This window comes from Coffea arabica, chromosome 7e, assembly GCF_036785885.1.
Source record: "Coffea arabica cultivar ET-39 chromosome 7e, Coffea Arabica ET-39 HiFi, whole genome shotgun sequence".
NCBI classification, from domain to species: Eukaryota; Viridiplantae; Streptophyta; class Magnoliopsida; order Gentianales; family Rubiaceae; genus Coffea; species Coffea arabica.
In genome coordinates, this window is record NC_092323.1 from 15,105,560 (window position 1) to 15,158,646 (window position 53,087).

The following is a 53,087-nucleotide window of genomic DNA, read 5'->3' on the forward strand; positions in this document are numbered from 1 at the left end:
ATAATGATAAAGTAAGTAAAGAAGAATTTGGGGAAAATTAGAGAGGGTAGGGTTTATAAGTTTTGGACAAAAACCATATGGGCAGTCCACACTAATTCAAGCATATGATCTGTGTATGATTTTTCAACAAAAATATGACTAGAAAAATCTTCAAGGACAAAATAGTTGTGTTTCTTATTTGTAAGAAAATAAAATGCTTCATACATTTACTATGATTGAAGACAATTTTCATATGACTTTGAAGACGAAAATATTTGCAAGTAATTAGTTTTATCTGGTGTCATTGTTTTAAATATGAGCCGGAGAGGTTCCGAACTCGAATATCTCATTTTCACTTCCTCCTCCCTCCCGTACCTTCTCCCGTATCACTCAAGTTTCGACCCGTCTCTCGTGACAAGTAATTGGTTGACTCATCGGTTGAACCAGGAACCACCCAGCCACCTCCTTCCCGACTTTCTCAATTGACCCGACACAACTCGAAGTCGAATTGCCAATAAAACCACATTCCGTCTCAGAATTCCATCCAAGTCCCAGCCCATCCTGACTACCAAACAAACGCATGATATACACCACAATCCCCACCGATTTCCACCTCTCAAAAACCCTAACAACGACCAATAGTTTACCTCTCACACACACTCCCATAGTAGGGTTCTGCTAAACCAACCGGCGGCACCGCCACCAGCATTCCCACGTCGGGGAACACTAGCAATGGACTTCGACGAGTACGATTATTTGGAGAAAACCGTGGAAGAAACCAACGGTCCTCCGTCCAAAACGAAGGAGACTAAGGACTCCGCCGAGAAAGAGAGAGACAAGGAGAAAGGATATCGGAGAAAAGAGCGTGGCGACGAGGACGAAGGTGATATTGACGAGGACGAAAGAGATCGGAAAAATTCCTCCAGCAAAAGGTCCCGGGGAGATGACGAAAACGGCCGAGATAGAGACCGCGAGAGGGAACGAGATAGGGATAGGGAGAAGGAGAGGAGCTCGCTGCACCGGAGTCGAGATAGGGAGAGTGAGAGGAGTTCGAGGGACAGGGATAGAGACAAGGAGAAGAGGGAGAAAGAGAGAGATAGGGATAGGGAAAGAGATAGGGAGAGGAGAGACAGAGACAAGGAGAAGGAGAGGGAGAGGGATAGGGACAGGGACAAGGAGAAGGAGAAGGACAGGGAGAGGAGGGATAGGGAAAAGGAGAAGGAAAGAGATAGGGAAATGGAGAGGTCGAAGGAAATGGAGAGGTCAAGGAGGAGCCGAAGCAGGTCCAGGCTCGATCGTGAAAGGGAGAGAGAGTTGATCAGGGAACGAGAGCGCGAGCTCGAGATGAGGGAAAGCAGGTGATGCTCAGTTTTAACTTGTTTCTGCCGTTGCATTTTATAGATTTCTCTACACAGTTATGCTTACATACATTGATGGTGCTTTACTTGGCAAATAATTCTTGGTTAATTACGTTTAGAGTGCTTTCAGATGAGGCATTGCTTGCTAATGATTTGAGAATTTTTTTCCTCGTTGATGGTTAAGATTCTTTGCACTTGCACGGGGACTTTGATATCATTAGAATCACATGATGGGTAAGTGAATTTGTTTGCTTGGAGTGGTTTTTCGTGAACTGATATGGAAAATTGGAACATATGATTTATGAAGTTCGGTTTTTGATGGTTTAACTTCACTGACTTATGAAGGGCCTTTTCGATTAAAGGTTATTTGCCCTACCTATACTTATGGAGGTGGCTTATTTTAATTATGTGTGTTTTTGCTTATTGTTTTTGCATCACCAATCTTGGAGTTTCTCAATCAAATGGACTCCGAGTAATTGCAGCAAAAAAAATGTTAAGAGTTCATATGTAGACATACATATATAGCACACGTGTGTGTACACAATTGTTTCCAGTGTGGCTTGTTCTGTTATATGCATGTGTATCCAAATCTCTGCCAACAGATGAAATCACAGAAAGAATATGTAGAATGGCTAAGTGCAGAAAAAAGTCTGAGTTTATGCATGAAGAATATAACTTTCTAACTTGGGTTGAAATCGTAGATGCATCTTAATGGGCTAACATGCGGAAACTTCTTCACGGCTTGTCTGAAGAAAGTGGCTTTTCCACATATTGGTTTTGATAAGGTCTGTTGTGTTTCTCTTTTCCGGCCTTAAGATTTGGCTCACTCTTCAATCCTTCTAATGTTTTTTGCATACCTGGATTAAGCTTGATTTCTTACATCTAAGCTGAGATGTTGATCAATGATGTATTCAATTTTTAGGTTGGCAACGCATGTGGTGAGGCTGTATCAGTTTTCCAGCCTTTTGTTCACTGTGAAGACGAAAATGCCTTATCCCCATAATTCTTGTTCCCTCTTTGCAGTGAAACAGGGACCAGAATAGCAAATCCTCTGTTTGAATGACTTTTTTGATTCAAAATATCAGTGAACTCGAGTGTCCTAATGAACACAATCTTAATTGAAGTATAAATAATCAATGGTCTTAAATCATCCAGAATAGTGATTGGAGTGAACTTATGAAGGTTATTCCAGTCATTTTCCTTGCTGAAATCATAAGCCAGATTTTAGGTTTCTGGTTTACTTCTTGTTATCCCCCCTGTTTTTCTTTGATATTCCTTCTAATCTTAATTGTACTTAAGCTTAAAACTGTTTTTTAATTTGAGTCATCCATTGCTGTTGGGTAGAAGTGACTTGGTCTACATGAATAAGGGGGCTTTAGTTGACAATTAGCGAAAACATTTAGTTTCTAATCTGCTTGTTATTGAAGGTGGATTGCTAATGAAGTATAAAAATTTGCTAAGCATTGAAAAATGATGTGCTTGTTCTCACTCTCTTGCTGACCACTGGCTGAGGAACTTTATACAATCATAGTCTAGAATGTTTTATGTTTATACTTGTTAAATTTGAAGTTGGTATTCGTTTTTGGTATTTCTGTTATCAAAAAGTTTGATTTATGGAAAAGTAGGGTGCTGGCTTGGAATTTAAGGAGGTTGATTATCTCTGTGGTAGGGAGGAGAACATGATGTTGAGGTTGAGATAAGTTTTTCTACAAGAAAATACACCTATAAGGCTTTATATGTTAATATGTTCCTCTCATTGTAGGGTTTATACTTACTATTTTCTGAGTCATTTATGCAGGAGATTTAAAGAAAAGAAAGAAGCGGTGGAACCTGAGGCTGACCCAGAAAGGGATCAGAGAACAGTATTTGCTTACCAGGTGGATGGCTTAACTTCCCAGATTTTTATAGATCAAGTGTTACAGGAATTACTTGCCTGTTCGAAGTTGCTTCTTTTTTGTAGAGGAGAGGCTTAGGATTAGACAATATTGTTTGCTGATGTATACATATTTTGATTGCAGATGCCCTTGAAGGCAACTGAGAGGGATGTTTACGAGTTTTTCTCAAAAGCAGGAAAGGTTGGTGTTCTTCTGTCTATTGTTTGGATGGATATCATCATTTTATGTATTTATGTGGTGTATTATAACTCCAACCTTTGCTGTATTTCTTTAAGAATAAATGATTCTCAATTTCTGTTTATGCTAATATTCGTACACTGTTATGCATATACATAAGGGAAAAATCTCACGGTCTGAGTGCGCTGAATTGCAAAAGATTCATGGTCTCATTGCATGGAATACATGGTATTAGTTGCACGTTTTGCTTGTTGCTACTGATTACTAACTGATTTTTGATTATAACATAATAATTCTTGTGCTTGTTTGAGTAGATATGTTTTGTATGCATATGAATTCAATTTGTGAAGAATGACAAGTTATAAGATCCATTTCTTTGCTCTTTAACTTTTATTTTTCTTTTGTGGATCAAATTATTTGGCATTTCTTCTCAGTTTTGCTATTTTTAATTTCCAGGTGAGGGATGTACGTCTTATCATGGATCGAAATTCGAGGAGATCAAAAGGAGTTGGGTATGTGCTCCTTATGTATCTTTCTCCTTTTCTGGTTGCTCTCTATTTCTACCTTTTTTTAATATTATAAAATTGTAGTGCTGTCAAGTCTTACTTTTGGATAATGTTCCAAAAGGAGTTCAAGCTAAATTCATGGATTTGTTAGAAGGCCTTCAAATGTAGTTAGCTGGTCTCTTTTGACGCATCTTTGAGATACGTTGGTATTCCCATGATTTTGAGCTTGATTCACTTTGGGGCTTTTTTTTTTTTGATATTCTTGGTTAGTTATTACTTAATACTATTAATCTCTTAGTTCTGAGCCTTTTAAGTTGGGATTCATCTTCCACAGCGATTTCTTTTACAACCATTGGTTTTCCAACTTTTTTCTTGACTTCTGTGTCTTGCAGTCTTGATATTGATTCCCTTGATACTGCAGGTACATTGAGTTCTTTGATTCCATGTCTGTGCCGATGGCAATTGCTCTATCTGGGCATCTACTTCATGGACAGCCTGTTATGGTTAAACCATCAGAGGCAGAAAAGAACCTTGTTCCATCAAATGCTTCCAGTAATTCAAGCGTTGTGGGCCCGTATGGTGCAACAGATAGGAAACTCTATGTTGGAAATTTACATTTCAACATGACTGAATTTCAGCTTAAACAGGTAAGCTTTGCAAATTATGTTTTACCATAGTAAGCAGTTGGATGAAAGCAAACTTCATACCATTGTTCAATTAGTGTAGGAGATGAAAGTTGTAGGAGTTGGGGAAATTGCTCCTTTTAGAAGTTATCAGTCTACAAGGCACTTTTTCCCCTCCATAATCATCGATCACCTCTGGTCTTTGGAGGTAGATGGGTTTTTAACTCTTGCATCTTTTTTTAAGTTGAACGTGTTGGCATATCAACAGATTCACTAATTCTTTGAGGTCTGCGAGTTTAGGTGAAGCAAAATAAATTTTAGCTTTAGGTAATTCAAAGGTAAATATCCTTGCCACTTCCTTTATGTATCAGAAATTGGCCATGGGATGATCTCTCCTTTTATCTGACTTGGTCTTTTTAAAGCTTTTTGTCACTGGCCTATTGGACTTTAATCTTTTACGCAATGGTCATTAGCTTGTAGTCCAGCTTTTATTGCACCTCCTGTTTAGCAGTGTTTTGTGGTATCTGGCTTCATTTGCTAAATCTGGTAACTATTTATTTGCAGATTTTTGAAGCATTTGGGCCCGTTGAACTTGTACAGCTGCCTACTGATCCTGAGACTGGACACTGCAAAGGTTTTGGCTTTGTTCAAGTCGGTATTGGTTAAGATTTTGATGTCTTGATTCTCTAGCTAATTATACCAGTTCAATGAATCCTTAATTCTGACGATGTTGATGACATGATTATTATTTTTAGTTTGCTCAACTAGAACATGCAAAGGCTGCGCAAGTTCTAAATGGGAAATTGGAGATTGCTGGTCGAACTATTAAGGTGCGCTTATGAAATTCAAGCTTCATTAGATGGTTAATATATTGTACTTCATTTTTTATAATTTTTATTGATGCAGTGTCTAATTCTAATGTTTTTGAGTGCAGGTTTCATCTGTTACGGATCATGTTGGAGTGCAAGATTCAGGGCAGAAAACTGCCGATTTTGATGATGATGATGGGGGTGGATTGGTTAGTTGATTTTGTGAAACTGCAGTTTTTTAAATGCCCTAATTTTGGATATAGTTAATTGATAATATATCTGTTTTTAAATTTTTTGCCAACCTAGTATTCCCGTAATAAATCAACATTTATTTGAATGTATGTTTTTGGAGAGACAGGACTGAGGGTACTTTATGTTATAATACAGTGGCTGATAGGTGGCAATAGCAGCATATCCTGGGATTATAGAATATTACTGTGGTGTTGATTATAGAATATTACTTTTATCTTATTGGGATTCTGGAACTTGTTTTCTTAATTAGTATTATCTTTTCATCACGTCTCTAGTAGGATGGACTACTTAGCAAATGCATTTGAGACATTGCTTGATGGAATTGATAATTAACGAATGTGTCGTTTGGTGCATTAACAGTGTAAATCACTAAATTGTTCAAATTCAACAGCAATATGATGCATGAATGTTGTCTAAGTGGGTTTTAGGTTTCAACTTGTGAAGTATGATCAATTTTCTTTTGGATTTTCAACGATTTCTATTCAAGATGTTAAATTATAATTTAAAATAGTCCTTGAAGGCAATTATTCTGAAAGCATCACTGTTCTGTTAAAAAACAGTTTAGCTTTAAGTTGAGAGATATTGCTTGTTGCATCACACACATTGAGCAAATTCTGAAGTAACAAATCAAATTGAGAATTTGACTGCTCTGAAATTTGTTGAATCTAGTATATTGATTCCTTTTAATTGCTAATATTAAACACTTATTTATGGGTTTAAACTTATTCAGGCTTTGAATGCTCAATCAAGAGCAATGCTAATGGCAAAACTGGATCGCAGTGGGATTGCGTCAAGGTTTGTCTGTAGTATTATGTCCTTTTTCTCTGGAAATTCACTTTTTTGCTGCGGAAGTTTGATATCTTTTGCCTATTCAGTGTTGCTGGTTCCCTTGGAGTACCTGCGCTTAATGGCGCAACTCCTGCACAACAATCCATAACCATGCCCATGGTTGCACCTACAGCAATGTCTGCTCCGGTACTTCCAGCACAAGTTTTAATGCCCCCAGAGCCCATTGGCAACCCAAGCGAGTGTTTACTTTTGAAGAATATGTTTGATCCTGCAACTGAGGTTTGTTAATTGTTTGATGATCTATGTACAAGTACACATACTTGCCATACGTGCATGGAATTCCTAATCAAAGATTTATGTGTTTGTCATTGCCTTTCCTTTTGCTTATTCTTGGAATTTTGTTTGCAGACGGATCCAGAATTTGATTTGGACATCAGGGATGATGTGCGTGAAGAATGTTCAAAGTATGGCCCGGTGAAGCATATCCTTGTGGACAAGTAAGAATCTTGACTCGAGTGTATGCTTGGTATTTGACTTCTGATGTATCCGCAACCAGAAATCATTTACTTGCTGAGATGAATACTAGTTGAAGATGGTTGGCATTTCAAAAGGAGGAGGCTCTCAGAAAGATTGTTTAAACTTGAAACAGGATTTTTAGCAGAGTCCTATTATTAATTTTAGCTTTATAGACTAAAGATTTTCATTTATCAGCAAAGCTCTAAAATTAACTGCCAAAGCAACATTTTCTATGATAGTAGCCAATTGTCAGGTGACAATTATCCTTGGTGCAATATGTCAAATATATGGAAAGAGAATAAAAAATGTGTTGGGTGTGATCTTGTCTTTTACTGTTAAGGTGGAAAGAAATTCAAGTAGGTAGGAGTGCAGCTATAAGGGGCATGGAAAAGGCAAAAAGAATTGAGGATACCTACCTTTTCCTGGCACAAGGGAGGTCAGCGAAGAAAAACAATTAAAATTTGAGAGTATAAACTTTTGAGCGACAGACATCCTATTGCATTGTATGTCTACTTGTTATGTTCCCGTGCTTTTACCATTCAGTCTATAAATCATAATAATGGTCCACTTCTCAAGAAATTATGAAGCTTAGCTGAAGATAATTAACAGATATTTAACTCCTGTCAGTTGAGAACCGGCCCCATGTACTCTCTTTTCCTTGGTATTTCCTATTTTTAGCAGCAAATTTGAGCTTTGTCAGTTGTTGCATTGTATTATTTATGCTTGATTTTGTCTTCCATTTTATGTCATTTACAGGAATAGTTCTGGTTATGTTTATTTGCGCTTTGAGAATGTGGAGGCTGCAGCACGTGCTCAACAAGCCATGCACAAGCGATGGTTTGCTCGCCGATTGATTTCAGCAATCTTCTTGGTAATATATTGGACCATAGTTTTTGCAAAATGGGAGGAGCACATTCACTATTTTTTTTCCTTAATATTTATTCATGTGCTCTCTCTCTCTCTCTCTCTCACTTTCACACACACACACACAGACATTCACATTATATGTATATGTGTATATGCATGCATGCATATTTGTGTGTGTGTGTGTATGTACATACATGTGTGTGCATGTATGTGCATATGTATATATAGACACACAAACACACAGGCAAACAGAGAGATATAGACGTATGTGTGTGCGCGCGTGCGTGTACATTTGTTTGGTTCTGATACTACAATCAGTAATGCAATCGCAAAATGGCTCTTTTCTTTAGTTTGACCGACATGTTGTAGACAGAGGCCACCTGGGCCTGTCCCAACTGGTAGCTTAACTGATGAATTTAAAGCACTAGTTTCCTTCCACAGTTGAAATATGTGTGGAAGCATTCTTCAATTGAATAATAAACTAATTATGGTGATGTTGAACTCAACTGTCAATGTCAATGCTAAGTTACAACATTAGCTATGTTTGTGGAGAATAAAACCATATATGTGTAGCGAAGGTGCGCTTACAAGCACATGCAGACTAGTGTTCTTGCATTGCATTTCTCGTGCAAAAAGTAGAGCATTTGAACTTAAAAAACATGAAGCAACTTAAGTAGTTCATATTGGTCAAGTTTTTATCTAACAGAATGTGTCTGTGAACTTGGGGCACTTGTATAGATGGCCTCAAATTGTATGTTAGTGTGTATGGATCTTTAATTTCTTTGATTATTTTTACTGCAATTTTTTGTATCTCCAGTCTATGATGCTCCTTTGAGGTTTAGAAATTGTAATTCTTGTCTGATTATGATGTGAAAATATTGGGGGCAATGCAAGCTAGTCTGGAGGCAAATGCTTCATTTGAATGTGATTGAAGGTTGAGAATTTGGAGCATTATGACTACTGGTGATATATTTGTGTGTACATTGATCAATGCATATGTTTGGGTTGCTTAATTTTGACGAATATTTTATTTGTTTGCAGCAACCATATGAATATGATGCAAAATTTAAAGGGGCTGCTTGATACTGTTCCGCATGCTGGAATCAATGTGGATGGAGTACAACCTTAAAGTGGAGTTGCTGAGCGTGTTTGCTTATGGTTTCATTACGATGTGGATTACAATAACTCTACTTGCTTCACATGTATAATTTGGTTTTAGATTTGGTTATTGTTATGTGGTGGATGTGTATACAATTTGATCGATTATTTTCCCTTTGAAATGTAGTACCGAATATTTTTATTAGCATGATAGCAAATGTTGTTGGGATGGTTCGAAATTTTCTACATATTTAACTCTATACTCCTTCCCTTTCACCTTCCCCTTTCCGCCTTGCAATTTGGGTTGCAAATAAACCAAGTCAAGTCAAAGTTTTGGTCTAATTGAATCAAGTCTAATATCGAGCTCAAGTTTTGCACTGAAAGTTCCATCACAAATTCGAGCATAGTCAAGCTCGAACAAGCCTATTTGAGTTTAAAAAATTAAAAATAATTATTTTATCTTTTAAAAATGAATAAAATATTTATTTTTTTAATAAATAAAAATATTAGATATATATGTATAAAATTGGATGAGCTATTGAGTTTGAGTATCTTTATGCTCGCTCGAGTTCGATAGTTTGACTTGGTTGACTCGATTTTAGTATTAATTGAGTTTGAGTTGAATTTTAATCGAATTGTTCGAGTTTGGTAGTTTGACTTGGTCGACTCGAATTCAGTATTAATTGAGTTTGAGTTGAATTTTGATCGAACTGGCTTGGGAGCACTTGCGAATGAATTGATTCATTTGCAATCTTATTTGTTATGGATGGAATATAATTTGACCATTTAAAGAATCTTTTTCATTTTAGATCTAAATTATGTCCCTTTTTGATAGAGGTGGCAATTTGTTCCATGTTTCAATGGGCTATCCATGCTTAAAGGGATTTTAGGCGGGATGGATATTTTAATTTTGATGTTGGGTTTGAAATGGTACTAATCTCATTTATATCCATTAATTGGTGGGAATTTTTGGAAAATACTTGGGTAGCCATTGGGGCCCAAATATCTTACCAAATATTTATTCTATCAATTGTTGTATAGCTTTTAATGACTCAAGTGTACCATTTTTATTCTTCCACCTAGGTCCTTCAGTTTTTTCCTTGTAATTATGTTTAAAATCTCCATCTAGTTTCATGAACTCTTTTGTCCCTTGGAAATCAGTTTTTTTTTTTTTTTAATTCTTCCCCCTTTTTTCGTAAAAATTCTGTTGCCAGTCTTAATTTAGAGTGTATTTGAAAATTATCGAAAGAAATATCTTTGTTTTCAGATGGGGACTTAATGGTTGCTCAATCAGGTTGAAGAGGGCCTGAAGGAGGCTAGTGGGTGCTCTTTGAGACTTGTAAATGGTTTTGAACTCCTTTTTTAGTTGAATGCTGGTCAAAATAAATATTGGAAGTTATATGAAAGTCATCAATTTGTAATCTTATTAGAAAATATTTTGTTCAATTTTAATGATTTTACGATGGCTTATAGTTCCAAACACCATCTTCGTCCAGAAAGAAGAAGAAGGTGACAGGCAGGCTGGCCACTTCAAAAGCTACATCCATGATCAAAGCCCCCAAAAGGCCTCTATTGCAAAAACATGATGGTTTCACAACCACTCAGTGCCTCAAAACCAAATTTCTGAAAACCAAATTCCAGCTGTGTTGATTTTCTTGTTTTTTTTTTTTCCCTTTCCAAATTCTAGCCCAAGATGCATTTCACGACGTGTCAGTTAAACACACAAATGCATCTAGTGTTGGCTAGACACATTTTAAAAATTCATGGACTTATATTCAGAAAGACCCCCAAATTTAATCTATTTGGACCATTATTTCAAGAGATAAAATCATGTCTAACCCTTTTTTTTATTATTGTTTTTTATTGTAAAACCAAGCAACTTGAAAGAACAATTCTAATCTTTTTTCTTCCCTCCTCCCTCTCCCCCCAAAAACCCCTTTTTTTCCTAAATTAAACTTTTTTTCTTTTTTCTTTTTTTCTAACTTTCAAACTAAACTTCATAATTTGTAAGACAGGTGTTTGTGGGGTTAAAAAGTATAATATGATGATAAAATACTGTCCAAATTAACGCTATTTGAGCGATTTTTTTTAAAAGACCATTATTTCAAGAGACAAAACCATGCCTAACCCTTTTTTTTCTATTTTTTTTATTGTTAAAACTGAGCAACCCCAAAAAACAATTCTAATATTTTCTCTTCCTTTTTTTTTTTTTTCTTAACTTAAACCTTGTTTTTTCTAACTTCCAAACTAGGCATTAACGCAGCACAATTTGTAAGACAAGTGTTTGTAGGGTTAAAAAATACGAGACGATGATAAACTACTGTCCAAATTAACTCTATTTGGGTGATTTTTTTAAAAAGACCATTATTTTGAGCGATAAAACCATGCCTAACATTTTCTTTATTATTTTTTTTATTGTTAAAACTGAGCAATCCAAAAATAAAATAACAATTCTAATCTTTTCTCTTCCCTTTTTTTCCCCTAACTTGAACTTTTTTCTTCTAACTTATAAACTACACATTAACGCGGTACAATTTGTAATACAAGTGTTCGTAGAGTTATAAAGTACAAGATAATGAACTAAACTACTGTCCAATAAGGAAAATTTTTTATATTAAAAGAGAACTTTGAGCAAAGCCTTGAAAATTTCCCCAAATGAAAATGACACATGAGGAAGTCGAAATCGACCGTTACTCCAATCCTCAACCGATTTTCAAAGTTCTCCAGGGTCACTTCAATGAACTCTGGTGTAAGAGATGCAGTTAGCCAAGGCTACCCAGACAAAGCGCTTATTCTCTTCCGCCAAATGAAGCAAAACGGCTTAGAACCCAGCAAATTGACCTTCCCTTTCATAGCCAAAGCCTGTGCAAAACTCTCTAGCCTCAAGTGCTCCCAAATGGTGCACACCCATATGTTAAAATCTCCTTATTATTCAGATAAATATGTACAGTCGGGCTTGGTTAATATGTATGTAAAATGTGATCAGGTAGAAAATTTTGCTTACGCAGTGTTTGATAGAATGCATGCAAGGGAGATTGCTGCTTGGAATGCGATGCTCATGGGTTTCGTGCAAGCGTCGTGTTTTGATAGAGCTTTGTGTTTATTTAATGAGATGATGCTTGATGGGGTTAGACCGGATTCAGTTACGGCTATGGGGTTAGCACAGTTGGCTTCTGGTCTGAAGGATGTTAAATTATTGACTTCAGTTCACTGTCTGGGGATTAGAATTGGGGTAGAAGCTGATGTTTCAGTTGCTAACACTTGGATTGCTGCATATTCTAGATGCGGTGATTTATCCTTGTCTGAGATGGTTTTTAATGAAATTGATTTGGATGTTCTGACTGTTGTTTCTTGGAATTCAATGATTACTGGGTGTGGTAATGCAGGAGAAGGATTTATGGCTATGGGGTTGTACCATAATATGTTATATGATGGATTTAGGCCTGACTTGAGTACCATTCTTAACTTGCTTGGATCATTTGCCAAACCTAATGCTTTGTTCCTTGGGAAGTTGATCCACTGTCATGGAGTTCGATTAGGTTGTTGCTCAGATGTTTCTGTTCTTAATACCCTTGTTTGTATGTACTCCAGATGTGCAGACATAGATTCGGCAAGAAGTTTGTTTGACTCCATAGTGGACAGAACTCGTGTTTCTTGGACTGTCATGATCGGTAGTTATGCTGAGAAAGGGGATTTGGAGGACGCAATGGCCTTGTTCCATGACATGGAAGCAGCTGGCGAGCAACCTGACTTAGTTACGGTGATATATTTAATTTCAGCCTGTGGCCAAGTTGGAGTCCTCGATTATGGGAGATGGATAGACAGTTATGCCATCTCAAGAGGATTGAAGAGCGATATAAGGGTCTCGAATGCACTATTATACATGTACTCTAAGTGCGGAAGCGTAAGAGATGCTGAGGAACTCTTTTCTTCCATGAATGAGAGGACTATTGTTTCTTGGACTGCCATGATATCGGGTTATGCACTGAATGGACAATCTGGAAAAGCATTGGATTATTTTAATGTGATGTTGAAGTCAGGTTTAGAACCAAACCATATTACATTTCTTGCTGTTCTTCAGGCCTGTGTTCATGCAGGTCTGATGGAGAAAGGATGGGAATTATTTCATATGATGACTGAGCTATACAAGTTAAGTCCTGGTCTGGACCACCATGCTTGCATGGCTGATCTCCTTGGACGTCAGGGAAAACTGAAAGAAGCATTGGAGTATATTCAACGTATGCCTATTAAACCAGATGCCGGCATTTGGGCTGCTTTGCTTAGTGCTTGCAAGATTCACCGAAATGCAGATATTGGAGAGTATGCAGCTCATCATCTTTTTGAACTGGAACCCCAGGCTGCTGCTCCATATGTTGAAATGGCCAACATATATGCATCAACAGGAAGGTGGGATGGTGTTGCTTCCATTAGAACAAAAATGAAATGCAATCAAGTCAGGAAATATCCCGGGGAAAGCACTATTCAAGTGGATGGCAAGAGCTATACTTTCAGAGTGAATGACAAATTTCATCCCAAAGGCTGCCTAATATATGAAGTACTAAGTAGTTTGGGATTGTATTCCAAGAAACAGATAGATACGTTTAGGTCTGAGGAATTCTTTTGACAGTAGAATTGTTTTCTTTAGATTAGTGATTTAAGGTAGAGCTAAGAAGTTGAAGCTTCCCAGAACAGGGTGTCAAGGAAGTGATACAGTCTCTTTAAGCAATTACCTGATCAATTTCCAGCGGACCTGAAGAAGTACTCTTCGACCATGTCCTTAACTAAGTCCTAAAGACAAGCGACTACTACCCATCTGAGGGTCAAAGATCTTCTTGATTCTTTTCCAATAGGTCCCCTCCTCAAGTCAATAGCAGTTTCACTACGGAGCACAAACATCTTAACTCTGGAGATAATATCAGCTTTCAGGATCCCTTGTATAATCCCTCATTGGGGCAGAAACAATTCTGGGTACTCATTTCATGTATACATACGTCTTCTTCAACTGATGCAGATAAATGCAACAAAGTTGTGTACATTCATTGGTTTGGATCGTACACAATTTAGACCATAAGTTTGTTTTCAAAATCAATGTATCAATTAAATTTCATGACATACAGAAATTTTCTATGAATTCAGAAATATTCTTACTCATATTACCAAGTTACTATCAATATATATTTAAATTAAATGTCATCCGAATAGTTGGAAACAAAAAATGAAAAAAAAAAGTCCACAAAGTTTTGAGAACAAACTAAATCCTCACCCTTTTGTTTGAATTATCAAGGGCAATTTGATGATTATTTCAACGAGTTACTAGCCCCAACAAGTAGCATGAACTTCACATGAACGTTAATTCAAATTGGAATTAAATGACATGCATCCTACGATATCAATGTATATATTCTCAGTGTATTAAGATTAATCCAAATAAATATTAATGATCATAAAATTTTCTAAGTAATATAATTATCCCATTTTCTTTCCTTTCTCTTTCTCTTTTTTGCTCTTTCTGTCACATAATTGGAACAATCAAACGGTTTGCAACTCAACGTTGTTACCATGCTTATTACTTTGTTGTACGCTATCAAAAGTTATTGTTTTCAATCTTAAGTAAAGCATAATTAGATAAGATTGTTGCTAGCAAACAAGGCCACATCTAAACTTGAGTGTTGACATTTACACATGGTTGGCCTGTTTCTACCATATACTTTAACTAATTTTCGTCAATCAATCCTTGATTGAATGAAATTGCCTGGTTCTTTTCTCTTATATATCAATGCTGGTGAAGAAAATGAGACTTGTGTAAACTTTCCTTAAATTTGCAGACATTTGAACGTGTGTGAGAACATTTCTATTAGGGTAAATTACTTCACACCACCCTGTGGTTTTATTTATTCTTATATGATCCTCCTAACAATTCAAAACATTCATATAACTCTATATGATTTCATGTAAAGCATAAATTTAACAAAAGTAACCCCATAACGTCATTAATTGAAAAGCCAATATTATCCTTACTTAAACATTAAACATAACGAGAGGCTAACCACTTTGTATAAAATCATAGGAAGATTACTGTGAGATCTCTAGTTTGACTCTCATGCCTTTTCCTTCCCCGTAAGGCTTGGAGTCTCTCATTTTGAAAAAGAAAGGAAGAAAGAAAATTGTGTGGATATATGTAAAATAATATAGGGATTTACCGGATACTATGATTTCAACCTACACGTTTCTGCTAAGGTTGTCCGTTAATTAAAGTAACCAAAGTTCGTGTCCATCCATTTTCAACTTCACATAAAATAATAGGGTAATAATATAATTATCTCGAAAAAATTGAGTTATATGGTAATAAGCGAAATCACATATGATGTATAGTAATTTAGCCTTTCTATTACTTGTGAGCATATGCTTACAAACATGTGTATACACGTATCAGTTTGACAAATTACCTCGAAGAATTGAGAAATACACACCTGATTGAAGATCTCAGCATCACCAGAGTTTCTTTCTAAGTTCTAACACAACTTTGTTGATCCCAGATGTTAAACGTCATAATGTAACATGTCACGATCCAAAATTTGGCATTTTCTTACCATAGTCGTGCAATCCTGGCCCTCCAGCAGAGGATAGTATTTTGTGGAACACAAGAAGTCAAAAGAAAATGCACTCTAGCCGTTAGATTGAAGACTGATGAGGCATTCTAAAGTCAGTGAAGCAATAGTTAATATGAAATGGACAGCACTAATTAAGGGTCTTAATATTTTCTCAATTTGATTGCAGGCAATTCACTTTTGACATGAAAACTACCATCAGTCAAAACAAATTAACCATCCACTTGAGACCAATTGGAATGTGGATGGTAGAAAAATTCATCCCAATTTTATCTTTTATTTTTTTGTGTGTTTCTTTTGGTCAAACTTCTACAATAGTCCATAGTGTATGGTAAAATACTAGCCTTAATGCCTCTTTTTTGGGGTGGAAAAACGCAAAAGAAAAGGAGAAAAATTCAAGCAAGGATAAACATTGTTATACTAAATGCTAATGTAATGATAAAGCGACCTTATTCTTGAAATTATGTTCAAAGATGAAGACCGCCAAATTCATGTCTTAGGGTTAAAAGGGCTTTTAGATCCACATTTATCAATTTAATTTCTATAAAAATGTCGTTAAAAAGTCACATAGTAAACCAGCAGATATACTGGTGTACTGGTATAGATTGGTTAAATTAACTTGCATAATCTTTAATACATTCTTCGACCATCTATTTATCTCACATACATTCTTTTAACAAAATTGCTATAATAAAACATTTTTCAAAAAAAAAAAAACTCCAAAAACACCCATTCAAAAACTTGATTCCATACGAATGTTGAATCTAGGTCTAGCTTTGAATGAAATCGACTTGAATGGCAAAATACTGGGTCTACAATTAATGGAATTAATCCCTCCGTACCCTAGAAGATGCATGTCACTATTTTTCTTAATCAAATATTCAGGCTCCTATAGACTAGATGAATCTTGGATGGTTTGAAACGGTCATCCTTTTACTTTTTGCTTACTCATTGAAACTTGTCAAGTAAAAATGCAAGAGCAATCGTGCAATTGTTAGTTTTGTAATAGCAATTTCTTGGCAAATTCACGCAATAAATATCCGAGTGTGAAAGATTAAAGTGCCAAAAATGAAGACCTTAGGTAAATTTTTAAAAGGTTGAATTTCAAAAGGAAATACACATGTTAAAGGAACTAGGGGTGTTTATACCTGATTGGTCATTGGCGGTTGTTCTGTTATTAAATTTTGGTCAATTTTTTGTTTTATCTGAAGAAGCTACAGTCGGTTCCAAACCATCTTCACTTCTATCGCTAGATAAAGCACTAAAAGTAACATTTGATTATTAATCAACCGTTGACTCACTGATCAACTTAATAGTAGTAGTAGTAGTACCGCTACCATCAGGGGTGGATGGTGGACAAAAATACTCGTTTATTCGAAAATCCAACGTCTTCGATTCGATTCAATTCGATTTGAAAATTATGATATTCAATTCGTATTATTTGATCGAATCAAAAAGGGTCAGATATCCATTTAGATGTGGAGCAGGTTAGGATTACATAATTAAAAGTCTGTGGGTACCTGACTCGTACCACATATACATTTTTTTTAATACACATAATTAAAAATCCGTGAATAAGGATTAGAAAATGATTGTTTCGCAAGATACGGATCGAGTCAGCCAAATGGTGCATGAGATGGATACCGGACTCGTTCCCACTCCTAATTACCATTAAAGTTTAATTCTTTTTGTCAAGGAAGACTTTAAATCTGACAGGAGAAATGGGACAATTTCAGAGTCGAATGAAGAACTCAACAGTCACCTAACCAAATGATCCCACCAAGTAAACTGTGTTTAGGAAATCTCCAATCTGTTGTTACTAAATAATCTTGAACTTTCAAAAATCCAGCCCGTTATTGGTTACCAAATATTAGATACCAATTAAAAAGTATTTTACCAATATTTTTTGAATAGTTTAATGGTTAATTATTCAACAAAAAACTGAGTAACCAAATAATAATGGCACGGTCTGCTTTTTTTTTTTTTTTTTTAAACCAATCCATGAAATTAAAAAAAAAAAAAGAATTTCTCTAACGGGAGTCTAATGGATGTTTGTTAACATATGTAAATTCTATCTAACTTACCATATATTTATACGCACTAACAATTATTAGCATTCCTTCTATTTATATATTTTTCCTAATTAGTCCTATCTTTCCAAAAGTATAACATTTAAACAAGTGGCTAATAGACTCCCGTTAGACAAACCTGAAAAAAAATTTGCAAAATAAGAACAAATGATGGAAGCTAGTATGGTAATTTCCTATTCCCGTACTAAAAAATCCACATATCTTCCATCCATCTTCCATGCAAGCACACAGCTGTTTCTCTCTTATATCAACTAATACTACACGTATCCTTTAAACGCGCTTTATGGAGGACCAAAACAAATAAAGAAAAAAACACACCAATCCAAAACCATCCAACACGTACTGATCTAGTGATCTTCGTATCATCATATATATATATATATATATATACAGCTACAGATATCAACATTTACAAATTTATTCACCTACACCAGCAAATATGCGTGATTCTGCAGGAGAAATATTCCTTTTTGGCATTCCAATTCTGCTGAAATCCGTACCAATGGCATGCAAAGATGATGAAGAAGCCCAAGAGGGATTCAAGAAAGACTCAGACATGGCTGCAGCAGAAGCAGAAGTAGCAGAACAACTCATGCAGTTAAGTGGAGATGAAGAAGATAGACAGAGTATAGCGACCACCTTTGAGAAGAAGAAAAGAAAGGACAAGGATCAAGATGATGATCAAGGCATTAGTGGTGCTGAGAGCAACTGTCGATTAATCGAATCTAAGAAGATTAGAAAAGATGATCCTCATAACAAGGGCTCTAACGCAAAGAAGAGGAAATCCAAGTATCGGTCGATCGATGATATTTATATGGTGACGAAGCCAATGAATGATTCTGTGCAAAGAAGTTGAAACCTTGAAGAAGCTCTAAAAACTTTTGGTCAGGAATGTAGAGTAGTTTTCTTTTCTTTTTTCTTCCTTTATTTATTTTTGTGGGAGAGTTTTTAGAAGGAATTAACCCTTTTGCCTGAATATTAACTTCTCATTTTCTGATCAGATTAATACTTTGCTTTTTAATCTACTGATGCATGATTGAAAAATTCCATATTTCTGTCAGTGGTTTTTTTGTGTACGGTTTTTCCTTTTTCATCTTTTTGTTCCTTTAATCAGTAGATGATATCCTGATTAAACTAGCCTGTGAGACTTAACTGGTCTTTATGACCCCATGGGAGGAATGTTGAGGTTCAAAAGATAAATGCTTGTTTTGTGGTTGCTTCCACTCAGAAGCAATGAAAATTAAAAAGTATCTGCATGACTGCAGGGTCATCAGCAAGAAAATGGGGAAAAAGCCCTTCAAAAGCTTGTCCAACCAAACATTGTATTAGTAAATTGTGATTTCAGGAAAGCATAAAGACAAATTAGATCCTGGCTAGTGAAGGGTGGAACTGTAAGTAAAAAATTCCACCCAAAGCCCATTCAATTCAGAAGCACTAGCATTAGAACAAAAAATTATCCTTTTAATATGGCCAGAAAAAAGAAATAGGGAAAGACTAACAACCTACAAACTTGCATCGTTAATCAAGAAGACAGGAGTTTTTGACTTCAGTTTGTATTGAAATTTTTTCCGCTTCTTTCATGTTATTTTTGTAGCTTGCGTGACCGAATTATATGCTCTTGAATGCAATAAGAAGCAAATCTGTTCCGCTATTACTTTTAATGGTGTCCTTAAGATCTTTGCTTAGGTGTTAAGGCAGAATGATTGATACTATAACTCACCAAAACCATTCCATGGTGTGAATTCAATGAACTTGACTGTCAAATTTGTCATCCCAGACTATTTCTTGATTCAAAAGCAAGTAGGCCTCATGAGGTGCAAATATGGTGTGTTTACAGTTTTCATGGATGAAGTCTTGAACTAGTGGCCAAAAAACCAAAATTAACATTTCGATAGTACAAGGGTTTTCAATTCAAAGTCTTACTGGTACTTGACTTGTAATTGTAGTTCACACTACTATCTGAGGTGGTTGTCTAACAATTCTTTTAGTATTTGTTCAATTATTTTTGACCTTTTCGTTCATTCATCTGATTTTGTAGCCAAATAAAAAAGTTTCTGTATTGTGCTTATGTTCTTAATTTCACCCATTAGAATTTGCTAGGACTCGGGTTGGAGTGTTGGATACTATTGCCTTCTTTGCTTGGCTATTATACTTCTGTTATGTGGTGTTGTCTTGTTTGCCAGACTATTGTACTTTTGTTATGTATTTGTTAGACTAGCCTTTCGTGAATGTACAAAATTAGAATCAAGTTTGTGATATATATATATATTTATATATATATATACATATATATATATAAGAAAGGTTTGAAAGTTGAATCAGGAACATCAAGTCACTAACCTTACATCCCTACCAGTTAAGTTGGGTCTTGAAATTGATATATTGATATTTAAAAAGCCCAAAAACACACACACACACACACTCTTTAGATTGAATCTGTGATTGATTACTGTTCATATACGTGTAGGTAGTTATTCTAAAAATTTAGGCTATACAACTAGTTGTGTATTCTAAGACTCCCAAGTAGCTAATCATTTTGTATAAATACGGAAAATATATTTGTCTCTTGTACAATTATTCTGAAGATAGCATACACACCACCTTAGTTTTCTTCTAGTAACGGGAACATTATTTTTAGGAGTCCATCTACAAAAAAAAAAAAAAAAACCACTAGTGAAAATCACGATATTTTTAAGTGATAGAAACAAACATAAGAATCCTTAAAATCAATATCTTTTTCATGAATTTTCCTTTTGCCAGAAGGGGATCTGAAATTTATTGGCTTATGCAAGCAATCTAATCTACCTTTGTCTCTTTTCCAGGAAGCTAATAATTGCATGATTATGTACGAAAAACTTTCCTAATTAAGTATGTAAAATCTGAAGGAGAAATATTGTTCCCTTGAGAAAAAAAGCATTTAGGTGCATTCTACTTACAAAACTAGTGAGGTGGATATTTAGTCACATCTCCTAAATCCTAACACCATATATTACTTATCAATTTCAGACATATCCAATTGTTGTGATTCAATTTTAACATCTTGATTTATGGACAGCTAGGATAACACAAGCCAAAAATCAATAAATGTGTGTGCAAGAAATGCATCATGTATTAGTGTCTCTCTCTTTTAAAACATCCAATTTTTCAATGCGACCTTTTTTGTTTCTTTTTTTAACCTTCTTGATTCTACCAGATTGAATTTATCAAAAGAAAAAGTTATCCTGCAGCCTGATCTGGAGCAGCTGCCTCTCCTCATAGGCCTCAAATCTTTATTTATGCTGCATTTTTGTGTTGAAAGCTTTAATGTGATATCTGATGCTCAAATTTTAGCTCTGCTTATGCAGGAGGCATTCTATCTAAGCAACGCAGACTTCAGCTAGGGAATCATGACAAAATTCTCCTGTTAAGCAAGACATCTGCAGCTAAGGAATCATGCAAAAATAACCTCAAAGTGACATCTTTCCATTGTAATCTAGCCTGGGATTACTCCTTACCACAAGTTTACTGGAGTACTGGAGAATGATTCATTTGTCAAATTGAGAACACAAATTAGGAGGATCGTAGAGACAACAACAAATGCCTGTGCTTTTCCACCAGAAGTGTTGTAACAAAGTCCATTAACAGAAAGCACTTTTGCAGAGTATAACATTTCAGACACTGATATAAGGACCCCTTCAATATGGGGTAACTTTGTGACACTATATGCACTGACAAACCTTACACAAGGACACCGAAAAACCTCGTACAGGTATTCAACAAAAGAATGAATGGAACCATTCTAGAACAAATAATTGGTCAGCTGACAATGCTTCGTATCTACACCTCCGAACTATACTCGAATCTTATTCCGTCTACCCGTGCTATATCTCATCATGCAAAACCATTCCAGCATTACCTGTGTGCCTGGCTGCACAAGCAAATTCCCAACAGCATTCTTGTTTCATGCACGTTAGGCAAAGCTGTGTCTCGAGATGTCTCAATCGTCACAGTTCAATCCACAGATCTCTAGTACAGGGCCATCCCTTGAAACAAATGGGTTAACTCGAACCCACAAAAGGGTTATTATTGAAGCCAGAAGAATAGACCAGACGATGATAATTGTTGGAGTGCGTTCTTGCTTCCCGATCAATCCTTTGAGGAATGGATAAAGGTGAAGGATGACCCAGAAGGCAAAAAATAGCCGACCAAATAATGGACCCCAAGAATCATAACCGTTGTTGATGGCATCCGCTATCCCAACTATAACTCCAACAATGTTTACAATCAACAAAGTTGTTGGAGGAATTAGCAGTGACGTCCACTTGAAGATGTAAAGCTCCGAGAATTCTCCATCATCTCCTCCCTTGGAGGTGACGGTGAAATTTGTATCAATACCACCCAGGACCTTGAGTAATCCTTGGAAGAGAGCAAAAAGGTGAGAGGAAACACCTCCAATAACCCAGAATTGTTCATTTCTCCACCAATCATCTATTCCTACACCACCCCATTGCATTTCAAGGATACCAGTGACAGCGATGGTGATGAAGAGGGCCATGAATACAACACTTGCATAGTTGCTAATCTGTGTACAGAAGACAGGTTATAGCCAAAAGTCACACACATATCAAATTAGCAGTTGAAATTCTCAAGGCACCAGGAAATTTCACATGAAAACATACCTCAGGGACAATAAATTTTCCAGTGAGAAGGCAGATGGCAGGCAGCATACAATACACAAGCAAAGGAATGGAAGTCCAAGGATATACAACAGAGTTTATGTATGAAAGTCGTTGAAGCCACTTCAGTCCACCTCCATAGCCATACCAAATTGGACAGTGTCTGCTCATGAAAATCTCAACAGATCCGAGGGCCCACCTAAGAACTTGGTGAAGACGATCTGAGAGATTAATTGGAGCAGACCCCTTAAATGCAGGCCGCTTGGGTATACAATACACAGACCGCCAACCATGACAGTGCATCTTGAATCCTGTCAAGATATCTTCTGTGACCGAACCATATATCCAGCCAACCTGAATCAGCAAATGCAAATTGTTTCATCAATTAAGAGAACAACAGGAACAAAAGAGAATACTTAGTAATTCTAGGCATTCTCCGCGAATATTTCAATTATCAGAATTATAGGATGTTTGTAGGGTAGTTTACCTCCTTTCCCCATTCTGTCTTATCTTCATAACCACAGCTGATAACATGAATAGCTTCGTTCAATAAGGATGCAGAACTAGCGTCCTTAGGAATTCCACCATTCTCCAACAGTGTTGAGGCTACAAAAACCGGAGATTGACCAAACTTCTTTTCAAGTTTCACTTGGGAAAGCTGAGATGCATTTTCAGGGTTTATTTCTGCATTGGAAAATGAATTTACTGTCAGTGGGGGGTACATACATGCTTAGATTTCTTTTCAGGACAATAAAATCCCAACATCCATCAGAACTTGTAGTTAATTTAGACAAGTTTGCAAAAAATGAAGAGAATTTTGAAAGTGGTTTTTCTTACAAATTTCATAAAGATTTGAAGAAAGCTCATTGACATGTCAGTCATAAAGTCAGAAAATACAGGACTCAATTTTATATGTTTCAAGAAAACTTTTTGCAAAATTATGAATTCCTGTTTATTGATTTTCATGAAAAACTGGAAAGCATCAATCTTCTTGTTTCCATAACAAGGACGCAATGTCAGCACAGCAGACAAACAAGGTCATACTTTTCTTCAAAAGAAGACTTACTTTTAATTCCTTCTTCAATTGTTTCAAGAGCATGTATTTGCTTAGAGGCTTCCTTTTGCTTCAGTTTCTTCTTATTTTCTTTCTTTCCTTTTCCTTTCTTGTTCTTGCTTGAACAGCAACATGAACAGCACCACTTGGGCAAACAATTGCAGGTTTTGCTGGGAGGCTTCTTACTGACAGGAGCATCAAAACCATAAAGTGCTTGCCTTCTGAAAACACAACCAGTTCCTACATATATTGGTCCCTGCAATCCATCTAATCCCTTCATGTTGATCTGTAAGAAACAGAAAAGTCAGACTCGCCAAGGAGCAAATGATGTAATACAATAGCCTCAAATAGGAAAGGGCACATACATCAAAGAAAACGACGTTCCGATTTGAGTATCTGTCATGACGGTCAATCCCATCAAATCTTTGTGGAAACTGCACATAGCAAACTTTCTTCCCTGAAGTGGGGTCCATCATGAAACACATGGCTTCCCTGAGAGCCTTGCTATTATTGATGTAGTGATCACAGTCAACATTGAGAAGATAAGGAGCATTCGAGATGACTGCTGAAACCCGCACCTGAAGGTATTATATTTACAGAATGCTTAATACTCTGAATGGAGTGTAAAAATTCCTTTCCTTGCTTCACAATAACTATTAAGTTGGACACTACGTCTTACCAAAGCATTCATTGCTCCTGCTTTTTTGTGGTGATCAAACCCAGGCCTTTTTTCACGAGAAACATAGACCAGGCGCGGTAACTGATTTCCTTCAATATCACGAACACCATCATTCCCAAGGAATACCTACATAAAGCAAACGAGAAAACCATAAATGCCAAAGAACTGATCTTGATTAGAATTTTTTTTTGGGGTAAAACTGATTTTAATTAGATGCATCATGCAAATCTAAAAGCTAGATTGACATGCAATAATCTAATCTTTAACACTAGAAAATGCCCTTGCTTCCTCAAAATAGAACAAAAGGTGGATTTGCCAGATAGAAGATGGAAATGACGCATGATATGGATGACAAAATAGTCTGTTTAACCAACCTACACTCTTATTATATTGTAATCAATGCAAGCATCAGTCTCCAAGAGATGAATGTTCTCTCTTGATGTATTCTCCAAGCATTGGAAGCATTAAAAGTTACACTTACGGATTTCTTCTTTTTTTTCCCCTTGGCAGTAAACCAAATCCTCAAGATTCGTACTTATAAAAAGTCCAACCCAAATTCTCAAATTCCACATTTTGCTTGAACCCTAATCTTACGTCTCAGTTTTACAACCCCAAGCAACAAACCCCAAGCTTTCTTGATGGGGGCTATTTACTAAAGGCTTTGAATGAAACAATAGTGACTTTGATTCCTAAAGTAGAAGCCCCCATAAATCTGTCTCAGTATAGGCCTATATCTTTATGTAATGTCATTTATAGAATCATCGCAAAGGTGTTGGCAAACAGGCTAAAAAGAGTCATCCCAAAGTGTATTAGCTCTGCTCAATCTGCTTTTGTTCCTGGTAGACACATTCTTGATAATGTTATTTTAGCACAGGAGCTACTGCATTTTATGAAAAATAAGAGAACAGGCAGAAATGGTTTTATGACCCTAAAACTGGATTTATCAAAGGCCTATGATCGAGTAGAGTGGCAGTTTTTGGGTAGGATGATGATGAAGATGGGGTTCTGTCCCACATGGATAAAATGGATCCTTAACTGTGTCACCACAGCAGCTTACTCTTTTAATGTCAATGGCCAGAAGGTGGGATATGTTAAACCATCCAGGGGCATTAGACAAGGGGATCCCCTTTCACCATACTTGTTCCTTATCTGTGCCGAGGGCCTGTCAAACTTGATGAAGCAAAAAATCCAAAGCAAAAATCTAACAGGAGTCAAAGTGGGGAGAAATTGTCCTCAACTGTCTCATTTATTGTTTGCTGATGACTCACTCTTCTGTTGTAAAGCTAGCATACAGGAAGCTCAACACATGAAAGAGATGTTTGCTGCGTACGAAAGAGCTTCAGGCCAAGCCATCAACTATGAGAAGTCTGCAATCTTCTTTAGTGCTAACACAAACAAAGATCTGAGGAAGGATATATGTGCTGAGATGGGATATATGAAGGAGGCTACAAGTGGTAAATACTTGGGATTACCTATGCTGATAGGTAGATCAAAGCAACAAGTTTTTGGATATATCAAGCAGAAGGTGCAAGAAAAGTTACAAGGATGGAAAAGAAATCTGTTAAGTCATGCAGGGAAGGAGGTTCTGATCAAGTCGGTGGCCATGGCACTTCCCACCTATACCATGTCATGTTTCAAGCTTCCAAAAATGCTGTGTAAGGATATAAGCAAGATGATAGCTACGTTCTGGTGGGGAGGTGGAGAGCATAACAGGAAAATGCATTGGATTAGCTGGAACAAGATGTCGCAGGTAAAGGGTAGGGGAGGACTGGGTTTTAGAGATCTGGAAAGGTTCAATGAAGCTCTCCTAGCCAAGCAACTGTGGAGAATGCTAAATAACCCAGAATTGCTTGTGAGCAAGGTCATGAAGGCAAAGTATCTAGCACAACCACAGGATTGGGATAGAGAAACTCCTAAAGCAGCTTCTTGGATATGGAAAAGCATCTTTGGAACAAGGTTCTTGGTAACAAGAGGGACAGGGAAGAGGGTGGGAAATGGGCAAACAGTGGACATTTGGAAGGATAATTGGATACACGGGACTGAGGAAGGAAGGATTAAAACGCAAAGAGATCCAAAATGCACATTAGAGAAAGTAGAGGAACTGATAGCAGATGGGGAGTGGAATCAGGAGGTGCTGAATCGTTGGTTTATAGCAGAGGATGTCCAAAGGATAAAGGCTATTCCAATCAGTATAACAGGCTGCCAGGATAGATTGTATTGGCGATACACTAAATCAGGTGTATTTACAGTAAAATCTGCCTATGATGCGACAATGGAAACAAGACAGTACCAACAAATGGAAAGGCTGAGGAGGGATAGTGGAAGCACGAGCTATGATCAACAAAACTCAAGAATCTGGAAAAGTGTGTGGACACTAAATCTGAAACACAAACTGAAGCACTTTATATGGAGGTGCCTACACCACAGTCTGCCAGTGAATGAACAAATACAGAAGAGAACTGGTAAAGGAAGTCCAATGTGTTGCAGCTGTGGGGAAGGGGTGGAAACACTAGAACATATGTTGTTCTTCTGTGACATTGCGGAAACCACATGGAAACTAGCACCTCTGCAGTGGGATGGATTGAGGGAGATGCGAGGAAATTTTGTCAAATGGTGGGAAGGAATGTTAGGAGCAAGAAAAAGAGAACAAGGACAAGAACACATAGCATTAACTGTAAATATTCTTTGGCAAATATGGAAGGCAAGAAATAGGAAAGCCTTTGAGGAACAAGAAGCAGACCCAAGGAAGGCAGTGCAGAAAGCTATAGTAGAATGGGATGAATATATAGAGGCCCAAAAAGATATAGCGGGAGAGTTCATTCAACAAACAACAAACTCTTGCAAAGGAGAAAAATGGAGACCACCACCACATAACTCCATAAGGATAAATTCTGATGCTGCATTCTCACAGAACTTGGAAAGAACAGGAATAGGAGTTGTGGCAAGAAACGCGAGAGGAGAGCTACTGAAGGCATGGGCAAGATCGGAACTCAAAAATAGCGAGCCACAAGTGGAGGAAGCTACAGCAATCAGGATGGGAATGCAAATGGCCTGGGAGGCAAACTGGAGGACAGTGGAATTCCAATCGGACTGCAAAGAAGTGGTGGACATGATCAACAAGGAAGAAAAGCAGCAGTCCAGAGCAGCTATCATCCTTGAGGACATTGCAAATATGAGGTGTTTGTTTGAACAATGTACTTTCTCCTTTGTGCATAGAACGGGGAACGTTTGTGCACATAGCTTAGCGAAGTATGCAATTAAGCTTACAAAACCTGTTAAATGGGAAGTGTATTTTCCCATGTGGCTCTATGAAAGAGCACAAAATGAATACCAAGGAAGTAAGTCTGATGTATCAAACTCTTGTAGTATCAAGTTATGAAATGAAATGCAATTATGCTGTTTGACAAAAAAAAAAAAAAAAGAGCAAGTCTGAACCAGCTTTTGTTGATAATAGAAGTGTGGACAAAAATTTAACGAAAAACCCACCTGGATCATACCAGGATGGTCTCGAACATTGTTACCAGGCCAGGGGGTACCATCCTGCATTGTCCACCCTTCCTCTGGAACCTTTTGGGCTGTAGCAACCAAACCATTTATTCGAACTTTAAATTCTTCGTATTCTCTCTGTACCCAGGAAAATGAAAGAGTTACTATGGTCAAAAAAAGAACCACTTTTCCCATGTTTATCAGAAAATTTTGAACAAAACTACCCGCACAGCTGATTCTCTACAGAGAATACATGGGTCATCAATGAATACAAATATTTAAGTCATGATAGTAATCATATATAGTATAAATTGCAAACCTTCATTTCTCGCCTCTCCCTCACAAATGCTGGATGAACTTTGTTTTTCAGATAGTCAATCTTCTGAGAAAAATACCATTCTGGAGCCCGTGGCTCAATATTAAACTTCTTGCAGAAGGGAACCCATTTTCTGGCAAATTCAGAGGTTTCAGAAAGTGCTTCAAAAGTAAGCATCGCAGCACCATCGTCTGAGACATAACATGCAACTTTTTCAATTGGATAATCCACTGCCAGTATAGATAGAACAGTGTTTGCAGTGATCAGTGGAGGTTCTTTCATGGGATCCACAGTACTGACAAAGATGTCAAGATCTGCTAGCTCAGATGGCTTTCCCTCTTTCTCATACCTGCACAGTTACAATTAGAGATTCAAAAAGCAGAATACTTCAAAAGAGATTACCAAAAACGAACAAGAGTGTCCAAGAGCACATTGTAAAAGAATTTGTGGCACAAAAGCAGTTTAAATTCAGCAGCTATCAAGGTTGTTTTGCAGGACAAGATCCAAATGTCACCACTACGGAGAAGTAAAAAAATCACAAAATTTTGGTCCATGTACCTGAGAGATAACCGATCAAGGTATGTTTCTCGCTCTATGGGGTACCATTTCGGAAACTGATCAAGAATCCATGATAAAGCAAACCATATTTCACAGATAACTGATGTCATCCACAAGCCATATGCATCATGAACTGGATGGAGGATTCTGTAATGGAAAAATAAGCCCAGAACAGTAAGGCGGAGTATAATTATTAATCTATACGGACTTATTTTGCTTGAAGCCACCGATAATTTCCTTGACAGTGGTTGCCTCCCTTCATCCATCCTGATTGAATGCATAAAAGAGAAATTGGCAATTAATATGAGAATCATGGGCAGCATTACAGGAAACATCTTTCCATCAGAAAGCAATAAACTAGAGTTTAATAGCAGAGTAATTTACCAAAGCAGCAGACATTCTAAGCAAGAGACTATGGCCATGGAATGCAAATTTAGAGAAAAACATAAAAAATTATGCTATTTCACCCACATAATGCAGCAAACAAGAAAGCTTTCCCTATTTTCAGAGAAGATAAAGTCAACAACAAAGGGATATTCCATAAATTAACTGTGTCATAACTTCATTTTGTATGCTCTAAGTCACAGCAACTGAACAAGGACTTCAGGGACTATGCACCCCAGTTTTTGTAACTACTTGGCTTGCCTGGTAAGGGATAAACGATAGACTACCTTGGAAAATTGTTACCATTCAACTTGGCACTCGGAACTCACAGTTTTCCAAAAATGGTTAGGAACATTTACGGAAACATAAATGCCTAATTTGGGTTATGCCAAAAATCAACAACAGACATGGAAACATATTTCTAACATTTAACCGCAATCTGTACGTGCATATCTTCTAGTGCATGCCAACATAAATAGCAACTTTCAATTTTGGCAATTGACATGTTTGAGAGTGCTCTCTGTACAATATTATCAGAGCTCTATCTACAGAATACAGGCTAGTTTCATGTCCTACAGAAAGCTATTTTGCCACCACATTTTGTTACAAGAGCAAAAGTGCCTAATCATGCTGTCTAATGTTTTCCAGGACAGTTTGCAAGTCTACAATCTCATGTAAGTAAAGTAACTTTTTACCACAAAAGTATGCTTTATATGTATTTCTATATTCTTGTTCAGTGGTATTCAAAGCTTTAGATAAAGAAGACAAGGTGCAAATGATGCATGACACATGTTTAAAGCATGAGGGCTCCTGTGCATCATTAGTCAAAATTGGGATAACCAATAACTTATGGTAGATAGCTTAAGGGACTTGGCAGATTGTGCAATCTAGCAAGTCAAGCCAGACCTTTTTCTTGCTTACAAGAATAAAATTGCCTTGAGGAAAAAATTAATCCCAGAAGGACAACTAGCCTCTGTTACTTAAATGATTAGTTTCTTTACAGAATGTCAAACATCTTGAATCATGTGATAGTCCATCCTCCTTGAAGACATCATCTAGCTAGAAAAGATTATGTTTCCTACAGGTAGTCTTTTGATGATGAAATCTTGCAAATTGAACGCGTTCTGATGATGTGATCTTGCAAATTGAACATGTTGTCAAAACAGTGAATTTCGGAATGTGTTTTCCTCAGAGAAAGACCACAAAGAGAAAGAACTAAGTTTAGACATTTTACTTCAGTAACTTACATTGGCAAATCAGGATCATCAAATTCACCACCATCAAAATTGCGAGAGTTATTTTCTCCTTCATGCTTGACCATTTGGAGTTTATCATTTTGCCTTTTCTTCCAATCCTCCATCCGATCCTTCCATGCAACACTTCCATATCCATATAGTGCAATGTCTTTCTCGGGAACCATTGGCCTTCGTTGCACTGTGACATAAAGAACACATCTTCTTCAGCCTTGGATACAGAATTTTGGGCATGCTAGGTTAACTTAGATGCTGAGCAAAACAACTTACAAGATGCTGATGGATCAGGAAAAGCGGGTGAATGTGAACCAGCTGCATGGCCAGCAAATGGGGGTACAACAAGGGCATGATGATCTGAAGAAATTTCAGCATCCTAAAACAAGAAAGAATAATTAAAATATAATCTTACGCTTTGCTAGGTCAAATCTAGAATCCAAGCACTTACATACTCTAACAATACAAGGCCAATATAAATTAGGTTCACTAACAGCTTACCTCTTCGCCATAGGTCAATAGAGGAATATCAAGACCATGGGATGAATTGTGTCCTGCGATGCCACCTCCAGATGAACTTGCCTCAACACCACGGGCATGCCGTCCAGCTGCCCCCACAGCATGTGGCGGACTTAGAGAATCAATATAGTTGTAATCAAACTCATGTTCGAGATCATCAATATTATCCTCTTCCTCATCCCCCTCAACCCTTGGACTACCTACCAAATACAAAACTACCAAACCATGAGTTCACTTGCTTAAGAAAGACCACAACAAGTATTCTTATGAAGCATCATGGGACAAACAAACTCGCCTTTGATACGCTTATATCTGGTTTTGCACTGAGGGCAAGCTTGATTCCCCTCTCTTCTCTCATATTCATAGCACGGCCTACAAACGGGGAAAGCACATTCATTGCAGGCCACAAAGAGTTCTCCATCAACAGTAATCTCCACTTCATCCCCACAAATCTGGCATATCTGTCCACTTAATTCTTGCACAGATTTAATCTGGACAACAAGACCAGGAAAGCGAGTTACTTGCTATCAAAACCACTTGAGAATGCCTAATCATGTTTCCCCAAAAACAACATCAAACTGTAAAAGATACTAAGAACACAATTTATTGTCTATATTCCACCAAATTAAAAACAAAAAGTCACCTAATTTGGAGAAACTGACATTGGACATTTTCTTTAGACACCCCCCTAAATCAACTCAAGTGTTTCCAATTCTCAAAATCTAATCAGCTCTGCAGGACTTAACTTCTTTGTTCCAGGACATGGCTAGTCCAATGTTCTCTAGAACAACACGCATTGTCTCTTTTCTATTTCATGTTTATACAAGTTATAGCGACCCCATTATCTCCTCACATAACAGAGGCCAAACACAGTCTTTTGTCTCGCAGCTCCAAAATAAAATACAAATTCAAAAGAAGTTTCCAATGCTAATGTGGCGAAATCACCCCCTTCAGTCAACCAAAGCCCCACCCTCCTACAACCTCCCCAAAAATAATTTTAAAAAAAAAAGATCAAAATCAAAAACAGCAAATAAAAGTAACCTCAAAAGGATAGGGAAAATTCTAAGATGAAAAAACAGGAAAATAAAATATAACATCCTCAAAATCATTTATAACTGACACAGTTCGATTTTAAAAAAAAATTGAACACTTAAACAGGGGGAAAGAGAAAAAAATACCTCTATTGTGAAGGCCAAATGCTTAGAAAATACTAGTAAAAACCAAATGCTAAGAAAATAAGCATCCAACTACACTGAAGAAAAAGCCCTAATAAAATGCATTACTGATTGACGCAAGACAGAACATCCACCAAAATGGCCAAAAGGGTATCTGCAAAACGAAGATTAGAAGAAAAATGAAGGGGTTTTAGATAGCCTTACCTTTCCAATATCGTCAGCATTGATGAGTACAAACTCATTCCTGTTATGAGAACCAGCAATAAGCCTCCCACCTGTATCCATCACCATTTTGCACCTTACAAAAACTCTTCAGAATCCCACAATAACCCACTTCAACAATCAATTTTTCAGTGCCAAAAGCCCCCCTTTTCCAGCCAAAAACTCAATCTTGGAAATCTCACAACCCCCAAAGCCTAATGAGAAAATGTTCGAATGTAACCACCATCAGAAGATACCCAAAAGCAAAGGTTAAACAACCCTCCACATTGAGAAAAGCACTATTTAAAAACACCCCAAAAAACCCAATTGGGCAATGGAAAGAAAAATGAATAATATAACAATAATGATTACAATAAACAATACTATCCCACAATAAAGTAAAGGGAACTAAAAAGGTTGATGGGTTCTTGACAAAAAAATTTTTAAAAAAAGAAAAGAATAATATAAAAAAGTAGCAAAGTAGTAGTTGATTTCTTTACAAGCTAAGACCCTCTGCACTACTGTAATCTGGCTGGAGTGGACTTTAGACTTAAAAAGGGATCAAAATTGACACGATTTTAGAGAGGTGTAGCGAAATGTGGACGCGTAAGAAAGAAGGGTGAGCAAGGGAGATTGGATTGAATCATGAAGAAGTAGAGGTGGTTCGGTGGACTTTCATCTCATCTCTTTCTTGAAAAGAAGAAAACAAAATAAATAAAGGAGAGGTTTGTTATGGGAGATAAATACTACTACTACTTCTACTAACTAGAAGAAAACAATTATGCATTTAATTAATAACAAGGGTAATTTATTCACTGTTCACTCATGTGTGTGGAAATGTGTGAAAAGTAGGACCATCCATCCATGGTGGTGATGGAAATGGTGATGGTGGAGCAGGAGCTTTCTCTTTTCTTTTCTTTTTTCTCTTTATTTTTTTTTGGTGTCTTCTATTTGTGGGATTTTTGCCCCCACAAATCTAGTAGTACATGTACCGCAGTTGTGTAAGCAGGTAACTACAGTGCGTGTAGTGTGTGTTGTGTGTGTCTTGTTTTTGCTGCACTTTGGGAGTGAGCTGTAAATGTCTTTTTGGCTGTCTATTTCCTGTATACAATTCAAGATCCAGTTGTTTTCTTTCTTCAATACAAAAACAAAATTGTGGGCTGTTTTTCTTTTCTCCAATAACTTCTATAATTGTAATTTTTTTTATGCGTTTCACAACTTTTATAATTCACTGAAAAGAGTCCACCTACAAAAAAAAAAAAAAAAAAATCGTAACTCCTAGCATGTAAAGCATTTTTTAACATTTCGAAAATATTGAGCTCGCATCATTCTCCCATAAAAAATATTTTTAAAATATTAAATTCTTAAGATAACATTAATTTAATAATGGTTTTTCTAACGGATAGAGCACCTATTAGCATACATACGTTCCACCCAACTTATCATGTATATATACACACTAAACAATTACTATTTTCTCTTATATTTATACACTTTTTCTAATTAATCCCTTTGTATTTATACATTTTTTCAAATTAATCTTATATTTTTAAAATTTTAACATCTGAAATACATTTTAACGAAGAATCCGTTAGACAAATCTTTTAATAAAAAATTAAATTGGTGTTATTTGAACGCAGGATAACAAATAAGTTCAGTAGTATCACTTTCTAAGTGGTGGATTATAAATTTAAATTTCACCATCCTCTGAGTGTGTTGACTGTATACTCCTATGGCACCAAATATTAAAAAAAATCTTTAAACAAAAACATAAGAATTATTTTATTTTCAAAATTAAAAGCTTGTGGGGGAAAACATCCCAATTGATAGAAGCTATTTTGCCCAAATTGAAAAATTTGTCATTTTATTTAAGTACTAGTATATAAAAAGTTTTTGGTGGGGTAAGAGAAAAGGACAAACGCAAAGGGAAGAGAAAAGGAAAGACGCGTAAAAGAAAGAAGCGGCCAGCTGGGATGTGTGGGAGAACGGAACTGAACTGAATCCTCCAGAGTTAGTACTACTACTAAATTCAACAAAAAGAAAAAAAAAACACAAAAACAGAAAAAAAAACAAAACCGCGTGAGCAAACAGATCCGGATCCTATTTTTACTAGGTTTTGAGTGTGTTAAGGACTCTGAATTATTCGCAAGTTTGATTCGCTGTTTTTTTTTAAAAAAAATTAATACGAAACGTTTGTGTATGTACGGTTTTAGGTTTAGGACTTGAATATTTTGACTATTGACTCGAAACGTAAAACGTGGGAAGGAGGATTGTGTTTATTGCTGTTTTATAGTACTATTTTTTGGGTTATCTTTCTATCTAATTAATTTGAGTGTAAATGTACTTATGTGCGATTCTCTCTCTCTCTCTCTCTCTTAGTAGTAGTAGTTGTAGTAAAAATATTCTATAATTCTAGGGTTTTTTTAGTTCTATTATTTCAATTATCGAATGTTTCATGTCGATTTGTAATTTTGTACGATAGTTCAAACTGATTTACTTTTCAACTCACTTCTCGTCTAGATTTAGAAATTTTTTTCGATACTTCTAAAGGTTGTTGTTTTTTGATAGGAAGTTATTTTGTTATTAAGTGGTGTGTGTTACGTAATGTTTCAAACTAATTTACCTTTTTAACTCGCATTTTTTTTTCTCGATTCGAGAATATAAACGACACTAGTGATGCTTCAGATTAATTTCACTTTCTCAACGCGTATATTTTCTCTCAACCCAAGAAGATAAATGAATTTGGTGTTGAGCATGAAGGCTTTCAAAATGCTTATTGTTAACCTCATTTAAATGTGTGCGTTTTGTAATTCTCTCTTGACTACATGAAATCCCATTTAGATTTGGCAACTTAAATTATGGGATGATTTAACTATACAGGGTTTTAGCCTTTAATGTGGTTAAAGACTTAAAGTACTACTGTTAAAAAAAGATTAACTATTGTTAAGACGTACCAAATGCTAGATAAAAAAAATGCCACAGATTTTCTAGTTAAACTGAGCACCAAAAACATTATACTGTTCTTATCATAATTTTCTTTTATCTCATTCTTCCTCAATAATTGATGGCTTAGATTTATCTTTGTTTTCCATTACATGTGATATCCAACTCAGGCCAAGTTATCCACTACCAAAACAAATACACTGTATCATGATTAATTGACTTCTTTAATTCCTGCTATAATTATGGTGTCACCACTTAAAAAAATGATACAGAAGCACAAGGGTTAATCTAGACATCTTAATTTTATTATGAAAAAAAACTAGCATTAATGAGGCAAAGTTGTCAGTTGTCACTAGATTATCCCTTGCCTGATTACAAACTAGTAGGATAAACATACTACAGACAACTCAAGAAAAAAGTTCAGAGACCAATGATTAGTTGATTGACCTTTCTGACATGAAAAACCTATTAATTACACATCATTAGGGAAGAATAATCAAAAGAAAGTTGATGACCAATCTACCTGCAGCTGCATGTTGTTTTCATATTCTGTTATGATGTGGGAAGGTTTTGATTGTAGAAATTGGTCAAATTTCTTGGTGATTATTTGGAGAAAATTAAACTTAGGTAAGGATCTCCAGCTGGCTGTTGTAATGCTGGCTGCTATGATTTGTTGAATTGCAATATTTGTCGGCTTCATAAGCGTCACCTGCACAGCATGTGTTCCAAGAAAGACTAAGCAGGAATGTCCACACCTAACTATGATTTTATTGAGAGGGGAGAAAGGATTAATGAACCCTGGAATTGTCTATTTCTATGAGTTGGCAGCTGGTTGGTTTGTGTCAGGTCTTCTTCTTCTTTGATGAGAAAATTAGAAACTTTTGTATTTCCTAATAGCCAGTAAATAAGCCATAGCACAAGCTGGAGAAAGTTTGGAGAATCATTCTCCCATGCAATTTGATTGTTGGCAATTTTTGGAAGTTTGGATTGCAATTTTCCACCCCCAAATTTTTTTAGGTTTTCTGCAAATATACTTCCCAATTATTTTTTACCTCACTTACATCACATCGCTACAGTACTTTTTTTTTTTTTACAAAAACTCTAAAAGAAATAGCAATCCAAAGGGATTCTAAAACTTCTATTTTTACTTTTTGAAGCGATAAAAATCTCATACATGAAAAATTATGCATCTAAGATTGCCCTCTGAAAGAACCAATGTATATAGCTAATAAAGATCTTTTAATTATCATCTACACATGCAGTTAAACTATATGCAATTAATAGTTCAACGCAAACCCTAAATGGAAATTGATTTGCAACAAGCATATTAGCTCTGCTGCTGATGCCTTAATAATTAATAAGTTATTGTACTGATCTCACAATTGTGGGCTATACTTAGTTTTATGAGAAGAAATAACATTATGGAGATGGTTGTTCGTATTTTGATCAACCTCCTAGTCATATTCCATATTTGCTTTTTAATGATATTTGTAATTAAAAGCACCTCGAACAAATGCCTTGTAAGTAGGGCTGGAGTTGAACCAAGTAACTCGGCTCGAGCTCGCGAACTACTTGGTCAGTAGCTCGAGCTCGAGCTCGGTTGACCAAGCTCGATCTCAAGCTCGAGCTCGGTTGACTAAGCTCGATCTCGAGCTCGAGCTGCTCGTTAGAATTATTGAATCGAGCTCGATCTTGAAAATATGATACTCGAGAGCTCGACGAGCTCTATCGAGCTTTTTATAATATATATTTTAATTTTTATTATTGTAAAATATCAATAATATCCTTTATTTAAAATTATATATAAAATATTAATTTTTATTACTTGAGCTTGATTAGGCTTGATTGAGCTCGAATAAGCTCGATTGAACTTGATTTGAATTAATTACATTTAATTAAACTCGAACTCGAGTTCCATAAATTGATATCGAGCTCGAGTTCGAGCTCGAATTTTAAAAACTTAACGAGCTCGAGCTCGAGCTTAGTTATTTTGCCTCATGCATTACTCGAGCTCGACTCGAGTTCGACAGCACCCTACTTGTAAGTATACCATTCAAGTAATGGGAGTTGTATGTTTCTTTAATATATACATAGATATAAACACACACACACACACATACATACATACACACACACACAAATACATACATTTGGGGAACAATTTTAGTTTTGTAGCATTTTTGGGAGATAAAATTGATTGTTTTTTAATAAGGGTCTGATTGAAATTTAACATTTCTAAACTCTTGAGGGGGCAGCCCCACAAATACATAATCTTTACCCTATGCGTCCTAGAAATTTGGACTAATTAGTTTAAATTTCCTAACCTTCATTTGACTCTTCTTTACCATTAGTCGAGGCGTCCTAGTAGTTCTACTATGGTTAATTCTATTTTGCCTTTTTACAACTCGCACAAATACTTGCCTTTTGTAATTGTTCTTGTTCTTTATTACCTACAGGCCTACTATCCCATAGCCAATGATTTTTGCCAATTTATATACTTACTTTGGAATAAAAAGACTTTTTTAGTACAAGTACCTAAAAAAAAGACTTTAGTACCTCTAGATTAAATTTGATATGCGAAATGCCCTTATTTCTTTGGGAGTACTAAAGTCTTTCTCATTAAAAGAAAGGGCAAAAAACCTCAGTGGCCATTAAACTATTGGCGGGATCATGTTTTGGCCATCGAACTATTTTTTGTCAATAATTGGCCACTAAACAATTTAATCCGTAAATCCGTGACCATTTCGTCATTAATTGCTCTTAAGTTCTGAAATTAGTGGCAATGTTCGGGGGCAATTTTGTCCAGCAATTTACTGATCCTAAAAGTCCAGCAATTTTGTCCAGCAATTTACTGCAATTTTGTCCATACTTACAATCAAAACAAAATGATTGGTCCCTGCTACTAGTTTGGAGCCTATATTGTTTGTCCTAAATCCACATTTAAAATTGTACTCCAGTACCAATTAGTAGTAGTACTTGATTAATTAGGAGGCCTAGCCCGGGTGGATACGCGATCTCAATTCCCACGGTGTCTAGGATCCATGGCGCCCATCGGAAGTGGGGTTGCGGTTGCACCGGCTTCCTGCTTTTGGCCTTATACAGATATCTACGGTCACCAGAAAATGTCCTCTAATTACCTGAGGAGAAGAATATGTAGCAGAAGAAAAAGCACAGCGAGATCATTACCGCGATACTCCAACGGGTCTAAAGCGGGTGCTTCATCGCTGAGCTGCAGGCCACCGGCTGTCTCAGCTGAACCACCACCACCACCACCACCAGGACAAAGTTCGGTACTCCTCCCTCACATCAGCAACGGCAACAGGCGGCAGCCCCATCTCTCTACTACTACGAAACAAGAAGCAGTAGCGGCAGCAGGAGGGGTTGTGACGAGTCCTGGTTTAATAGACTACTTTCTGAGTATCGGAGGAGGACCAAATCCTCCGATCCGAGGCTGACGGTGGGGCTCCGCGCTGGTTTTGTCTTTTGGACTGCACCTCCTGCTCTTCCTCTTCTTCAAAAAACCACAATCCTCTCTTGCTTTACTTACCAGGCCAGCAGCCACTACCTAATAGGATTAGTAAATTACTGGACAAAATTGCCCCCGAACATTGCCACGCGTAATACTAATTTCAGAACTTAAGAGCAATTAACGATAAAATGGTCACGGATTCACGGATTAAATTGTTTAGTGGCCAATTATTGACAAAAAATAGTTCGATGGCCAAAACATGATCTCGCCAATAGTTTAATGGCCGCTGAGGTTTTTTGCCCTAAAAGAAATGATAGCACAAGTTTAGATGGGATAAAAGGTTGATAGTATAAAGAATTAACTGCAACAATTAATCGTCTTGGAGCAAATGGCAATTAATGATAGTTTATGGGGTATATTTACAGATAACACTACAATTATTGCCATCTTCGAAATTACATATATGTGCTCATCTAAATAACCCCCTCTTTTTAATTTCTTTTTTTGCCAACAAGAGAGCAATGAGATTTAAGAAACAAGAAGGAAACAGGAAATTAAACTTAAAATCTCTAATTTTTAGAATTTCAACTTTAGCAACTAAAGCAAGACCTCCTCGACTATTCTCTCATTAAAATAACTTCAGCAATGTGGTTAAAGAAAAATCAAAGACTAATGAGCACGATGAAAGATAAAGAAGGAGAAGACTAAAAAGAATTGGTGATGAGCTGAAATGTGTGAGCTGGAGAAATTATACATGATGGACCTTAGTTCTTAGTCTCATCATGGAAGCATTTTATTATTTAGCAGACCAGAAAATACAGCTATTTCTTTCATGATGTCATTAGGTTTCCATCTGCCTTTCTAATTTGTGGCTTTCGTCTATTATGTCAGCTACGACAACTTTCATTGCCAGCTAGCTGTGTCTTATTCGCCACAATTAGGGCAAATTGGACCAGTGAGCTGCCAAATTAACACTTTGATCTCAAATTAAAATTTTATTCTAGAGCAGCCTTCTTTTTCACTAGGTCGATTTATGTGAAATAACCACATCAAATTTTAGTTAGACAATATAAAAGGAAGATAGTTAATTAATTATAGTACTTAATTTTGTTGTTGGTTAATTAATTCTATGAACATTTGTATTTATGGACTATTTCTGAAAAATATATTAGCAATCTTTACTAAAAAAAAACTTTAAATAAGTTAGTTGCCAATGAAAATCAAACTAAAGTCATCGATATTCAGCTTAACTAGTAGAGACGTCAACAACTCTGAAAATGAGATTAACTTTAGAATAGCGAAATATGGATTACATATAGTTTTCACGAAAAAGAATGGAGGGATTTTATCTGACTATGATATCTAACAGATTGTATAATCTGTCTGGGAAGTTGCTCAGCATTAGGCTTTAATGTGTATTCATTCTACGTAATACAAGTTGATGTTTTTGACCAAAAAAGAAAAATAAAAACATGAGTAAAAACATGATTATTTTTCCTATATACACTGTCAGCGTTGGATGAATGACGACTATGCAAAATTTAAATTTTGCACATACGTCATGGATCCAACAATGATAGTGTATATAAGATTTACTTTTCAAAAAATAAAAAAAAAATAAACGTGTGATTTCTGGTTCGACTCTTAAGCCTCCTATTATCCTTTTCTTAGCAAGTCATGTTTCATAATCCAATTCAGTACTTAAAATTAATGGATTCAGATGTTCAATTTTTTATTATCAAACATCTAAATTCATTAAGTTTAAATACTGAATTGAGTTATCAAACAAGCTCGTAGTGCTCCCCGCGGAAGAAAGGAAACTTGAACAATTTCGCCAACTTGGCTAATCCATCATATCTTTTCACCCATATTTCATATAGATTGATCAACATTTTCCCTCTTCTTTCTTACTAATTCTTGGTACCTTTAAGGACCAGGTGTCGCTAAGCCTTCAAAACTTTGAAATCAAACCATACATGCTTGTGCTTTTGTCAATATTATCACTAGGAAACCTAACCTGTCCATGGCATAATTGTCCAATCACACGTGCTAAATGCTGCTGGTTTCTGAAGAATCAATCAGTTTTTCTGAGTGCTTTTCCAAAACTTGTGACCTAAGTTTGAACCATATCCATCTTCACATGCTCTAACAAACAATAATCAAACAATTGATATTCATATTCTAGAGCAAGTTAGCCACCATAATTAATTTCTTAGTCACAAAGGACAAGTTAGGTTTATCTAAACGAGGGCTATAATTACCAATCATAATTGTAGCTCCACTCAAATGCCACGCAGACAAAAAGCAGCACAAAAATAACTTTATATATGATTTCTTTTTTTTTTTTTCCATTGAAAAGAAGCTTTGAGAAAGAGATCAAGTGGGACCAAGAAGTTCTAATGCGTTTGCCAACTCCATGGATCCTTTAGGAAATTTGCATTCCACCAATACAACACTTGCCAGTCATGGAAACGGGATTTAGGCCATTGGTCCTAGGCTAGTTGGCTTTTATTAGTGTTGAAGAAAGGTTTCAATTTGACTTAAAGAACAAGAAAGTTCTCTTTTTTTTTTTTCCAAATTTTTTTTGTACCTTTTCCATCTTTCTTTCGTTTTCTCCTAATTGACTATTTGGCATTCAAAAAATTGGTATTGGTGCTCCTTGCCATATCATTTTTAAAAAAAAATAAATAAATTAAAGTGGAATACTAGTCTTAATATATAGAGTGCCAATAAGAATTCCAGAGAAGTTAATCTAGATTAATGGGCTGTCATGCTATTTGTTCTTGATGACATTCTTGCCTCCAAAGCAATGGGATCATACTTGGACCATTTTGATTTTTTGATGCACTGCATCGCAAGACGATTGATACCATCATTAGTTTTTGAGTTCAATTGATACCATCAATGCTCACATATCCATAGTAGACAAGTTTTTAAAATGTCATTTGTTCACAACAACAAAAAAATTAATATATATATATATATATGTATATATATAATATAGGTGTGTGACAAGTTATCAACTTTGTATTGTTCAAATAATAAATTAAAACATCTCAAATATGGAAGTTTTGATGAAAGATGGTTAGATCCTCCTCTAGTAATTTTGATTTTAATGAATAAGTTATTCGAATCAAGTCCCCAAGATTCCTAAAATATGTCAATTGCAACCTGTCTCGCTGCTCTCGCACCCATGTCAACCCAACCTGCTACCCAAACCACATGCTAAAATCGGTTCGGATACCGTATTTTTGGAGTTCGAGTAGAGTCGTTTATTGGGGTTTTTGGATTATACTGAATAGCCCTACTCCCTTGTGATAGTTTCTTCTTTTTTAAGAATTTCTAATGAGGGTCTTTTTGTTCTTTCATTGCTTTTGTTAGATCTATTTTTTTTTTGTAAGATTTGGTTGTTAGATTTGGGATTACCTAAATCCATCTCATCAAATCTCACCATTATATCGGAGACTTCCAGTACTTAATTAGTAGATCTGATGTTGGCGATTGAAACATACACATATGCATTGTCTTATCTTTGAGTATTTTCAGAGCTTCACAATAATTTTTAGATTTGTAATTTCATTCTTTCAAATCCGTTATGTTTGTGTATGCTAGATGTAACCTCTGTTACTAAGGCAATTTCACTAAAATGACGATGTTTTATATATAAAAGAAAAATACTTCAGCCTGAATCTATGATGGAGATGTTAAGATACACAACAAAAAATTAGCCATGATAATTTTCACTTTCCTTTCTTTCTTTTCAGGTGCACCTCTCAAATGTGCCTTAATTACTAGTAATTATAAAGCATGGCACTTATTTTCTAGGCCATGAGAAACCTTGGCTATGGTTTGTTGGTCCTAAGGGCAAATTGCTACTAAAATAATCAGGGGGAAATTGCAACTGACCCTTTTGTGATGGTATAATCAGGGGCATCTAGTATAATTAAGCCTAATTATTGGTGACATATATTTAATTTTCCAAAATATGTCACCAGTTTTCTAATATTTCATTTCGCCCATGCCATCCTTGCAAGTTCCCACGCATAAAAGTTGGTTCCCACCAAACTTGTCATCTCAGATGAGACAGCTTGAAATCACTTACTTCTATACTTTATACTAAACCGAGTATTAAGACCTAAACCATGAAACATCAACTGTATACGCACAAGTGTAAACTTTCAATTTGTCCCCATAAAAAAAAAAATCTGCCTCCAGCCAGTTAGCCCTAATGCAATCCCAGCTCCAATGACAAAGAGACAAGAGCAAAAATTCCACCCAAAGAAAAAAAAAAAATCAAAATCAAGTCAACACCATCCATTGATCTATCCGTTTCTCAAACGGTCAATTTTGCAACCAATTTTCCTAACAGTCGTTTGTGTGACAGATTGACCAAGAAGGCGCATGGGTTATCTCATACAGTGCCACATTAATGCAGTTTGCTGCTCTTCCATGCGTATATCAATTATCTATTGCAGAAATGCACTTTTGAAAATACAAAGATGTCCCACTTTGACAAATATTTTTATTCTGTGGCTGGCTCTTGGGACGGGTTGAAGAATAGTGTGATTAGACAATTGAACTCACTTTTTAGACAGAAAAACAAAAGTCGTTTTATTTTGAAGATGTTGGGGAGTTGGTGAGTGTGACCATGGTGATAAATGCCAATTTGAACTCTTTCAAGAAGAGCAATTGTGGTGACCAAGGAGATGAACAGATGTGCATTGTTTGTTCGAACCAAGCAATGTAGGCTCGGTTGATAAGGTTATGTAACGTTTTCTTTCGTCCACATAAAGTTAAGGTTACCGTTGAACTAGGGGAAAGGAAAAAATCACCATGCGGCAATCTTTATAGGTGTGTTTTCTCATTTTGGCGGCTCAAATAATGTGTATATGCTTGAGTGAATATGCAATCAGAAAAGAACTTGAATGTTCTTGTAAGTTTCAAAATAGCATACTTTTTTCAAAATTGCCACAATATGTGGTTTCTTCAAAAAATTCATACCGATACATGATGCATCCGACCGATCTGATAGTGGTTTAGTTCCCATCAATTCTCCGTAGGTCCAATTGGGTCTCCCCTAAAATTAGGTTAGAGTAGGATAATATAAATAAAGTGACAATGACAAAAAAAAAAAGGTGGTTGGGGAGAAATTTCAGTACTCTAATCTAAGCAATTGTAGCAAAGTTATATGTTGAACCGTGTATAGAATGTGTTTTATCAAATCGAGTGAAGAGGACAACTCTTTCTTTCTCCTATTGACAATTCCTTCAATTTATGAGAAAATAAGATTGATTTATACGTTGACTTTTTTTATTTTACATCTACAGACGAGACTTTTTCGAATCTCTAACTCTATTTGTTTCAACAAAAAAAAAAAAATTAGTTAAAACTTGACTCGATTTTTGAATGTTGAAGCCATGTTAAGATAACACCATTAGTTATAAAAATCAAATAATGCTAATTCGTGATAGTTTTTGGGCAGAACTAATATGATTATACACGTGCTACATTAGATGGATACTAGCAAAAATTAGAGAAGACAAGGGACTAAACTCGTATTAGTAATTATTAAGTCTAGTTATAAACAAAAAATTGTAAATGCATAAAGCTAAGCAGGAGCGGACTTGTGCAACTTTTAAGGGTACAAATTTGTCCACTTGAGCTCAGTTGATAATTCAATCAATTTATATAGTTCATAAATATTTAGAATATCAAAATAGAGATTCTAAACTTTGCAAAGGGAAGAAAAGAAAGGGAATGGTTAAATGTCAAACCATTTGTTACTTGGTCATTGTCCTTTTCAATTCAATTGAACCGACCATTATATTATAAAAAATAATATACCTCTTGTCTACAAGTAATTGTTGGCAGGTCTGGTCCAAGAACACTCAGGTCTGGGCAGCGACAAAAGAGCTAAGTAGACCCCAATTAGTCCATCGGCATGAGCCCAAGCATGGCATCAAATGATGGTGTCATTGAAATTTTTTTTTTCCAAGTATGAGCGGAAGATCTCGGATTCAGAACTTATCATTTATATTCTCTTCCCGTACTATTCAATCTCTCCCTCCCTGGTGTTATTGACTTGATTGTTCATTTGTCACAACATCGAAAACAATTGATTGTAGGAGAGCAGAAAGTTTAGGCCTTGTTTGGATTGCCGGTTTTCATCGAAAAATTACGTCGTTTTCCGTGATCACATTTCCCTATTACCTTTTTCCCTCACATACATCAAATCGCTACAGTAATTTTTCCATGAAAAATCACGAAAAATGCAACCAAACACACCCTTAAATTTCATCATTAGTTCACAAATAAAAGACTCATCAATTTTTTTTCTAGAAGGAGAGGATAAAAATTTATATAGAAAATATCTTGAGATAGTATTATTAAATTAGTAATTAACAATATAAGTGGAGAAAAAAAAATCAGTTTCACATATACTAGTATTTCTAGAAAACTCATGTTTAAAAAAATTTCTTGACGCGTTCCCTAACTACATTTTTAATTCACATATGATCTTCACGATAAAATGAGTATAGTAATAATTTAAAAATAAAAAACACTTTTTGTTTGGATTGCTTGTTTCCGTCGGAAAATATTATCGTTTTCCGTGATCACATTTCCCTATCACCTTTTTCCCACACATATATCAAATCGCTACAGTAATTTTTCCATGAAAAATGACGGAAAATGCAATCCAAACACAAGATTTGCAGATATATGGTGTTACTGATATAATGACATATTTTATTATCTTTCTTTCTTTCTTGTATTTTTAAGTAAATCAAGAAATTTGCACTTCATTTTCAGAAACAAAATCCCCATGTGTTATCAATTATTAAGATGATTTCCATAAGAAGAAAGCAATTAGGTCATTCAAAAATCAAAGAAGGGAAAGGTCAAAATCCGGAAAGGGACAAAGGGATGTGAGAAGACAGGAGCTACAACTTGGATATACAGTTGGCAATCGGGAACAGGAGCACCAGCAGTTGCTGCTAAAAATCACGGGTTTCCTTTGTGTTTCAGTGCGTGAATGTGTGCTGCTGGGGAGGGTCACTCATTGTTCAGCCAAACATTTCTACGACCTTCCATGTGACAAATTGACCAACAACACACGTTCGGATGCTTCGCTGATCGAGGGGAATGGACTGCACCACCCCTTGTGTACTTGAGCTGTCGCCTGTCTTGTACGCGCAACCATTTCCAGCCATTTCTTGATGTGAGTGGTCATCATTATTATAAGGGAAGAGAAAAAAAGAAAAGAAAAGGGTTAACTTTTGTGAGAAAATGTTAACATTCTTCTAATATTATATTAATTTTGAAGGTTTTTTTTTTTTTTTAGTATTTTAGTGGTGGTTTAATGTTGTTTAAGTACTTTCACTATTGGTGGTTTGAGTTGCTAAAATGTTGAATTGTAATCTATTGGTATTAATTTTGTCATTGTGGCTTAATTGTAATTTCATCGATAGAAGCGTTTTTTATTTGGTGCAAATATGAGAATTGCTTCTTAAATTCTACTCCTTGCTGTCATCATGACTAAATCGTAATTTCAACAACAGAAATGTTTTCAATTTAGGGTCATTATGGGAATCATTAGTGGGCAATCTAGACTTAATAGGGAAAAATAAAATTTAACTTTTTGGGGCAAGAAAAATTATGCCATATCTTAGACCATAGTTAACAAAGATGTTTGGACTTCAAATCCCTAAAAACATAACTAATTGGAAATTTGAACTCTCACACGATTATTAGTGTGTTTCTTTCTTTCCCTTCCTAGCTATTCTCAAAGACAACACACATTATTATGTTTAGTAATAGTTGACCAAATTATATGCTCTCTTTTCCTAAGAAATTTTTCTTTCTGTTTTTGCCAATCAATGGCCATGCTGCAGATGAAGGAAGGACAATCAGACGCTCTCTGAGTTCAAACATGAGCTTTAGAATCTACTTTCAACTTACGTTTTAACTTTTGAGAACTATCCTTACCAACCAAAAGAGTTGATGGATTTTGCTTGCCTGAGTGAGTTTTTCGATCCAGGCAACTTAATTAACAACCGCACTTTTAGTTCAACTTCCCACGGGGGCCGGTTTTGCCTTTTCCCAATCCTTACCTGCTTCAAGAAAGTTTTAACTAAAAATGAAGGGAGATATCAGTTCTGGTTGAGTTGCTTTAGAGAGAGATCTGTGAGGAGGATGAGCAAGGAGGGGAGCAATTGCTTCCCCATCAGCAAGGGAAAACAGTAGTGTCACCCCAAAAAAGGAAAAATAAAGAAATGGAGACCAAAAACCATTCATTACAAGCTTATCAGTTGCCAAACTTCCAAGTGAAACCCTCATAACTTTTTACACTTTCGGCCTGGGGACCGGCTCAAACATATCAATCAACACCCTTTTGGTTGCTTTGACATTCCTGGCTTCCAACTGGGATGATTAGGAGGGCTGCACTTGGCCAGCTCCTCCTCATGTTTAGATGCCTCTTAGAAAGGGGAAACCTGAGAACCACTGCTACAAAGCCATCAAATATGGTCACCTCCCCAAGAATATTAGCCACAAAGTCATGAATTGGTAGCCTTTGGACCCAAAAGATTTGCAAACAGCCCAGTTGACATGTGTCTGAATATTCAGAATAAGTTAATCACAGTTGACGTGTATTCTCTGGGCTATACTTAACTAACTTTACAACCATTTATTTGTCCCCATCCAATTCGAATTAAGACTGGTCTTGTAATATTTTTGGGGTAAGGAACCCCATTATATTGGTGCCACAAGAAACTAAAATGTAAGACGAATAGCACATTTTGGTCTATGTATCACCAATCAAAATGTACTTTGATTGAGAGAGGAATATGTTCCACGTGTAAAGTGGCCTAATACTAAATTAGTATATCAAAGTAGAGTACCTTCTTCATATAGGCCAAATAAATCACGGAACTTCACAACAAATTCATAGGATTACGCAGATACAAATTTGCAGTTTATATCATTCAAGCACAAATTTTGTTTATTATATATACTCCAATTATTTGTATTCAGAGTCACATAAGTGGCCTCGTGGCTCTGAATCATTCTTGTAGTATTTGGGCTAAACAACACACGTTAATAACAATAATATATAAAGGCTCTAAAGTCCGATAATGAATCCATAAATTTTAAGCTATCATGCATATTTTTCTTTTTTTGGTTTTAGTTTCAGGCTATAAGCCCCTAATTGGATTTTAGGTTCTAGGCCCATAAATTTGATTTGGGTTGCAAGGCCCAGAATTTGATTTTGCTGAGTTCAACTTGCAAATGGTCTACATTTCTGTGGCCCCCTCGCAGTTGATCATCTCCAGTCTCCTCCTTTTGCGGCGAGCGTTCTGTGTCCTTCCTCTCTCGGGCTTCTCTGCTTCTTCTCCCCCTTTCACTTCCTTTTTTTATGCCTGACAATCACCGCAATTTCTTTCTTATTTTCACTGTAAGTTTCTTCCTTTTATCAGGTATTTGTACTTGCAGACATGAAACCCACAAATTTTTCCACAGATTACGCGTACACTTTTACCCTAAAATTCAGGGATTTTTTTTGGTATTTCTTGCCATTCTTTTTTTCTTTATTTTTTTTTGCACCACGAACATATTTACTGATCCGTATTTTTTTTCTTGTAATTTTCAGCTTTGGTCCGAAAATAGAAAAGGTTTTGCAGTAAAAATTCTGTTCATTCCAGGTTAGTTTACCTTTGATTCGTATCATTAATCTGCTGAAATTTTTGTTAATATTATATGGGCTGATATTTTTAAATATTTTAATATTAGTGTTATATGTTTGGCTATTTACTCTTATGATAAGCTTTTGCTTATGCTTCTTAAGAAGATATAGCTGCGTTTTACTGGTTTTATGTGGTATTTTAAGGCATCGAAATATTAATAAGTATATTTAAAAAAACATTCTTATTGGCCAAAAAAATTAGTGATTTTCCCCCCAATTTATGCTTGCCCTTCCGATTTACCTTCTATGTACACTATCTCATCTTCCGATTTACCCTAGGATTTGTTCGTCTCCTCTCATTTAATTAAAGTGTTTTGAGTTAATTTATAAATCATTTACACATTTTTGAATTTTTTTTCCCAAATCGATGGATTGATAACTAAAAAGATACAGCATGCTAATATATATAATTGTATTATTTTTAAGTTAGTTCAAAACGGTATTCTCATGGTTATGAATTATTGCAAGTTGTTTTTAAGCGTACTATAAATTATTCATAATTTTTAAGTAATTTAACCTATTTTGTCCGAACCAATGACACAAAATTTGTTAAAGAGACATTGATCAATTTGCAAAGATTAAGTTATAAATTCGGCGTATTATGATAATTAAGAAATCACAAGAAAAGGGCAAACTTGGAATAAAATTGTATTCGCTCTCCCAAAATGAATTTTTTAATATTATATTTTGAAATGAGTTTCAAATGGTACAAAAACATGACAATCTTGAAATTCCTGAACCCTCTTGCTGGCTTTAAATTTCGCTGGTTGCTGAACTTTTTGTATGATTTGCACTTGAGCAGTTCTTTAATTGTTCTAGTACTATATGAACCTCAGTGGCAGTTTTGTTTGTTGTTTTTTTCTCTTTTTACGAATAATACCTTTTGGAATCTGGAAGATGCTTGTTTATCAGCCTATGAAGAGAAAAATTCCTCCAACACCCTCCTTGTACCTGTAAGTGGAGCTCTTCATTAGTAATCTAGGCTCTGAATTTGACGTATAAAGATTGTGATTTTGACATCCTAAATTTGTTTTCTGTTCCCAAATTTCACACAACGATGTGTGCTTTTTTGTACGTAACTATATTGCTTTGCAGTTGTAAAACAAATTTTAATTGTTGCTGTTCCAATTTGGAGTCTCTTATTATTGCAGATCTCATTGACCTAGTTCGCCGCATTTTGCTCGGAGTGTGGTTGGTTTGGATTTCTTGCTTTGACCAAAATAGTCCACGCAAAAGGAGCTTAGGCAGAAGAAATGCTGTCTGCTAAATCCCTCCCTCTCTCTTCCCCTTTGATAAAAGCATCCAAATCTCCTGATGCTAATCTCACCTCAAAATACTACATAGGCATCAACAAATGGAGTAGGAATAAGTATACCAATCCTTCTCTTAGTTTTCAGAGCTCCTGCCGCGAGACATCATCAGAACCAGTAGTTGTACCTGAAGCACGTTCCATGTCAGCACAAAACAGAGGCGATTTCCTTTCGGAGGCGCTGCCTTATATACAAAAGTTCCATGGCAAGACAATTGTGGTCAAATATGGAGGTGCAGCCATGGCGTCTGAGGCCCTTCAAGCATCTGTAATATCTGACTTGGTTCTTCTCCAATTTGTTGGTATTCGCATTGTCATGGTCCATGGTGAGGGTCCTGAAATCAACCAGTGGCTTGGTAGGATGGGCATGGAGCCCAAGTTTGTGAATGGACGTCGTGTCACTGATGGAACAACCATGGAAATTGTTTCGATGGTATTGGCGGGTAAAGTTAACAAACATCTTGTTACCTTAATCAACAAGGCAGGGGCTTTTGCTGTTGGCTTATCTGGTATGGATGGCCGTCTTTTGACTGCCAGGCCTTCCCGAAATTCTGCTCAGCTTGGCTTCGTTGGTGATATAGCCACTGTGAACCCCACAGGGCTTCGAGCACTCATTGCCAATGGTGATATCCCAGTCATTGCCTCTATAGCTGCTGACAAGACAGGCCAGTCATACAACATCAATGCAGACATAGTTGCGGGTGAGGTTGCTGCTGCCTTGGCAGCTGATAAGTTAATTCTTTTGACTGATGTGCCTGGAATTCTAGAGGAGCGAGATGATCCAGGAAGTTTGGTGAAGGAAGTAGATATCAAAGGGGCGAGGAGGATGATGCATGATGGGAAGATTGCAGGTGGGATGTTTCAAAAGGTGGATTGCTGCGTGAGGTCCGTAGCTCAAGGTGTCAGGGCTGCAAGTATAATTGATGGACGAGTACGGCACTCATTACTCCTCGAGATTTTCACTGATGATGGAGTAGGAACAATGATCACTGGATAAATTGGGTAGCTTGCACACTGTTTAAAGCTACGTGCCGTTTGGATTAGCTGTTTTTAGAGTATTTTTAAAAAATTTTGCTATAAAAGATTTTTTAAATTATATTTTAGGATATTTTTAAAAAATATTTTAAAATATTTAAGAGTAGAAGAGTTTTTAGAATATATTTTGAGATATTTTTTAAAATTTTAAAAAAATTTAAATTAATTTTTAAATTATTTTTAAAGCATTTTTTAAAAATTTTTATTATATTTAAAAAATTAATTTTTGAAAAACAATTCCATCCAAACAATTAGCCACTTTAGAATATAGTCAATCTAAAATGGCAATCAGGAAAGAAGAAAAAAAAAAGCCAAGAAAAGAGAATCTCTTATGAACTGTGACGTTTGTATTTCCATCAAACATTGAGAAAAGGCTGAAGAATTTAATATTCAATTTGGAGGTTTTCAAGTTTCAACAAATCAGTTTTGGACAATTTGCTAGCGTATAGACATTTATAAATCCAAACTCAAAAGCGATATAAAATAATAGTGAGATTTAATCATTGTTCAATTCTGCCTATCTCATTAACTTTTTCTAGGGGAATTAAATATAAAACTCAGCAAAAGAACTCCTTAGTGCACCATTAGCAAAAGAATGACAAAGGAAAATTGAAAAGTATTATATTTGTTACCGCATATTCATGTTCTAAGCCCAAGACTAAGACACATATATTTGTTACCCACATTATCAAACTATCATAATAAAAAAATTATATACCATAAGCACAATACATTAAGACGCTATATATTGCATCTGTTTAAAGATTGGATGGCTGATTTTCTTAGATGCATCTTCCCCAAAACCTCTTAAAACACGTACTCCAATCATCTTCATATCAATGAACACAGAGCAGCCTGAGCAGGGTACATTAAGCTGTCACTTTAGCTACACATGCATACACGACATGTTATAAGCTCTATATTACTTGTAGACTACAATTGTATTTACTTTCATCATCTTGTACTATATTCCTTTATTTTTAGGTAATTTCTCTCGAACTTTTTGAATAAATAGTAGAAAGGATAGGTCAATATTCGATGTTACGAAGTAGTGACTGAGGGATAGAGTTTTTTTTTTTTCAATGAAGCTCACAGGCGTAGACATCTCAAACTATGCCAAATATTTGGCAAGCCACTCCAAGAATTTTTGTGCCAGAGGCAGCAAAAGTACTGAGTGTGTTTGGATTGCATAGTTGTGAAATAAAATAATTTACTTCACAAATTCCAATTGTTTTTTTATCTACCCAATCACCTTTTTATTTCATGTATATCACATCACAAAAGTGCTACAGTAACTATTTCAAATAAATCATCCAAATAAACTCCTATCCAAACAAATTCGTATCAATCATATTATAAAATGTGACAATAAAATGTACAAACTTTACTATCTGACAATGTTTTGCCACAATTTAAATGTTATCTAAGGGTAACATGGGTGACAACTGACAATTAATCCATATGTGTATGTGGGATATGACGCTTCCACCTCCCCCTAGCGCGAACTCAAGAGTTTGGCTGACCGTCTACTCAGTTCTCGTCAGGATTCACTCATTAACATTTCTAAAATAGTCTTTCACGTCTCTAGCTTGTCATAAAAGTTCTATTAAACCAATAATTCACACTTAATTCACATCAATAATTCAAAACTTCACCAAACCACCATTTATATCTTAGCAAAGACACCAACAATCCTCCAAGCTTTGAATATCAAACAAGTGAAATTTTCCCACAAAACTCTCGGCATGACGCTCCGCTTTTCATCCCCTTTTTAATTCAAACTTGTTGCTCCTTTTAAAAGCACATTCGAGGGTAATTGCTTAGCAAGTTATGTTGAGCAAAATTTCACTTTAAAGCTAGAGGAAACGAGACAAATTCCAATCCAAGATTTGGCCAAAACCTTTCAAAATTTCCAAACAAGGTTCAAGAAAAACTCCTCATTCTAATTTTTATAACGCTCTTTGAAAAGTCATAACTTGAGTTTCATAAGTCCAAAATTCATAAATCTTATACCGTGAGAAAATAGATTCAAAAGTCTACAACTCTCTAGAAGGCACTTCCATAAAATTCAGTCCATAAATTAGTCAAATTTCAGCCTCAATTCACTGCTCAACTAAGTGCAAAAATAGGACAGTCTTGAATTTTCAGCCCAATTTGAAATTTTGCTGGTATTTATAGAAAGTGAACCAAACCATGAATTTTACACGATTAAAAGAGCTATGAGTCTAGTTTCAAATGCAACAAATGAGACTCAACTCGGATTTTTCTACACAAAGATATAATAGATTTCCCAAAACTGCTCAGAATCTCCTGCGAAAAACATTTTCAGCAACACTTGACTCAACCTTCCCACTTAGGCTCATAATTTTTGGTTCAAATCTAACTCACAATCAAAGTTTAATATCTAACAAAGTTTGTGGAGTAAGATTTCTTCCAAAATTTTTGAAAAATAAGAGCTAATAGCACTCAAAAGTTTCGGCCAGCAAGAAGCATTCAAAATAGAAAATTTCCTCAAGTTATCTACCTAAATCAAGATTTTCAAAGAAACCCATCAACAACCCATCAAAGATCCAATCTTTCTAGTTACAAGTCTCGTACAAGTCCATAACAAAGCTAGATACCATCATATCATGGATGAAAAATATAAAACAAGGCTGAAAAAAATAAAACCCTATGCTGGAAATTTCACCAATCTTCACAAATCTAGGTTGTCATCCATAAAACTTCCAATTTCAAGACATCTTCCAA

The 53,087-nt window shown here is 35.9% G+C and overlaps 4 protein-coding genes and 1 long non-coding RNA gene across 5 annotated transcripts; 3 read left to right on the forward strand and 2 right to left on the reverse strand.

Moving 5' to 3' along the window:
• Window positions 1-417: 417 nt before the first annotated feature.
• Window positions 418-9,074, forward strand: LOC113702185 (uncharacterized). Its single transcript, XM_027223249.2, has 13 exons — window positions 418-1,337; window positions 3,136-3,214; window positions 3,356-3,412; window positions 3,866-3,921; window positions 4,337-4,562; window positions 5,103-5,189; window positions 5,294-5,368; window positions 5,473-5,556; window positions 6,330-6,394; window positions 6,475-6,667; window positions 6,797-6,885; window positions 7,661-7,775; window positions 8,813-9,074. The coding sequence occupies exons 1-13, from the start codon at window positions 712-714 to the stop codon at window positions 8,852-8,854; spliced, it is 1,794 nt and encodes a 597-aa protein (XP_027079050.1). The 5' UTR covers window positions 418-711; the 3' UTR covers window positions 8,855-9,074.
• A 2,380-nt stretch (window positions 9,075-11,454) lies between these two features.
• On the forward strand, window positions 11,455-14,020 carry LOC113701661 (pentatricopeptide repeat-containing protein At4g19191, mitochondrial-like). The gene has a single exon (XM_027222417.2). It carries the CDS (start codon window positions 11,538-11,540, stop codon window positions 13,491-13,493), a length of 1,956 nt encoding a protein of 651 aa, XP_027078218.1. The 5' UTR covers window positions 11,455-11,537; the 3' UTR covers window positions 13,494-14,020.
• A 7,110-nt stretch (window positions 14,021-21,130) lies between these two features.
• LOC113702210 (cellulose synthase A catalytic subunit 5 [UDP-forming]-like) lies at window positions 21,131-32,888 on the reverse strand. Its single transcript, XM_027223282.2, has 14 exons — window positions 31,845-32,888; window positions 30,761-30,956; window positions 30,448-30,665; window positions 30,223-30,325; window positions 29,947-30,133; window positions 28,316-28,582; window positions 27,761-28,106; window positions 27,442-27,579; window positions 23,956-24,081; window positions 23,642-23,854; window positions 23,289-23,562; window positions 22,710-22,906; window positions 22,226-22,576; window positions 21,131-22,128 (listed from the first exon to the last, which is right to left on the reverse strand). The coding sequence occupies exons 1-14, from the start codon at window positions 31,929-31,931 to the stop codon at window positions 21,544-21,546; spliced, it is 3,288 nt and encodes a 1,095-aa protein (XP_027079083.1). The 5' UTR covers window positions 31,932-32,888; the 3' UTR covers window positions 21,131-21,543.
• Window positions 32,889-37,610: 4,722 nt separating this feature from the next.
• Window positions 37,611-38,311, reverse strand: LOC140010998 (uncharacterized). Its single transcript, XR_011818202.1, has 2 exons — window positions 37,971-38,311; window positions 37,611-37,890 (listed from the first exon to the last, which is right to left on the reverse strand). It is a non-coding gene; the product is annotated as an uncharacterized lncRNA (long non-coding RNA).
• A 10,937-nt stretch (window positions 38,312-49,248) lies between these two features.
• LOC113702081 (uncharacterized) lies at window positions 49,249-50,301 on the forward strand. Its single transcript, XM_027223050.2, has one exon. The coding sequence runs from the start codon at window positions 49,249-49,251 to the stop codon at window positions 50,299-50,301; it is 1,053 nt and encodes a 350-aa protein (XP_027078851.1).
• The last annotated feature ends 2,786 nt before the right edge of the window (window positions 50,302-53,087 follow it).

Coding starts and splice junctions, on each gene's coding strand:
- LOC113702185 (XM_027223249.2), top strand. CDS start 712: ATGGACTTCGACGAGTACGATTATTTGGAGAAAACCGTGGAAGAAACC. Junction 1,338..3,135: donor CTCGAGATGAGGGAAAGCAG/GTGATGCTCAGT, acceptor TCATTTATGCAG/GAGATTTAAAGAAAAGAAAG. Junction 3,215..3,355: donor GAACAGTATTTGCTTACCAG/GTGGATGGCTTA, acceptor TTTTGATTGCAG/ATGCCCTTGAAGGCAACTGA.
- LOC113701661 (XM_027222417.2), top strand. CDS start 11,538: ATGAGGAAGTCGAAATCGACCGTTACTCCAATCCTCAACCGATTTTCA.
- LOC113702210 (XM_027223282.2), bottom strand. CDS start 31,931: ATGGTGATGGATACAGGTGGGAGGCTTATTGCTGGTTCTCATAACAGG. Junction 23,855..23,955: donor CAGGAGCAATGAATGCTTTG/GTAAGACGTAGT, acceptor TAATACCTTCAG/GTGCGGGTTTCAGCAGTCAT. Junction 22,907..23,288: donor AATTGAAGAAGGAATTAAAA/GTAAGTCTTCTT, acceptor TTTCCAATGCAG/AAATAAACCCTGAAAATGCA.
- LOC113702081 (XM_027223050.2), top strand. CDS start 49,249: ATGCTGTCTGCTAAATCCCTCCCTCTCTCTTCCCCTTTGATAAAAGCA.